A 72,089-nucleotide genomic window follows, 5' to 3' on the forward strand; every position below is an offset into this window, starting at 1 on the left:
TGGATTGTGTGAGGCCAAATGAATATCTGAGCGCTATGTGACAGGCTCGATGGCACAGCTGTGACAAAAGTGACTAGAGGATAAGGGAGATTTTGAATCTCTGCGCACACTTTTGGACACTGGATGGACACTTTTGGATTGTGTGAGGCCCACTGATATCTGAGCGCTATGTGACAGGCTCGATGGCACAGCTGTGACCAAAGTGACTAGAGGATAAGGGAGATTTTGAATCTCTGCACACACTTTTGGACACTGGACACTTTTGGATTGTGTGAGGCCCACTGATATCTGAGCGCTATGTGACAGGCTCGATGGCACAGCTGTGACCAAAGTGACTAGAGGATAAGGGAGATTTTGAATCTCTGCACACACTTTTGGACACTGGATGGACACTTTTGGATTGTGTGAGGCCCACTGATATCTGAGCGCTATGTGACAGGCTCGATGGCACAGCTGTGACCAAAGTGACTAGAGGATAAGGGAGATTTTGAATCTCTGCACACACTTTTGGACACTGTATGGACACTTTTGGATTGTGTGAGGCCCACTGATATCTGAGCGCTATGTGACAGGCTCGATGGCACAGCTGTGACCAAAGTGACTAGAGGATAAGGGAGATTTTGAATCTCTGCACACACTTTTGGACACTGGACACTTTTGGATTGTGTGAGGCCCAATGAATATCTGAGCGCTATGTGACAGGCTCGATGGCACAGCTGTGACAAAAGTGACTAGAGGATAAGGGAGATTGGATTGCTTTTAAAAAAGCAGTTTGCGGAGCAGTGGGTAAACAGCAATGCAGGAATGTCAGGAAGCCTTAGAAGGCAGCCCAACAACCAACACCACTGATACACCACTATATAGCTTCCCCTTGCACTGCACACACAGTGACTGGTGTGTTGTGCAGGCCAAATTGCTAGCAGCAGAAGCAGTTATTTTGTCTTCTCAGCAGGACAAAAAAAAAAATTGGGATTGCTTTTAAAAAACAGTTTGCGGAGCAGTGGGTAAACAGCAATGCAGGAATGTCAGGAAGCCTTAGAAGGCAGCCCAACAACCAACACCACTGATACACCACTATATAGCCTCCCCTTGCACTGCACACACAGTGACTGGTGTGTTGTGCAGGCCAAATCGCTAGCAGCAGAAGCAGTTTATTTGTCTTCTTCCCTGCCTAATGCTCTCCCTACAGAATCAGCAGCAACCTCTCCCTATACTAAGATCAGCAGAAGTAAGATGGCGGTCGGCGTGCACGCCCTTTTATAACCCCTGTGACGCCCACCAAAGCAAGCCAATCACTTGCATGCCCTTCTGAAAGATGGTGGTGACCCGTGCCTATGTCATCACGTTGCCCACAGTGTCCGTGGATCCTGATTGGCTGAAAAAGAGCGCAAAACAAACTTTTGAAACACGACTTTGGCGCGTAAGTCGCCGACCTCGTGGCAGACCTCATCCTAGGGTCGGGTTTCGTTTCATGAAACCCGACTTTGCCAAAAGTCGGCGACTTTTGAAATTGTTCGACCCGTTTCGCTCAACTCTACTCATCACACATCTAGATAAGGACCATGAGGGGTCTAGTTTCCAAAATAGTGTCATTTATGCGGAGTTTCCACTGTTTAGAAACAGGAGCTCTCCCCACTTACAATTCCAGCAAACTTTGCATTCATAAAGTCAAAAGGCGTTCCTTCCATCCAAATCCTGCTGTACACTCAAACAGTAGTTTTCACCCACATATATCTGCATAATCAGGAGTAATTGCACAATAAATTGTATGATGAAATTTCTTTTTTTACTTTTTTGAAAATGCAAATTTTGGGGTAAAAAAACATTTTTGTGGAGAAAATTTGATTTTTTTTAACTTTCACGGCTTAGCTTTATAAACTTCTGCACAGCACATGGGTGTTCATGGCGCTCACCACATATCTAGTTTCTTGAGGGGTCTAGTTTCCAAAATTGTGTCACTTGTTGGCAGTTTCCACTATTTAGGCACATCGACATTTATAGTAACATCAAATATAGAAACATTAAGCTGGTTGGAAATAGTCTTGCAGCCTTTAGCTTTAACATGTTTTTCTATAATTTTCTTTATAATCACCTTAGACAACACCTTCCATAACTTTCTTTGTTCCATGTTCAGTGTAGTACACACCATGAAACCAAACAGCACACTGACTACCTTTCCCCTATAAATAGGGACTGACTGATTACAAGTTTGCAGATACCTGTGATGTTAATTACAAGACACACCTTAACATATAACTATGCTCAAATTATTTTCAATCTTTTTTAGGGGAATCATAATTTTTATCTAGGCAATTTTGATTAGGTTATTTTTTTGTTGAACCACAATTCAAAAGCTATATCTGATTTTCATTAGTTCATATCCAGCAAATTTAAATTAAAAATTACTGTGTTCAGTTTCAAGTTATTGCAGTGACCATTGTTGTTTTTCCATACGTTAACCCCTTAGTGACAGAGCCAATTTGCTTCTTAATGACCAGGCCAATTTTTACAATTCTGACCACTGTATGAGGTTATAACTCTGGAACGCTTTAACGGATCCCGCTGATTCCAAGTTTTATAGTGACATATTTTACTTCATATTAGTGGTAAAATTTCTTCAAAATGACTTGCGTTTATTTATGAAAAAAATGGAAATATGGTGACAATTTTTAAAATTTTGTAATTTTCAAACTTTTAATTTTTATGCCCTTAAATCAGATAGATACAGTACAGACCAAAAGTTTGGACACACGTTCTCATTCAAAGAGTTTTCCTTATTTTCATGACTATGAAAATGATAGATTCACTCTGAAGGCATCAAAACTATAAATTAACACATGTGGAATTATATAATTAACAAAAAATTGTGAAACAACTGAAAATACTGTATGTCTTATATTCTAGGTTCTTCAAAATAGCCACCTTTTGCTTTGATTACTGCTTTGCACACTCTTGGCATTCTCTTGATGAGGGGGTAAACCACTGTTTGGGTGCAGGGCTGGACTTGGAATGGAAGGACCCCCGTTTGATTTTTTTCAATACAGCATTGGCTGGAATTGAGATTGGATGCCATGTCGTGTTTTGAGAGCCCCTGATGTGCCTAAACAGTGGAAACCTCCCACAAGTGACACCATTTTGGAAACTAGACCACCCAAGGAACTAATCTAGATGTGTGGTGAGCACTTTGAACCCCCAAGTGCTTCACAGATGCTTATAATGCAGAGCCGTGAAAATGAAAAAAAATCATTTTTTCCACAAAAATGATAATTTTGCCCCCAATTTTTTATTTTCCCAAGGGTACCAGGAGAAATTAGACCCCCAAAGTTGTTGTGCAATTTTTCCTGAGTACGCTGATACCCCATATGTGGGGGTAAACCACTGTTTGGGCGCACATCGGGGCTCGAATTGGATGGAGCACTGTTTAACTTTTTGAACTTATCTAGATGTGTTGTGAGCACTTTGAACCCCCAAGTGCTTAACAGAAGTTTACAACGCAGAGCAGTGAAAACAAAAAATCATTTTTTTCCTCAAAAAGGATTTTTTAGCCCGCTATTTTTTATTTTCACAAGGCTAACAGGAGAAATTGGATGACAAAAGTTGTTGTGCAATTTGTCCTAAGTACTCTAATACCCTACTGTTTGGGCACACGTTGGAGCTCCTAAGAGAGGGAGCACTATTTGACTTTTTGAATGCAAAATTGACTGGAATCAATGGTGGCGCCATGTCACGCTTGGAGACCCCTTGATGTGCTTAAATAGTGGAAACCCCTCAATTCTAGCTCCAACCCTGACCCCAACACACCCCTAACCCTAATCCCAAGCCTAATCCTAATACCTAACCCTAATCCCAACCCTAATCCCAACCCTAATCCCAACCCTAACCCTAATTCCAACCCTAACCTTAATTCTAACCCTAACCCTAATGGAAAAATAAAAAAATATATATTTTCTTTATTTCATTATTTTCCCCTACCTATAGGGGTGATAAAGGGGGGGTTATTTACCTTTTTTATTTTGATCACTGTGATAGGGTCTATCACAGTGACCAAAATGAACCATTAAGAAAAATCTTCCTACTGTTGCCCGGTACTGGCCGGCAGATCTCGTTGGGCGCATTGCGCATGCACCCGCCATTTTCTTCCCGGAAGATATGGCGGCGCCCATGGAGGGGAAGCACACAGGCCGAGGACCACCTGGAGGTACCAGGGGGGATCGGGGACCCTATTTAAATAAGAAATTAAATGGCATATCAGACTTTTTTCTTTGGTCGCCGTTACACGGTTAATAATGGCGATCGCAAAAGCGAGGTCAGTAAAAACCGACCCGAATCATGTTCTCTGGGGTCTCGGCTACCTTTGGTAGCTGAGACCCTGGGGAAAATCAAACTCTGGGGGGGCTATACACTTTATCCACATTGCCGTTAATTAACGGCACTGTGGTTTCAGTACCCTTAACTACCGTCGATAAAAGACATATTGGCGGTTGTTAAGGGTTTAAAAGAAGGGTACTAGAAGTAGAACCACAAAAGATGTGAAAAGTACTGAAGCATTGCTGCTAATGGCAAAGATGAAAAAATGCACAGGTATTTCCTTTTGATGTTAAGGTGATAAAGTGGGGAGCTAGTTGGTTTTGGTGACAAAGGTCAGGCAGAAAGATGATGGCATTTTTAGTTACTTAAACATGCCAGGGGTCAAGCAATGGAAGGTCTGACAAAGTGGGCATGCACTATCAAGATGCAAGCAGAAGAGTAGTCAGATAAATTGAGGACTTAACAGGTGAGGTAAAGATTGGTTCATTATTATGCTGTAAAACTCATACAGGCAAAAAGGAAAAAACATAAGTAACTTATGGACTAGTGAGAATCTCTATCAAATAGTGCCTTAGATTTTCTTTGATTATATATCCATGAGCACCACACATGCACTACCAGGCTACCATAATCAGCTGTGGCTAGTAGGAAATATATGCATTGATGGAAGGTCTATAGATACGAGTATTAGAATTGCATGTACCATCTCTAAAAAGTACATGTGTTTCATGTACAGTAACTAACCTATTTCTCATAAGGATTAAATTGTAATATTGGCAATACAAGTTAGCCTAAGTAGCTTATCTTGCTGCTTATTCATTTGAAAAATGAACAAACATCAATGTATGTGTTTTAGAGCATGCTGAAATGTCTTAAATCGGCATGTCACATAATTTATTAATGTTTCTTTGCTGTAACATGCTCCTAATAGACTTTTCAGGTTGACTGCATGCATTGTAATATATTCCACAAGCTGCTAGTAAGAATTATAATCTACAATGCTGCACATGTTTTATTAATTGGTTCCACTTGCTTAGATTTCACATGCTGTGAAGTGTTAGATTGCATTTTCTGTACGTCAGTTTGACTAATCCCTTTCATCTGACAATTTGGATTGCTAATTTAAGAGCACTAGTAGATATATTTAAACATAGTATGATGGTATAATCATGGCTTCACATACAGTCATATGTAAAAGTTTGGGCACCCCTATTAATGTTAACCTTTTTTCTTTATAACAATTTTGGTTTTTGCAACAGCTATTTCAGTTTCATATATCTAATAACTGATGGACTCAGTTATATTTCTGGATTTAAATGAGGTTTATTGTACTAACAGAAAATGTGCAATCTGCATTTAAACAAAATTTGACTGGTGTAAAAGTATGGGCACCCTTATCATTTTCTTGATTTGAACACTCCTAACTACTTTTTACTGACTTCCTGAAGCACTAAATTGGTTTTGTAACCTCATTGAGCTTTGAACTTCATAGCCAGGTGTATCAAATCATGAGAAAAGGTATTTAAAGTGGCCACTTGCAAGTAGTTCTCCTATTTGATTCTCCTATGAAGAGTGGCATCATGGGCTCCTCAAAACAACTCTCAAATGATCTGAAAACAAAGATTATTCAACATAGCTCTTCAGGGGAAGGATACAAAAAGTTGTCTCAGAGATTTAACCTGTCAGTTTCCACTGTGAGGAACATAGTAAGGAAATGGAAGAACACAGGTACAGTTCTTGTTAAGCCCAGAAGTGGCAGGCCAAGAAAAATATCAGAAAGGCAGAGAAGAAGAATGGTGAGAACAGTCAAGGACAATCCACAGACCACCTCCAAAGACCTGCAGCATCATCTTGCTGCAGATGGTGTCACTGTGCATCGGTCAACAATACAGCGCATGCATAACGCCTTTTTGTATGACCAAACAACTCAATCTTTGTTTCATCAGTCCACAGGACCTTCTTCCAAAATGTAACTGGCTTGTTCTAATGTTCTTTTGCATACCTCAGGTGACTCTGTTTGTGGCGTGCTTGCAGAAACGGCTTCTTTCGCATCACTCTCCCATACAGCTTCTCCTTGTGCAAAGTGCGCTGTATTGTTGACCGATGCACAGTGACACCATCTGCAGCAAGATGATGCTGCAGGTCTTTGGAGGTGGTCTGTGGATTGTCCTTGACTGTTCTCAGCATTCTTCTTCTCTGCCTTTCTGATATTTTTCTTGGCCTGCCACTTCTGGGCTTAACAAGAACTGTACCTGTGTTCTTCCATTTCCTTACTATGTTCCTCACAGTGGAAACTGACAGGTTAAATCTCTGAGACAACTTTTTGTATCCTTCCCCTGAAAAGCAATGTTGAATAGTCTTTGTTTTCAGAACATTTGAGAGTTGTTTTGAGGAGCCCATGATGCCACTCTTCATAGGAGAATCAAATAGGAGAACTACTTGCAAGTGGCCACTTTAAATACCTTTTCTCATGATTTGATACACCTGGCTATGAAGTTCAAAGCTCAATGAGGTTACAAAACCAATTTAGTGCTTCAGGAAGTCAGTAAAAAGTAGTTAGGAGTGTTCAAATCAAGAAAATGATAAGGGTGCCCATACTTTTGCACCGGTCAAATTTTGTTTAAATGCAGATTGCACATTTTCTGTTAGTACAATAAACCTCATTTGAATCCAGAAATATAACTGAGTCCATCAGTTATTAGATATATGAAACGGAAATACCTGTTGCAAAAACCAAAATTGCTATTAAGAAAAAAGGTTAACATTAATAGGGGTGCCCAAACTTTTACATATGACTGTATTTGTAAGCTTCCATTAAAGTTAACACTAGTAACTTCTAAGTCAAGAACATTCCCTTCTGAAAACATTACTTGTCATTTTAAAGGGATCAACTGATCTGGACAAATTTATGTAATTAGAGAAGGGTTTTACTCACTTGAAAGCAGCTTTATGAACCACAGCAAAGAGTCATTCCAAAATGCAATTAATGCGTTGGTGGACTCTTTTTGAGCATATATCACACATCACCTTTTAATATGAATAGTTGAATACTTTATTTACCCTATAGTGGGCTGTTTAGCGAAATATGAACAGTACTAGATGTGTGCCCGATGCTATCGCATTGGGAGGGCAGTAACATCACGATGGGGGCAGCTTTGTGGCGCTGGGGGTGGCGGCCCACCCACTTCCGTACAGTCACAACCGGCAGGAAAGACGGTGTTTTGCGGCCTGTGCTGGAGATGGTGTGTGGCGCCACCAGAGGGTGGCCGCACCAAATCTCCAGCACAGGCCTCAAGCTACAGTCTTTCCAGGCGGCTGTGACTGCACGGAGGTGGGTGGGCAGGCAGCGGCAGGATCCGGCGCATGTAGTCAGGCGGTGGGTCCTGGCAGGGGTCCGGCTGCGGCATCCCTCTCAGTACTCCCCCCTCATTACACCCTCTCATTACACCCCCTCATTACACCCTCTCATTATACCCCTTCATTACATTCCTCTCGTTATATCCCCTTGTTACACCCCTTTCACAGCCTCGTGATCGCAGTGGTGGCCTGGATCCAAGCGGCAGCTGGGATCCCAGCGGCGGTCGGGATTGCAGCGGCGGCCTGGATCTGAGCGGCGGTCAGGATCACAGCTGCGTTCGGGATCGCAGCTGTGTCCTGGATCCCAGCAGCATCACTTGGGTGTTCCAAAATGGCGGTCGGTGTTCTTCCGGTGCGGTGCAGTGGATTGTGGGATTCAGGGACATCCAGACGGAGGTGGATGACAGACAATTTAAGGCAATTATATATATAGATGATTCCAGAAAAAACAGTACTTTTATTTTATAATCAAGCCTCACATAGTGCAGGGGTCTGAAATACACAGCCTGAAACATGTGGAACTAATTCCTTAATGCATGGGGAACAATTGGAATGAGCACAATCAGGGCTAGTGCCTGAATCTCAAGGGAAACCCATGGTCATATCACCCCCATCAAAGTCTATTTCACTAAATTGGCCACTCCCATCACCAGGCTCATTCCTGCAACGCCATGGCAGAAAAAATGCAAATTGTAGGGTGGTTGTAGGAAGTCATTTTTGGTTTCCTTCCCATACCTTTATTTTTTACTCTATTGGTGCAATGAAGTAATTGCACCAGCTGTGTCATTTAGCAGGTTCCCAGCCAAAAGGAGCAGCACTGCTGGGGATGATCTGGAGAGGTGAGTACTTTTTTTTCACACAGTGGGGGTAAGCACTATGTGGGTGGGGTGTGGGTGAGATAGAGGACATGTAGTTGTAATGGATTGGGAAAGAGTGAGAAAAAAGACATGTATTTTCTATGAATTGGGAGTGGGAAAGAGGAATTGAAATTGTTATGAGTTAGGTGGAGAGAAAACATGTGACTGCAATGATTTTTTGAGGGGAGAGGACATGGAATTGTAATGAATTGTGTGGAAAGAAGGACATGCAATTGCATTTAATCAGAGTGAGTTTCGGAAAGAGGGCATGAGATTGCAATGAACTTGGAAACTAGACACAGGATATGAACATATAATGAATTGGGGAAGGGCAAAATGGCTAATTAGTTTATATTTTTATTGGCTGGGGAAAAGTGGCTAATTATAGTTACAAGGGTCTCTGTGCTAGCTTATAAATTTGTTTTTTGAATGATAGGTTGCACAATGGCTAATTGAATAATAATGATGAAGTCAATAATTGTATTCAGGGGTGCAGTGTTGGTGACTTTGCTGCAGCAAAAGTCTTCATGAAGTCCAAGCTTCAAATTAACAATGCAGCCTGTGCCCTAACTTTTTTTCTAAGTGGCTGAAGACCCCTTTTTTGTTTGAAACCCCTGACATAAAGGAACAGTGTAAATGAGCAATCAAGGCATCCCTAGCTGAAGAAGACAGCAATTGCGGCAGTATCACAACTTCTGCATGTTCCATGCTGTACAGTAGAAGTTATGAAAAGGATGCATCCTTCATGATCTTACTTTTCATCTCTTCAGCTATTGGTTAAGGCTATAACACTTCCTGTTATTCATACTCTCTGGATGTTTTCTGTATAATCCAGCAATTGCCCAGAAAGTATCTATATCCGATTCTAAAGTCTCTTATTAAAATATTGAACCCTTTTAAAACTCTCTAAGGCTGGTTTCACATTCGCGCTTTTTAAGCGCACGCACGGCCGGGGGTAGCTCCGCCCCCGAGCCGGCTCTCTGCCCGACGTGCCCGCCCCTTGCTTGTAGCGCCGCCTACTAGCGGACAGCGGCGCCGGCGATCGGCGCACCCTATCTTTAGCATAGGGTGCGCAGATCGTGCGCAGGCCGTGCGCTAGTTGCGCTTTGACCTGCGCTGCGCACTTTTGACGGTGCGCCGTGCGTGCCAAAATCAAACTTTTCGGATTTTGGCGCGCACGGCGCACCGTCAAAAGTGCGCAGCGCAGGTCAAAGCGCAACTAGCGCACGGCCTGCGCACGATCTGCGCACCCTATGCTAAAGATAGGGTGCGCCGATCGCAGGCGCCGCTGTGCGCTAGGAGGCGGCGCTACAAGGAAGGGGCGGGCACGCCGGGCAGAGAGCCGGCTCGGGGGCGGAGCTACCCCCGGCCGTGCGTGCGCTTAAAAAGCGCGAATGTGAAACCAGCCTAACGCCTTTGTAAGGTCAAAAGACCTCACCATATAAATACATGGTAATCAGTGGTAACCATCAGCCTGTTTAATAACACACTGAACTAATAGGCTTATCATGCATTTTAGCATTAAAGAAAAAAAGTCCAAAAAATTATCCCTGTTAGTCTTTTATGATCAGGTAGTGGTCTGTTAGTCCAAAAGAATTAAATAAATTTGCTGAGCCTACTCAGAATTTACCTGCCTGTACCCATGGTTTATGCTAAATCTGTTTTGCCAAGCACTTTATGAATGAGGCACTCAAGATCCTGGACTTGACGGTTACCATCCGTTCCGGTGTCAATGACACTATGTGTTCTTCAAACTTATATCAACCTTATATGTTACTTTCTATTCCTAACACGGTAACCAGACCAGTGGTTGATTCATAGTTTGATTACCTTCTGCAATTGTGTGAGGTATTGATGGAAAATAACACTACAGCTACTTTTTGTCTTCCCTGTCCTGTGTAAGGCTCAATTCAGTGTATTCAGTGTTTTACCAAGAACTTCACACAAGTCAAAACAGAAAAAAAATCATAAATTTTACAACGGTTGAGAATTTTGGTTTATAAACAAGTTTGCCTTTTGTGCCCAGCCCTGCACAGGTGCTCAATCTTTGAGAAGGTCCTATAGGGATAATTAACCTCAGTTGATGCCAAAATGCTTAATTTCACAACAATTAAGGCGAAGCTGAGACAAAAAGAAAATTGTTGTCATGACAGCCAATGAGCTTTTTTGTGTTTTGTTCCAACAACGCTGCACAAAGGTTCAATCGTGCGCACACTACTACATAGAGAATATACACTAGTTGATGCCTGAAAACCTGGATTAAAAAAATGAAGGCGAAAAAAAATGAAGGAGAAGCCTAGACAGTTTTCTAACAAGAAAAAATAGTGACTTTTCCATCAAGGCTGTTAGCCATCATGTTGCAGAAGGTAGTACTATCCAGGTGGCACAATATCAATTGTAGCAACCATGGATATGTGAGAGTTGAGATTCCACACAAATACACAACTGGACACACATTACTTGGCCATACATATGGCTAAATGACAACACCCTGAACTGAGAAGAGGAAAATTATGGAAAACAGTAGGTGAGGTTGAAATACTTGAGGATGCAGCCTGGCTGCAGAAAGTAGCAGTTGTTGCATTAACTACTCTACAAATGACCTGAGAAGAAGCAGATCTGTCCCAGTAAGATGTATTGGCTAGACATTGGCTTAGCTCCTCATGGACGATGCCACCACACTTCTCTGGTGACATCACCTTCTCAGCACCTCGATCTGGCTCTCAGATCTTACCACCTTTTCAATCATCATTATTATCAAAATCATCCTTGACAATTTTGCGCTTGCATGTACTTTTTCCTGACCTTGAAAATCATCCTCATCTATACATCAGTTTACAAAATTAGAGAGTAGAGCCCACCTATCACATTGAGTGGAATTTGTCACCAGGTTTTTGCTATGTAATCTGAGAGCATCATAAAGTAGAGACTAGAAATACAGCGTTGTGTCACTTACTGGCTGTGTTTTGTTGTTTCAATACAATCACTGTTTTATGAGCAGGAAAATAACACTGGAGGGCAAAAGACCACAAGCATTCTAGTACAACCACATCATGAGCTCCCTGTCATTATACTATGCTCCAAAAAGCTGTCGCGTCGCTGGACATATACACATATCAGTAACAGAGCTCTACTAGAACAGCAACGCATAAAACTGTGATAGCAAAACTGCAGCACCCAGTAAAATAAGTGCTGCTGCTGTCAGATTACTTAGCAAAAACCTGGATATAGACTCCCTTTAAAAATTATATGAGCAGTATCTACACAATATGGAAGTAAAGATGCTTATAATAATTTCATATTAATGGGGTAATAAAAGACATATCATCTCCAAAATATTGTGCATAGCGTGATACAATTACACAAATGCACTTAAACCATTCAATCCTAATGCACAATGTGCATCAATGAGTATGAGCCAATATTTTTCTCTTTGTAGCAGCAATATGTGCCTATCTAATCAAACACTTGATCCCTGCAAATGTATCCATACTATGGTCCCCATTATGTTTTTCCCAAAAATGTTATACCAATTTAAGAATGCAAAGTCCTGTGCCTAATAAATGTATGCAGTGGGGGATTAAAATTATTTAACAATTTGGGCTAACACATGAGAAGAGAGAGAGAGAGGATTCAAGAAGATATCAATAAACTGGAGCAGTGGACAGCAATTAACAAAAAGGTTTTTAACAAGAAAAACATCTGGGCAATAAAAATGAAAAAAGCATTTACAGAATTGGAGGAATAAGGCTAAGCAACATCACATGTGAAAAAGACTTGGGTATGCTAATAGATCACAGACTGAACATGAATCAACAGTGTGATGCAGCAGCAAAAAGGGCAAATACAATGACAGGGTGATCAATGAGTGGAAGAGGCTGCCACGAGAGGTGATGAGTTCTCCTTCAATAGAAGGCATCTGTCTGGGATGATTAGTGAATCCTGCTTTGAGAAGGAGGTTGGACCAGATGGCCCACAAGGTCCCTTCCAACTCTACCATTCTATGATTCTATGACGGACAGAGCTCTTGGGGAAGCCTATGGACAGAAAGCCCTGATTGTAATATTTTATGTGCCACCATTGGAGATGCTTATCACAGAGCTGGGAGTGTTTCTGAAGCTCCACTGCCGGCAATGAAGAATGGCAGTGCAGTTATTGGAAGTTCTTGTCACTCTATGACTTAGCCAAGACTGGCGTGATGACTTTATTGTGCCAGCATGCATGCCCTGGCCATAAGTAGACATGGAGCCACATGAGATCATATGAAAAATAAGAATTATAAGAATTATTATTTTTTTACAGTGAATAAAATGGGGTTGGAGAAAGTATAATGAGTTGAGTATGTGGGGTGGGAGAGAATAAATGACATAATAAATTGGTGAGGTGACATGTAAATATAAGGAATTGGGGGTATATGTAATTATAATGAATTGAAGGCGGACAATGTAATTATAATGAATTGGGGAAGAACATGTAATTATAATGAATTTGGATACATTATGTATTTATAATGAGTTATGGGGCATGCAGTTATAATGAATTGGGGAGATTATATGTAATTATATTGAATTGGGTGAGCTGGATGAGCACAGTGGTGGCGTATGAGGACACAGGAGAATGAATGATAATGAATTGGTGGAAAGAGTACAGTGACTAATTAATTTATATTTTAATGGGGGGGTCAGAAAAAGGCTAATTCATGTTAGTGGGGACACAGAAGCATCTTATAAATTTGTATTGTGAATGGGGGTTGCAGCATGGCTAGTTACATATTGATAGTGGGGTACATTTTTATGTTCAACTGTACAGTGTTGGGGATATATATACTAGCTGAAGAGCCTGGCGCTGCCCGGGCATAGTAACTAACTGTGGTTAGTTATAGCAAATTATAATTATCCTCAATTTCATAGTCCCGAGCCCATATACCCATCACACATCCTCCATCCCATAGGCCCGTGCCCATATACCGATCATACATATTCTCAATCCCATAGTCCCATGCCCATATACCCATCATACATATTCGCCATCCCATAGTCGAGTGCCCATATACCCATCACACATCCTTCATCTCATAGTCCCATGCCCATATACCCATCATACATATCCTCCATCCCATAGTCCCGTGCCCATATACCCATCATACATATCCGCCATCCCATAGTCCCATGCCCATATACCCGTCATACATATCTTCCATCCCATAGTCCCGTGCCCATATACCCATCACACATCCTCCATCCCATAGTCCCGTGCCCATATACCCGTCATACATATTCTCCATCCCATAGTCGAGTGCCCATATACCAATCACACATCCTCCATCCCATAGTCCCATGCCCATATACCCATCTTACATATTCTCCATCCCATAGGCCCGTGCCCATATACCTATCATACATATCCTCCATCCCATAGTCAAGTGCCCATATACCCATCACACATCCTCCATCCCATAGTCCCGTGGCCATATACCCGTCATACATATTCTCCATCCCACAGTCGAGTGCCCATATACGAATCACACATCCTCCATCCCATAGTCGAGTGCCCATATACCCATCACACATCCTTCATCTCATAGTCCCATGCCCATATACCCATCATACATATCCTCCATCCCATAGTCCCGTGCCCATATACCCATCATACATATCCGCCATCCCATAGTCCCGTGCCCATATACCCATCATACATATCCTCCATCCCATAGTCCACTGCCCATATACCCATCACACATCCTCCATCCCATAGTCCCGTGCCCATATACCCATCATACATATTCTCCATCCCATAGTCGAGTGCCCATATACCAATCACACATCCTCCATCCCATAGTCCCATGCCCAAATACCCATCATACATATTCTCCATCCCATAGTCAAGTGCCCAAATACCCATCACACATCCTCCATCCAATAGACCCATGCCCATATACCCATCACTACATATTCTCCATCCCATAGTCCCATGTCCATATGCCCATCATACATATTCGCCATCCCATAGTCGAGTGCCCATATACCCATCACACATCCTTCATCCCATAGTCCCGTGCCCATATACCCATCATACATATCCGCCATCCCATAGTCCCGTGCCCATATACCATCATACATATCCTCCATCCCATAGTCCAGTGCCCATTTACCCATCACACATCCTCCATCCCATAGTCCCGTGGCCATATACCCGTCATACATATTCTCCATCCCACAGTCGAGTGCCCATATACGAATCACACATCCTCCATCCCATAGTCCCATGCCCATATACCCATCATACATATTCTCCATCTCATAGGCCCGTGCCCATATACCCATCATACATATCCTCCATCCCATAGTCAAGTGCCCATATACCCATCACACATCCTCCATCCCATAGTCCCATGCCCATATACCCATCATACATATTCTCCATCCCATAGTCCCATGTCCATATAACCATCATACATATTCGCCATCCCATAGTCGAGTGCCCATATACCCATCACACATCCTTCATCTCATAGTCCCATGCCATATACCCATCATACATATCCTCCATCCCATAGTCCCATGCCCATATACCCATCATACATATCGATCATCCCATAGTCCTGTGCCCATATACCCGTCATACAAATCCACCATCCCATAGTCCAGTGCCCATATACCCATCACACATCCTCCATCCCATAGTCCCGTGCCCATATACCCGTCATACATATTCTCCATCCCATAGTCGAGTGCCCATATACCCATCACACATCCTCCATCCCATAGTCCCATGCCCATATACCCATCATACATATTCTCCATCCCACAGGCCCGTGCCCATATACCCATCATACATATCCTCCATCCCATAGTCGAGTGCCCATATACCCATCACACATCCTCCATCCCATAGTCCTGTGCCCATATACCCATCATATATATCCTCCATCCCATAGTCCAGTGCCCATATACCATCACACATCCTCCATCCCATAGTCAACCATTATGACATCATAATGAGCGGCGGGGCTTGATGACATCAGCGTCGCCATGGCAACCATTGTGACATCATAATGAGGGGGGCCTGATACGCACACAGTTTCCCCATTATGTAGATAGGGGCATTATGACATCATAATGAGGGGCGGGGCTTGACACGCACACACTTTTTCCCCAGTATGTAGACAGGGGCAAAATTGTTTGGTGAATTGGAACGCGTGGGGTTAAAATTTCGCCTCACAACATAGCTTAGGATGCTCTCGATGTCCAGACATGTGACTGTGCCAAATTTTGTGGCTGTAGCTGCGACGGTGCGGATGCCTATCCCGGACATACACACACATTCATACATACATACATACACACTTTGAGCTTTATATATTAGATATATATATATAAATATATATATATATATATATATATATATATACACTGCTCAAAAGTAAAGGGAACACTTAAACAACAGAATATAACTCCAAGTAAATCAAACTTCTGTGAAATCAAACTGTCCACTAAGGAAGCAACACTGATTGACAATCAATTTTACATGTTGTTGTGCAAATGGAATAGACAACAGATGGAAATTATTGGCAATTATCAAGACACACTAAATAAAGGTGTGGTTCTGCAGGTGGGGACCACAGACCACATCTCAGTCCCAATGCTTTCTTGCTGATGCTTTGGTTACTTTTGAATGTTGGATGTGCTTTCACACTCATGGTAGTATGAGACAGAATCTACAACCCACTCAAGTGGCTCAGGTAGTGCAGCTCATCCAGGATGGCACATCAATGCAAGCTGTGGCAAGAAGGTTTGCTGTGCCTGTCAGCGTAGTGTCCAGAGGCTGAAGGTGCTAACAGTAGACAGGCCAGTACACCAGGAGAAGTGGAGGGGGCCATAGGAGGGCAACAACCCAGCAGCAGGACCGCTACCTCAGCCTTTGTGCAAGGAGGAACAGGAGGAGCACTGCCAGAGCCCTGCAAAATGACCTCCAGCAGGCCACAAATGTGCATGTGTCTGCACAAACGGTTAGAAACCGACTCCTTGAAGATGGTCTGAGTGCCCGACGTCCACAGATGGGGGTTGTGCTCACAGCCCAACACCGTGCAGGATGCTTGGCATTTGCCACAGAACACCAGGATAAGCAAATTCACCACTGGCGCCCTGTGCTCTTCACAGATGAAAGCAGGTTCACACTGAGTACATGTGACAGAGTCTGGAGATGTTGTGGAGAGCAATCTGCTGCCTGCAACAACCTTCAGCATGACCGGTTGGCAGTGGGTCAGTAGTGGTGAGGGGTGGCATTTCTTTGGAGGGCCACATAGTGTTGTACTTACAAACTTTGTTGATGTACCCTTTGAATGTATGACAGCATTCAATATTTTGAGTAGGATGCTATCATTTTGGCACATCTAGAAATATCAATCTTTGCCCAATCTTCCTTCTAACAGCTCTCCAAATTTGTCAGATTGCAAGGACTGCGGATGAACACATAGATTCACAGTGGATTAAGTGTTAGCAGAATCTCTGAGTCAAGGTTCACAAACAAATAGAAGCTTACAGGCACCATTTCCAAACCTGCTGAGGCATCAGACAGCAGGCAAACATCATTTTGCAGGCTTCACTATATCGCTTTGTATGGCACACTCATTTTCAAATTCCAGAGTCACTGGATAAGTATCTCTCTTCTACAGAGTGCAAACTCTTATGACCAATGGGGTCGTCTTTCTCCAGTAAAGTGTCAGCTCTTATGGCCAGCGAGGTTTTCTCTTCCTGTCACCTGTAAAGTGTAAGCTTTTATGACCAGTGGGGTACTTTCTCGACTGAAGTCTTAAAGCTATTTTGATGATAAGGTTCACTTTCTCTCCCTCCTCTCCCGCATGAGTATTTTATGAGTAAATGCAAACTTTCCATTATTGAAATGTGTGTGAATTTATTCATTTTAAATCGAATCAAATATTGGGAAAAAAAAAGAAAAAGTCTGTGAGTTCAATTTTCTAAAGATTTGCTCATGTCTAGATAGAATATCTGCTGTGAACAGCCCCCAGATTTTCAATTAGATTCAGGTCTAAGCTCTAACTGGCTTATTCCAAAACTATGGCCTTTTTTTGGCAAAGCCATTGTTTTGATAATTTAGAGGAATGCTTAGGGTGAAATTCCTCTTCATATTCAGGTTTTTAACAGAGGCCTGATTGTTTTGTTGCAAAATTGACTTTTGTTTGAAACTTCATATTTTCTTTCACCTTAACTAAAACCTCAGTTCAAGATGCCAAAAACCAACCCTAAAGCATAAAGCTGTCTTCACCATGCCCTGTTGTGGGTATAATATTATTTTGGTGATCCTTAGTGCTAGCTTTGACCAAACATACCTTTTGGAATTATGGGAAAACATAGTCAAGCTTGGACTGTTTTTCTTTTTAAGAAAAGACTTTTGTCTTGTCACTTTACTGCACAGGGCAGATATATGGAGAACACAGGAGATTGTTGTCACATCCTTTATTGTTGCTTTAGTCCTCCTGAACCAAATTTTTCTTGTCTTTTCAACAATTTTTGAGGAATATCCAGTTCTATGTAATGTCACTGTTGTGCCAATTTTAAGCCACCTCTTGATGATTGTTTTTACAGTGCTCCATCGTATATCTAATGCCTTGTAAATTATTTTGTAACCTTTTAGGACAGCTAAACTTCATATAGGGCTAAACATAATCATTGTAAAATGATGGCAGCTATGCACTGACTACTATTTTTCATGTCTTTAAATTTAATTGGCTAATTCTCAACAAAACCAAATTCCCAATTATTCAAGGGTGTTTTACTTACGCAAGCATCTTTTTCATTTTTTTTTCTATTTCAATATTATTTCACTTTATTTCTCAATGGATTTGCGAAACAAACAAAATGACATGGGACATGTTTAAGATGGGAAAAAAATCTGATTATTGGCATGATTTTTTTGTACTTTTTATATCCACTGTATACTGAAAATTTCAGTCACATATGATGCTCAGTGTTAGGCACCAGGATTCTCACGCTGCACAGGATAGATCCCAAGCCTTGTCTGGTACAGCGGTCTCCCATTCATGCTTGGCCACAGGGATGACTTCGCAGCACAGACTCCAGACCCAGACCCTTGCCCAAGCTCATGCTGCCTGTGTTGTGGCTGCTGGCTCTCCAGCTAAGCCTATGGTGACAACTGGTATACACATGCAGTGTTGTGCTCTGGAGCCTAAGTCCAGATTTCACCCTAATTAGCATGTCTAGGATGTGGTGCCTTCTCATTGGTGCTTGGAAGTCAGCCGCCCTGGTGAGGTGGCAGCTTCTGATTGGTTCACAGGCAAGGTCCTGTCTGTCTGGACTTGAGCTATAGGTATTTAAGGCTCCCAATGGCGCATGCCTGTGCGCTAGTATCATGATTATTTGCTGTGTGTGTAGATGGGACAGCTACCACACTGTATGCATGAGTGTTGCTAATAGCACTATGAGTGCGTTTCTAGACAGGCAGTGTAGGGTGGGAACTCCCGCTTGAACTAAGCATCTGCACAGGGAATCCTCAGGCATGGGCTCAAAAGCCACCATGTGTCAGAGCAGGTTCAATCTACAGCATAGTGGGGGGGTCAGTCATAGGGACCCCACTAGCGTCAATTCCTCTATGCTCCTGTGATGTCTAACAGGGCATAGCTTAGAGTGCTCTCAGTTTTCATGCTGCTTTGTGGAGTAACAAAGTCAGGCAATTTGCACTCTGCTCACACCGAGTGACTTTTAAATCGGCGTGTTTACGGTGCTTACTTGCGGCTATGTTCCACCACTGTCCTCTAGCTGCGGTTTCGCCATCACGGCACAGTGAATGCACCTTATTATAATTTGCATTTGGCGCATTCCACCAATCCTAACACTCAGTCTGTGGCTGAGATGTCCAAGTGTACCAAGATCGCAGTAATGTCAACCTTCATCAGGTCCCCAGCTGCCATGGCAACTAATATCTACCCCACAATTGAGTCATGAGGCTAATAAGAGCTGGTGCACATGAGCACTGGCAACCACTCATTTTAAATGCTGCTGTCAGAGATTGAGAGTAGTTAAAGCTTTAACATCATCAATTGAAGCTCAGCTCTGTCAACAATGTATTACATCAACCGCATCTAGAGAATGCTCAGTTCCTGAGTCCTCTCCACAAACACACCTCAACAATGACAAAGCTATATGTGCATTGCATTAACTGTAATAATAATTTTAATATTAGCTGTCCCGCTCAAAATCTATAGCACTAAATATATTGGAAACATGCATTTTTTAACTAGCTTTCTATTTTTCAAATTTGTTATAAAAGAAACATCGAGCACAAACACGGCTGACAACTGCTGAATGTAGTATTTAAGTTGAGTTTTCCTTTGACAAGGACACAGTCTGTACGCCATGCTGCTCATTCAGTACTTTGTTATTAATGAGGCTTTGCAAAGTTCTTTAGAAATAAAATAAACTAATTGATGATTATAGATTTTTCCAAGGTTATCCTTTTTTCCTACCTAGTAGCTCACCGAATTAGTCCAATATTTATTTTGAAGTCAAACAAGATTGACTTTTCAATTAGGCATTCATTAAAATTCATGAAAGCATGTCCAATTTATAAAATACATTTCAATATTAGATTACATTTCAATTATATGGTTCATTGAGAATGCAACTAAAACTCAAATTAAACATTATTTTATTGTTAATATATTGGGTCTATTTGTAAGGGCTGAAATACTCTTTCTGCTATATGACTGGTAAATGTAACATACTGCTTCATTATTATTATTGTTATTTCTTTAGCTGGACCTTTCCTGCAATTAAAAAGGAGTAAAAAAGCTTTTTGCATTTCAATAATACTTTTTTCACGTTTGCACCAAAACGTAATTATCACCGGATTTTAGAATTGAAACTGATATTAAATGGTGTTAGCATTATGATGGTGATTTTTCCCCTGGCATTTCTGCTGTGTCCTAATGTTTGATTTAATTCAGTAGTAAAATATAAAATTCACAAGAAATAGCATATTTTTAAGTATTTTTTTCACACTTTTGGTGCAGTCAAGGAATTCATTAAGGGGACTTTATGTAAATGTGTGCATTTATACAGTGCTCATCTTAAAAGAGTACAATCCCTTTTAAAAATAATATTTTAATCCACATCTCACTGAACACAGTAGACATTTCCAAAACTTTGACAAGACTAAGTTTCATAGACAATTTATTTAACCCATAACATAAAATTAAGGTTAATAATATAACTTTCATTACAAAACCTCTAGTTTTCCTAAGATTATTTGATGCATAAATGAATACACCCCACATCATAAACTACTGCATCTAGTGTATTTTTGACCTCCATGATTTTTAACTACAACACCAAGTCTTCCAGGCATAAAAAAAAATGAGTTTGCAACATATTGCAACATCTACCTTTTTCATTTTTCAGGAACAACCTCTTTTAGAGCCTGGATACTGTATGGAGAGTGATCACAACATATCTGTGCAGAACTCCCCATAGGCGTTCAAATGGGTTCAGATCAAGAGACATATTTGGCCACTGGATAACTTTCACTGTGCTCTTTCTCAGAAATGCAACAAGGGAAAACGTATATTTTTGATTATTGTCATGATGACACAACAACAATCTGGCCATTTGCTTTGTTCAGTAAGTCAAGAGACATATACGTCATTGTTTCACGTGAAACTGTATGATAACCCTTTTTGTATGTTAATTTGTGGAATGCCTGCTGATTACAGATTGCATCAGCCCCCTGTGGTGTACTAGTCTGCACCACTTGGAGGACAATTATGCAGACTAATCAAGCAATCAAACAGTGAGGGTACAGCCATGACCACCTCCCCCAATCATGTGGGACAGTGCCAGGTAATGGGAGCTGAGGGTTATATAGGGCTCTATTCCTTTCACTGGTGTGATTCTACAAGACGTCAGCCCTGGAACAATGGTTCTAGCTGGTGGAATACAGATCTGCTCCACTGCCCAACATTGAGCCCCTGAAGTGATTTGGATAACCTAGGTTGGGATAATCCAGTCATATACTGTAGACACATACTTTGCTGTCCTCGGTCAGCTTTCTTAGCTTGCCACTACCTCCTCCGTGTGGGTTCCTGCCAAAATAATGGTACTGCTCGTTTGGGTAGCTTGCATTGGATGCCCAAAGTTGCATATATTTGAATCCCTTGCAAAGCAGGGTGAGACTCTGTCATTTGCACCATCTTGTGTCCTTGCTGTGAATATACAGTATTTAGTAATAATTGTTATTGTGTCATTGTAGCCTTGTTCAGCACACTACGAAAGAGTGCGGGCATTCAATGGGTTGAATTAGATGCACTAATTCTGGCACTTTGCCTGGCTCTTCCCACTTGCCCTGTGGCAGTGGAAAGTGGGGTTCATATTTGTGGGGGTTAATGTCATCTTTGTATTCTCCGGTGACATCAAGTCCACCGGTTAGTAATGTAGAGGCATCTATAAGATGACTCTTCATTACTAATCCTATAGTTATATTGTAAATAAATGCACACCCAGAACAAAGTCCTTTAATTGAAGGAATGACACTGAATCCTTTCATGAATCTAAATTAAACCATACTCAAGTGATCACCCAGTCCACAGAAATCATCGTCTCCTGTAGCAGAATTAAAATAAACAACAATATTCCTTACCTATCCATCGAGGAGATAATAATCCATTTGTTCCGTAATCTGTCTAATAGAGTTGAGCGAAACGGGTCGGTCATATTCAAAAGTCGCCGACTTTCGCTGAAGTCGGGTTTCATGAAATGAAACCCGACCACAGCGTGAGGTCGGCCACGAGGTCGGCGACTAGAGCGCCAAAGTCACGTTTCAAAAGATGCTTCCAGCGCCCTTTTTCAGCCAATGATGGAGGACGTACACTGAGGGCAACGTGATGACATAGGCATCGGTCACCACCATCTTTGAGAAGGGCATGCAAGTGATTGGCTGGCTTTGTGTGGCGTCACAGGGGCTATAAAAGGGTGTGAATGCCGACCGCCATCTTACTTATGCTGATCTTAGCATAGGGAGAGCTGGAAGTGGGTGGGGGTTGCCAGCTGGTCCCAATGGTGGTGGTGGTGTTGCATCTGTTGGTAGTGGCAAAAGCACAATAGAATCTAAGGCAGGAGGTGTTGAGCCTGTGTCATCGTCTGGCTCCACAAGGCCTCGAAGGCTCTCTTTTCTGGGAGTAGGTAAACCACTTTTAAAGCTGGAGCTTCAGGAACAAGTTTTGGCTTACATTGCTGACACAGCCTCCAGCTCTCTCACCTCCTCTTCGGAAGTTTCAAAAAATAAAAGCACTGAGTCGTCATTGGAGGCTCCAGGTCAGGAACAACACCTTTCCTTGCGTCGTTCACCCCTACCAAAAGTGAAGGATGTGGCAGGCCACACTACCGATTACTCCATGGAGCTCTTTTCACATACCATGCCTGGGTTAGCAAGTCATGGAGTGCACTGATGCACAGCCACTGCTAGATTTTTCTGCTAGTACATTCACTCAGAGCACTACATTGTCCTCGCAGTGTACTGAGGCAGAATTAAACCCTAAGGAAATTCAGGTGCCCCTTCCCGCAAACTATACAACCTTACACGGTGACACAGAGGAAGGTGCACATGAAATTGAAGAGGAGATGATGGATGACCCAGTTGTTGACCCAGATTGGCATCCATTGGGGGAAGAGGGTGCCGCTGCCAATAGCTCAGAAGAGGAGGAGGAGGATCCGCAGCAGGCAACGACATCGCAACAGCTACAATAGTAAAGATGTGGTGATCCCAGTGTTTTTGGTTAGTAGCTTTCTCTCCTTTTAGTGCAACATCACAGTAGCTGTTATCTGGCAGGACCATAGCAGTCCAAAAATGTGTTACAAAAACAAAAAGATTTGCAGAACAGCTTGGCCAGGCGGTCAAATTAGCACAGCGTGCAAGGTCTCAAAATGTCTTCCATAGTAGGAAGAGTGCAGTGTGGTGCTTTATTGAACAAAATCCTGATGATTAGGCTAAAGTTATCTGTAAGAAGTGCGCAAAGACCTTTAGCCAAGGAAAAATCTGAGAAATTTGAATACCAGTTGCATGCTTAGACATTTAACCACCATGCACTTGCAAGCGTGGACGGACTACCAAACCTCACGTACCACATGTGCACCTGCTTCGAATGAAGGTAGTCAGCAATGCTGCATCGCTTCCCCCACTGTAAGCCCACCGGTTAGCACACCACCAGCAGCAAATGTCGAGGTGTTGTCGCAAGGGCAAAGCAGTCATGGAATCACAATGTTATTGCTACAAAAGACTGAATCTAGGCCATCAGCAACACCATCACCATCACCAACCCTCTCTCAGTCCGCCATGTCCACCGCTAGTTACACCATATGCAGCTCTCAAGTCCAGCTCACCCTACCAGAGACTCTGAGTAGGACAAGAAAGTACTCATCCTCTCACCCGTGTACACTGGCTTTGAATGCCCACATTGCCAAACTAATGTCGTTAGAGATGATGCCCTACCGGTTGGTTGAAATCAAAGCTTTCCGGGAGCTCATGGCAGTACCACGCTATGATCTACCCAGTCGCCACTTCTTTTCGCGAAAAGCCATCCCAGCCCTCCACGTGCATGTGAAAGACTGCACTGTCCATGCACTCAAGCAAGTAGTGAGTGGAAAGGTGCACCTCGCAACAGATGCATGGTCCAGTAGGCATGGCAATGGCCGTTACGTGTCCATCACTGCACACTGGGTTAATGTGGTGGATGCAGGGTCCACAGGGGACAGCGGCGGTATAGGAATAGGAATAGGAAACAGTTGACTGTAGGCGTTCGACCCTCCTCCTCCTCCTCCAGAAGCGAAAGCTCGTCCACAGAGCGCAGTCGCATGAGCACTCCATCCGCAGCTGCCAGTGTGGCACACGAAGTGTCCCACTATCGAACAGCTAGTGGTAAGCATCAGCAGGCTGTGTTGAAGATGATGTGTTTAGGAGACAACAGACACACCGCGGAGGTACTGGCCGACTACTTGCAGCGACAAACTGAGTCATGGCTGGGCAGTCTACATCTTGAGGCAGGCAGGGTAGTTAGTGATAATGGCCAGAATTTTGTGGTAGCCATAGCCCTTTCAAAACTCAGACACATATCTTGCCTGGTTCACACCTTGAACCTGGTGGTGCAGGGCTTCCTCAATAATTTTCCAGAGTTAACACCCCTGCTCCATAAGGTTCGAAGACTGTGCTAGCACATCCGCCGGTCGCCGTAAACTCCAGTCATATGCAGAAGCTGCAGAGATTGCTCCACCTTCCCAAGCACTGCCTAATTATTGACGTTGCAACAAGGTGGAACTCCACCCTGCACATGGTTCAAAGGCTGTGCGAACAGAGGCAGGCTGTAATTCATTTGTGGGAGGATACACGGACCAGGCAGTTTGCAGGCAGACATGGAGTTGTCTGGTGTGCAGTGGTCGAAGCTGAAAGACCTCTGTAAAGTCCTTCAGTGTTTTGAGGAATGCACACAGCTGGTAAGCACAGACGATGCCATCATAAGCATGAGCATCCCACTTATGCATCTGCTCATGCAAACTTTGATGTACATTAAGGAGCAGGCGTCTGCTGCCGAGGAGGAAGAGGAGGAGGAAAGCCTTGATGACAGTCAGCCATTGTCTGGTCAGGGAAGTCTTGTGGGCGAGGTGGAGGAAGAAGATGAAGAGGAGGAGGATGATGGGGATGATTATTTGGGGAGGAGGATGCTTCTCAGGGGCAAGAAAAAATGTTGGCGTGGCAAGGTCAGGTACAGGGTTTGTGCGTGACTGGAGGGATGTGGATTTGCCAGAAAGTGCTCCTCCACCCAACACTCGCAGTGCATCATTGACACCTGGAACATTGGCATACATGTCTGATTATGTCTTGCAGATCCTAAAAAGGGACCCCCGCATTGCCAAAATGATGAACTATGATGACTACTGGTTGGCCAGCATCCTGGATCCACACTATAAAGGCAAATTCCAAAACATCATGCCACAGGAGAACCTAGAGCTAATATTGGCTAACAAACAAGCAACACTGGTAAATAGTGTTGAGCATTCCGATACCGCAAGTATCGGGTATCGGCCGATACTTGCTGTATCGGAATTCCGATACCGACTTCCGATATTTTTTCAATATCGGAATTCGGCATCGGAATCGGAAGTTCAGTTGATTGACGGCCTGACGTCATCATGATGCGCGGTGTGTGCGCATCATGATGCGCCGTCATTTCGGGCCTGCCGGGGGTCTCTGCCGGCCTGCCGGGGGGCTGTGTGGACTGCCCGGGGTCTGTACCGGCCTGCCGGGGGGCTGTGCCGGCCTGCCGGTGGTCTGTGCACCCTGTGGGGGTCTGTACCGGCCTGCCGGGGGGCTGTGCCGGCCTGCCGGGGGGCTGTGCTGATGTCCGGGGGTGTGTGCAAGCATCGTCCGATGGGACTACAAGTCCCATCTGGCGATGCCTGCTACCATGACAGTGATTGACACATTAGCCAATGATGGGACAGTAGTAGTCCCATCATCCGGCTAATGTGTTAAATGTTAAAAAAAAAAAAAAAAAAATACTACATACATACTACATGCATGCTACATACATACTACATGCTACATACATACTACATATATACTACATACATACTACATACATGCTACATACATACTACATGCTACATACATACTACATATATACTACATACATACTACATACATGCTACATACATACTACATGCATGCTACATACATACTACATATATACTACATGCATGCTACATACATACTACATGCTACATACATACTACATACATACTACATACATACTACATACATACTACATGCATGCTACATACATACTACATGCTACATACATACCACATACATACTACATACATACTACATACTACATATATACTACATGCATGCTACATACATACTACATGCTACATACATACCACATATATACTACATACATACAATACATACTACATACATACTACATACATACTACATATATACTACATGCATGCTACATACATACTACATGCTACATACATACCACATACATACTACATACATGCTACATATATACTACATGCATGCTACATACATACTACATATATACTACATGCATGCTACATACATACTACATGCTACATGCATGCTACATACATACTACATACATACTACATGCTACATACATACCACATATATACTACATACATACAATACATTCATACAATACATACATAGACATACAGTACATATAACATAGAGTAACATACTTACCAATACTTGTCACATTGTTCCCCGAAGCCATTGTCTTTTCCGGAATAAATATTAACATAACAAACCACAAAAATACTCACCCACGATCCGAAGCAGTCCACGAGTGTGTCCCACGACGATCTTGGGTAGAGAACGGCAGCATCAGATGATGCTGCCGTTCTCTACGGGCTGCAGGAATCCAATGACGGAAGGTAGGTATCCTTCCGCACTGTATTCCTCCGCCACTTAAAAAAAAAAAAGTCCCTAGTCTCACTTTATGCCATTGCTGCGTGGGAATTTCCCACACAGCAATGGCATAAAGTGAGACTAGGGACTTTTTTTTTAAGTGGCGGAGGAATACAGTGCGGAAGGATATCTACCTTCCGTCATTGGATTCCTGCAGCCCGTAGAGAACGGCAGCAACAGCTGATGCTGCAGTTCTCTACCCAAGATCGTCGTGGGACACACTCGTGGACTGCTTCGGATCGTGGGTGAGTATTTTTGTGGTTTGTTATGTTAATATTTATTCCGTAGACGACAATGGCTTCGGGGAACAATGTGACAAGTATTGGTAAGTATGTTACTCTATGTTATATGTACTGTATGTCTATGTATGTATTGTATGAATGTATTGTATGTATGTAGTATATATGTGGTATGTATGTAGCATGTAGTATGTATGTAGTATGTATGTAGCATGCATGTAGCATGCAGTATGTATGTAGCATGCATGTAGTATATATGTAGTATGTATGTAGCATGCATGTAGTATATATGTAGCATGTATGTGGTATGTATGTAGCATGTAGTATGTATGTAGCATGCATGTAGTATGTATGTAGCATGCATGTAGTATATATGTAGTATGTATGTAGCATGTAGTATGTATGTAGCATGCATGTAGTATATATGTAGTATGTATGTAGCATGTAGTATGTATGTAGCATGCATGTAGTATGTATGTAGCATGCATGTAGTATGTATATGGTATGTATGTAGCATGTAGTATGTATGTAGCATGCATGTAGCATATATGTGTTATGTATGTGGTATGTATGTAGCATGTATGTAGCATGCATGTAGTATATATGTAGTATGTATGTAGCATGTAGTATGTATGTAGTATGTATGTAGCATGCATGTAGCATGCAGTATGTATGTAGCATGCATGTAGTATATATGTAGTATGTATGTAGCATGTAGTATGTAGCATGCATGTAGTATATATGTAGTATGTAGAATGTAGTATGTATGTAGCATGCATGTAGTATATATGTGTTATGTATGTAGCATGTAGCATGCATGTAGCATGCATGTAGTATGTATGTAGAATATATGTGGTATGTATGTAGCATGCAGTATGTATGTAGCATGCATGTAGTATATATGTAGTATGTATGTTGCATGTAGTATTTATGTAGTATGAATGTAGCATGCATGTTGTATGTATGTAGCATGTAATTTTTTTTTTTTTTTTTTTTTTTTTTTTTTTACATTTAACACATTAGCCGGATGATGGGACTACTACTGTCCCATCATTGGCTAATGTGTCAATCACTGTCATGGTAGCAGGCATCGCCCGATGGGACTTGTAGTCCCATCGGACGATGCCTGCACAGACCCCCGGAGCCTGCACAGACCACCGGCAGGCCGGCACAGCCCCCCGGCAGGCCGGCACAGCCCCCCGGCAGGCCGGCACAGCCCCCCGGAGCCTGCACAGCCCCCCGGCAGGCCGGCACAGCCCCCCGGCAGGCCGGCACAGCCCCCCGGAGCCTGCACAGACCACCGGCAGGCCGGCACAGACCACCGGAGCCTGCACAGACCCCCTGGCAGGCCGGCACAGCCCCCCGAAAGGCCCGTACAGACCCCAGAGAGGCTGTACAAGGGCAGGAAAGGGTTTTTCTTATTCCGATACCGGAAGTCCCATAGACTTGAATGGGACTTCCAGTATCGGAATCGGCGATACCGATACTTTTTTTAAAGATCGGCCGATACCATCCGATACGATACTTTGAAGTATCGGACGGTATCGCTCAACTCTACTGGTAAACCATTTGTTTGAGGCATTTCCAGCACACAGCGGCGGTGATGTTTCTCCAACAAGCCATAGGGGGCAGCATGAAAGAGATGTTCATGTTGCACACAACTGAAGCGGCATTGGACACAGGGGTTTCATGACCATGTTGTGGACTTATTTTTCAAGTACCGCTCACACGACTGGTAATACTGCATCGATCGAAAGTGACAGGAGACAGCAGTTGTCAACTACTGTATGGTAACAAACTACTTCTCCTCCCATATCGATGTTCTCCCTCACCGGTCATTCGCCTTTGACTATTGGACCAGTAAACTTGACACCTGGCCTGAATTGGCACAATATGCCTAACAGGAGCTCGCTTGCCCTGCTGCTAGTGTGTTATCTGAACGAGTCTTCAGTGCTGCTGGATCAATCCTGACAGAAAAAAGGACCCATCTGTAGACCTAAAATGTTGATGATCTAACCTTCATTAAAATGAACCATGCATGAGTTTCAAAGGATTTTGTCCCACCCTCCCCTGCTGACACGTAGGTTGCCAGAAAAATGGCTTGCTTTTGTCCTCCTCTTCCGCGGACTTCTCCAATTACTCCATTTGCAGCTGCTGAATGTCCAACATCAACATATGCCAATTTTTCCACCTCCCTAACTGGGCTGCCTCCCCCCACAGGGCCGGGGTCACCACCTGGCGCATGCACCCATGCGAGTGCCATTGCCCTGGACAGGTGGGTGGTCACACTGTTTTGTAACGACATTGGCACAAGGTCCCTCATAGTAGGATCAAGTGTTTCTGATGGTGGGGGTGCACACCCACCATCAGACACACCGGTGTACTATGAGGGGCCCTGTGCCAGTGCCATCGCCAACGAGTGGGCCCCCCCAGCTTGCTCAGGATCACAGCACTTGCAAAGTTGAAATACTTACCTCTCCCTGCTCCACCTCCGTGATGTCTTGCGCGCTTCCTGACAGTGACATTCTGGTCAGAGAGCGCAATGACATCACGTCTGTACGCCCTCTGCCTAAACAGTCCAAGTGCAGTGAAATGGAAGATGGGGACGATGAGGAGTCCAGACTAGTACAGGGATTCCCTAGCGAGGAGACGTATTTAATTGTTTTCAATGTTGGGACAGCTATTTTTGGGGAGCACTATACTCTGGAGAATGATATATGAGGCCCACCATACACTGGATCATTCCAAAGGTGGACATCAGACACTGTAGCAGCATTTACATGGCCCATTAAGCACTGGAGCATTAGAAATGGGGCCCATTATATATGGAGCATTATTTGGGCCATCACACAGTGGAGCTTCATCCATGGGGACCAACATATACTGTAGCATTATGTGGAGCTCATCATATACTGTTTAACATTGTATGGGACCAATGATTCTGTATGGAGAAATATATGGGCCTCATTACTCTGTATAGCGCACTATACGGTGGTCATAATACTGTATGGAGTAATATACTGTCCGTTTTTGGAGCTATTGGAGAATTTAAAATGGATATCAGTCATGAGATGTAAGAAGTGAAGTATTTTTCATTGTACTATACTGCTATTTCTCTGCTGTATCAGAGGATCATTAATTGTGGCATGTGTTAAAGGAGCCCATTGACACTCTTTGGCCCTGGGCCCACGAAAATCTGGAGCCAGCCCTACCCCCCCACAACTTTAGCTAAATAACCCCCAGTTTTCTATGTGTTATTTGGCCTTTGGAGCACAGATTTTGCTACAGTAGTTTGCATAAAACATTTGCAGAGCCCCGAAGGTGCTAGAACAGCCGAAAAAAAAAAAAACAAAGTCACCCAATTTTAGAAAGTACCCGTCTCAATGAATTCACCTATGGCTGCAGTGACTATTTTGTAACATACTTTATTCTGGAGAATTATAAATATGCCAGTTTAGTGCTTACAGATTGTGCCCCCCATAGTGTAGAACCCAATATATTGTAAAGCCCCCATACATTGTGCGTGGAATACAAAGTGACTCCTTGAAAATACAGTCCAATCTTCAGACATCATATAATAAAGCAGGAGAGGCTGAGTTGATCGATAATAGTTTTTATGGGAAAAGATTTAGCATTACCTGTGTTTTTAATCATTTAACCCTTTGCACTTTCTGTGACTTTTGATCCAGTGGGCGGTCCTATCAGTGACTGACAACTATCTCTGTATGTACAGTACATTTATACAAAGAAAGCTGTCAGTCACTGATAGGACCGCCTGCTGAACATAAAACCCCCAAAAAAGCAGAGCTTTAAATTTTTAAGGTACAGGTTAAACTGAATCTTTCTGACATAACTGTGTATCAATCTACTCAGCTCCTCCTGGTCATGATGCCTGCAGACTGCATTTTAATGGCAACATGTTCTCTTTAACCCAAGTGCTTCTGCTAGCCAATAAGCACTTTAGAGGTTATCAGTCAGGCATAAGTTGCGTCCTTTGTTCTGGTTATATCTTTCACACATTTCATTTTTATTTTTGAACAACATAACTTAGGATGCCCTCTTAATCAAGGTGCCATTAGAAATTTCACAAGTTGTCTACTTTTTGAAAAATATAGAAATTATATTCAAAAGATCTCTAAAAAGTCTACCCTGTGTATCAATGCCAGCACTAGAATGGAAAGAATATGTTCACTTCTTCAGTTGCAGCTGTAATATGTAAATCATATTTCAATGTAAAGATAATCTTTGTGCTTTTATCACTAACAGCATTTAGTTTCCTTTTATGCTATTAATTGCTATTATTCTTCATATCTTCCAATTCTCAACATGATATTTAAACTAATGGCAAATTCAGTTTTCAAATAAAATGTTAAAGAAATAGAAAATGATCTGTCCTGTTTGGTCATGAAGATAGTGCCTGCGTGATGCCTTTGCCTAGAAACCAAGATGTTATGCAAATTAAATTGTACTCAGCTATAATAGATTCCACTACAGTCATTAATCAGAGAAGCAGAGAATGGAAGAAGTACAGTAAGAGTGTGAGTAGTTGGAAAAGCAGCACAGCCTGATATGAGGAGAATCATACATAAGAGAGATCAGAACTTGTATAACTAGTTCATTGTTCTTCAGATGTCCTGCTATTGTACCTGAAGTTTTCCTCTCAGTTTCCTTTTGCTGTCAGAGTAGTTATGATTTATGGGTTTCTGTCTGGTAAATGTCACACTTCTATTCCCTTCTTTACATTTGACTCAGTGAAATTTTATGTAACTTGGCAGTAAGCTCACATTCCTTCCTTATGGAATAACAAATGAATTGGACTCAGCCAAATTCCCAAAAACAAACTTCACATTTTACTGTTAGCCATTCAAAAACAAGTTGAAGGTTAGCTCTCAGGTGACGTGACTAGACAAAAATGAACCATACTTTCTTGTCTATTAGGCTACTTTCACATTTGCGTTTTTTTGCTGCGTGTTTTTTGCGCACACAATCGCATGAAAAAAACGCATCATGCATTTGTGTGCGTTTTTTGCGGGTTTTGGTGCGTTTTTTGCGCATACGTGCGCATTACAATGCGCACCCATGCGCACCCATAGACTGTAATGGGTGTTTTGCTGTAAAAACCGCATTGCGTGCGCATGCGTTTTTTGGGAGCTAGTCGGACGCATAAAAAATGCAACAGGATGCATTTTGTGCGCCCGAGTGCACACTACAAAAAAACGCATGCGCATACAAACGCATGTGTATGCGCACCCATGTAAAGTATAGGAAAAAAACGCATGCGCATACAAACGCGTACAAACGCATGTGTATGCGCACTTGTGCGCACCCATGTTAAAGTATAGGGAAAAAAACGCATGCTTTTCTTGCGCTAAAAAGCAGCGCAAAAAAGCTCAAGTGTGAAATCAGCCTTAAACAGGGATATGTGGTTGACTGATTTTATACAACTTACAGTTTATTAAAACCATATTAATGAAATCAGAATTTTAAGGTGGACAACTAGTTTTATTATTTAACCAGTTTTAGCAATCAGGGTTTTTTAAACTTTGTCATGCAAAGAACGTGTTGCATTAAGACTTCTATTAGAATTATGTGTTAGGTTCTGGTATGTGGACTAATCAGTGATACGTGTTGCAAAATGGCTTCACTAGTATTAATGTGTCAGACAATGTGATTTACGGTTTAACTAAAATAACCCTCTAATTTAGCAATTTACCAAATTCACTAAGTTTCATATATATGAATCCATTAATTTCATTTGTAAATATCTTATCTGGAAAATTAAGAGTACAGAAGGACTTACCATATTTTTCTGACTATAAGACGCACGCAATCTCAGTATTGAAAAGCTTGTATTTGCTCTGAAAATACAATTGGAGGACAGGTAAGAGAGAGGAAACCCACTGAACATAAGAGCATACAATTTATAGATGAACCAAAAAGAGGAAAACACTTGGAAATAGGACACCAACCTAGATAACAAACAAAGCAGGGAACAATAAATATCAAAAAATGACTTTATTGAGGTATATGGCAAATTTAGTAATGTGCGGGCACTTAATTTGGTAATGTGCAAAACAAGTGCCCGCACACAAAAACACTAAAATCAATTTAAAAATAAAAATAAAATATCATATGGGGACCACTGTAAAAGTAATAGATTATAGTCCTAAAAATATAGAATGCACAAATAATAGAATATATATATATATTGTGGTGTAGTGACCACTATGTCCACTAGGGGGCACTGTGTGGGTGTCCCAGGACAGGCCTATAGGCACATCCATTGTGGTAATGGGTATAGGATGCTGAATGACCGCTATGTATCCCAAGGTAGGTGGCCTTGAGATGCAGGCTCGAGTATTGATCAGCAGAGGTACTGCTGACGTTTCCGTTACAATGTGTCAGGGAAGCCTGTGTGTGGATGTGTGTAATAGGACCTTTAGTGAGGTCATAGCCATGTGATCACCTGTGGGTGTGGTTGTGGACCATATAAGGTACCTGAGGTCTGGTCACATGAGAGAGTGCACATGGATCTGATTGGGCCATGTGGAAGGTCCCGGCAGGCCTATGTGGAGGAAGGTGAGCTATCTTCCTGAAGACCACGTGCTGAGGCTGCTGACCCGGTGAGGCCTATGTATGCTGGCTGTATGTGAGGAGGGATAAGCCTCCTGTGTTTCGCTGAGGCTCCAGGACTGAGCCTGAAGTAATGGACATTTTTAGGCTTGCTTTCGCCTGAGCTAAAGGCTATTCCTGTGTCTGGCTGCAGATAGAGCTCTGCTATGGACATTGCCCTGGCCTGTGTGTGAACAGGAGCTGGGGGAACACAGCCCAGCTAAGGACTGTTTATGTTGTTTTGACTGCTGTGAAGGCTGGAAACCCTGTTTTGTTACTGTGAGGTTTATGGAGCAAATAAACCGAAAGTACTCGTTTTAACTCTGAATGTGCCAGTGTTTACCTCCAAGACCTGCAAAGTGGGTAATCCCCATCCACTCACATGGTGGAACGCTACTATATATATATATATATATATATATATATATAAAATTAAATCAAGAATATAAATATTTTTTCACTACAATCAGAGAACTAATTTCACAACTACTCAGTGCAAATAGACCAATCTCAGGTGCAGACAGCAAGGTAATATGTAAAGTGAACCATAGTACAATAGTGAAACAATCAGGGGGTGAAAAAAAAAAAAAATAGACCCACCTAACTAAAAATATAAATACATAATTATCTTTATTGTTTCAAATAGCACAGGCTAAAAAAATATATATATTGTCCCCACAGTGAGACTTAAATAATGCTGCCTGCGCCAATCATTGAAAAAATATATTACCCATTGGTGGTACAGTGCAGGTCCCCGGAGACAGTGTAAGGCACTCCCTGACGCGCATTTCGGAACTAGCGTCCTTCGTCAGGACCCCCCTGATGGAGATACCACACTGTTCGATATGTGACCTGTATTTTTATTTTTTACCCCAAAATAGTCTACAAAACTAGGGTAAGATACAGCAAAAAAGGTGAATGTAGGCCTGAAACGCCACAATTTGCAGCCCACAAATAGATCAGGCGTCTGACAGACATACCACACTCTTCAATATGTAGCCTGTATTTTTATATTTTTTACAGGAAAATAGCTTCAAGAACTAGGGTAACAGACAGACAAAACAGTTGAATGGAGGTCTTAAATGCCACAATTTGTAGCCCACAGATAGATGAGGAGTCAGACGGAGATACCACACTGTTCATTATGTATGCCTGTATTTTGTATGTTTTACCCTAAAATAGTCTATAGAGCTAGAGTAAGACACAGCAAGAAAAAGGTGAATGTATGCCTGAAATGCCACAATTTGTAACCCACAGATAGATCAGGCGTCTGATGGAGATACCACACTGTTCAATATGTGGCCTGTATTTTTATTTTTTTACAGGAAAATAGCTTCAAGAATTAGGGTAACAGTCAAAAGAGTTGAATGGAGGCCAGAAATGCAACAATTTGTAGCCCACAGATAGATCAGGTGTCTGACGAAGATACCACACTGTTCATTATGTGGCCTATATTTTTTAATTTTTACCCCAAAATAGTCTATAGAACTAGGGTAAAAGACAGCAAATACAGTGTTGGGATTGTCTGCCAAGGACTGTAATGCCGCAGCCATCTTTGTTGTGGTATTACAGTGATTGGCTGGCCGCATAGCGTCATCAGTTCTATAAGAGACCTGCTGCCGCCTTGCTCACCACAAGAGCACCAATCTTGCAGGATGGAGACCCGAGCTTCTGCTGAATAATCCCGGAAATGCTCGGCACTCGCCGAGTACAGCGATGCTCAGACGAGTAAAGAGCATTATCGAACCTGCTCACTCATCACTAATTATAAACTTTAGTGAAACACTTAGGGGTTCACAGTGCTCACCATATATCCAGATAAGTTCCTTAGTGGGTATAGTTTCCAAAATGGGGACATTTGAGGGGGGTTTCCACTGTTTAGGCACATCAGGGGCTCGCCAAACATGACCTGGCATCTGATCTCGATTCCAGCATATATAAGTTTGAAAAAGCCAAATGGCGCTCCTTTCCTTCCGAGCCCAGCCATGCGCCCAAACAGTTCTTCCCCCGACATATGGGGTGTCAGCGCACTTAGGACAAATTGTACAACAACATTTGGGGTTCAATTTCACCTGTTACCCTTGGGAAAATAAAAAATTGGGGACTAAAAAATTATGTTTGTCAAAACAATATGATTTTTTTTTCACGCCCGGGCATTATAAACTTTAGTGAAACACTTGGGGGTTCAAAGTGCTCACCAGTCATCACACATCTAGATAAGTTCCTTAAGGGGTCTTGTTTCCAAATGGGGTCACTTTTGAGGAGTTTCCATTGTTTAGACACATCAGGGGCTTGCCAAACGCAACATGGCGTCCGATCTCAAATCCATTCAATTTTAGTTTGAAAAAGTTAAACGGCGCTCCTTCCCTTCTGAGCCCTGCCATGCACCCATACAGTGGTTCCCCCCACATATGGGGTATCAGTGTACTCAGGTCAAATTGGACAACAACTTTGGGGACAAAACTATCATGCTTGTGGAAAAAATATGGCTTTTTATTTTCACACCCGAGCATTATAAACTTTAATGAAACATTAAGGGTTCAAAGTGTTCATCACATAACCATATAAGTTCCTTAGGGGATCTAGTTTTCAAAATAAGGTCACTTGTGGGGTGTTTCCTCTATTTAGGCACATCAGGGGCTCTCCAAATGCGATATGGCGTCCGATCTCAATTCCAGCCAATTTTGGTTTGAAAAAGTCAAATGATGCTCCTTCCCTTCCGAGCCCTGCCGTGCACACAAACAGTGTTTTTCCCCCACATATGGGGTATCGGCATACTCAGGAGAAATTGCTCAACAACTTTATCTGTCCAGTTTCTCTTTTTACCCTTGTCAAAATAAAACAAAATGTTGTTAAAATATCTTTTTTTGTGACTATAAAGTTAAATGTTCATTTTTTTCCATCCACGTTGCTTCTGCTCCTGTGAAACACCTGAAGGGTTAATAAACTTCTTGAATGTAGTTTTCATCAGCTTGAGGGCTGCAGTTTTGGAATGGTGTCACTTTTGGGTATTTTATGCCATATAGACCCCTCAAAGTGACTTCAAATGTGAGGTGGTCCCTAAAAAAATGGCTTTGCAAATATTGTGATAAAAATGAGAAATTGCTGATCAACTTTTAATTCTTATAACTTCCTAACAAAAAAAAAATTTTGCTTGAAAAATTGTGCTGATTTAAAGTAGACATATGGGAAATGATAGTTATGAACTATTTTGTGTGACATATTTCTCTGTTTTAAGGGCATAAAAATTCAAAGTTTGAAATTTGCAAAATTTTCAAAATTTTTGCTATATTTCCATTTTTTTCATATATAAACAGAAGGCATATCGAAGAAATTTTACCACTAACGTGAATTAAAGTATGTCACGAAAAAATAATCTCAGAATAGCCAAGATCCCTTGCAGTGTTTCAGAGTTATTACCTCATAAAGGGACAGTGGTCAGAATTGTAAAAATTGGCCCGGTCATTAATGTGCAACCACCCGCAGAGGTAAAGGGGTTAAAGAAGGCATGAAAATGTGATATGAACAAGGGAAAAGATCTTCTGATTGAGATGCCATGAATATTAACAAATGCTTAAAATGTATTACTTTGTTCAATAATAAAACAGGTTATAAAAAAAGATCTGCCTTTACTAGATAGGAAAAAAATTCTAATGAGTCCTTTTCTCCTGATTTTTCTGTATATTTTTATTATTTAATGCAAAAACCAATTCAAATGAGTTGTGAGGGGAGATTATATCTAAGATATCGGTGAGTGATGGGATTTAGTTCCATTTAGTTCCTATGAGGTGTTTTGTCACTGCAAAAATGTGAAGTGCAATATATCTGATCCCAGATGAGAGTTTCTCAGCTTGGAGAGATATGATACAGAGATGAGGTGAAATTATAACTGTATCTTTTTTATTTCATTCAATAAACTGTTAGTTTCTTTCCAGAGTAATCTGATATTTGAGCAAGACCAAACATATGAAGGATACTAGTCTTCAGCCTCTCCAGCATAAGTTGGATTTGCATTGCTAAGCCTTACAGTAGTATAATACCATCTGGATAGCATTTTGAAATAATTCTCCATTTAATTAGCACTAATATTGGAATTGTAAGTAAATCCTATCACATTTTTCCAGTTGTCATTGGTATATTTTTTATAAAAATCTTTTCCAATTTTAGTATAGCTTTAGATTTCTCAAACGTAACATCAGAATAAAAAAAAAACATATATATATATTCTTGGTGTTCCAAATTCAGCTCTGGCAAAAATTAAGAGACCACCACATCAAAACCCTATCATAGGCAGCCCATTCTCCATACCTGAACCCCAATGAATACCTATGGAATTTAATCAAGAGGAGGATGGATAGTCACAAGCCATGCAACAAAGAAGAACTGCTTAAATTTTTGTGCCAGAAGCAGTGTGAAAGACTGGTGGCAAGCATGCCAAGACGCATGAAAGCTGTGATTAAAAATCATGGTTATTCCACAAAATATTGATTTCTGACCTCTTCCTGATTTAAAATATTAGTATTGTTGTTTCTAAATAATTATGAACTTGTTCTCTATGCATTATTTGAGGTCTGAAAGCACCGTTTGTTTATTAAATTTTTACCATTTTTCTTTGTCAGAAATAAAATACAAAATGTATTGCTTGGAAATTCAGAGACATGTTGTCAGAAGTTTGTAGACTAAAAGAACAATTCACATTTTACTCAAAAATATACCTATACATTTTTGCCAGAGCTGTATAATTATTGGAAATATTATCAAGTAAAGTGATTATACCTCTTGGAAGTCTAATGGGGAAGGTCTAATTTTTCCTGATTTACTTCCTGATATCCATAATATTGAGTAATTCCTCACTTAGTAAATTATGTGATATCTTAAGTGACTAGATATTAGCCAGTGAGTTTTTATTTGGTCCACTAATCAGGAATTAAAAATTCCTGATTCCCAGCCTATCCCATTTTTCTACAGGGAAATTCAGGAAAGATAGTGTTTTTTGATCAGAAAGCATAAAAGCAATCCAACTACATCAAGGTTTACTATGAATTATCAGTACAATTTGCTCAGTGTATTATAACTTTCTTTTTCTTTCTCTATGGTTAAACAGAAAGCTATAATACACTATCAATATCTAGATTAACCACAAAATGGCTGCTGCATTCCCTGTTTTGCTTTTATACAGGCTATGATAGTTTCTCCAGATTGACTGTATAACACCATGTGATGTTATAGCTGCAAGACCTATAGAGATGCCCAGCCATGCCCAAGGTAATGTAAGCCTTCTCTGGCTGATGCAATCTTCTGTAATGTGTAAAAGGTGGCCATTTTAGGTAATTCAAGTTAAGCCAATGACCCGGTCTATTAGCCACATCAATAATCATTGGATGCTGTATGAGAGCCCTGAGAACTGTCTCTTCCTTGACAGCATCAGTGGTTCTTCATTGGTTTGCCAGCCTGGGGTGACATCACATATATCATGCCACAATGATGACACTTGCTCCATGATGATGGAGCTGGTTCTGCAAATCGATTTGTGACAACTCTTCCGTACTCATGGCTATTAACAAACTTTCTGAATAATACTTTTTACTATATCATAATTTCATATTTCTGAAACAACCAGTATCTAAACGATTTCAAAAAAAGCAAATTATTTTTCCTTCTCAATATACTATGATATGCTGTTCTAGTGATCAAGGTGGAATAAAATGTGTATGATTTTATGCATGGAATTGGAATATACAAGGAATTGGGATGTGCAATTTGATGGTCTGCAATTTTAAATGTTATTCACATATCCCGAGTCTGGTTTCTATCAATATCAGCAGGCAAGAGGATTACAAATGTGAATGTGCAAGCCCTGATCTTTTCATGCCTGTGTGGATATAGGCTTGTGAAAATCCTTTTGTCTCTTTATGTAATGCCAGATACACAAGTTGATGTTTAGATCAAGTCTCTGTGGAGGCCATATCATCACGTCCACTTTGTTCTTCATTACGCTGAAGATAGTTCTTAATGACATTGGATTGATGTGTAGGTCATTGTAATATTATGGATACATATCTGCTTTCATTTCTCAGCATTGAAGACAACAACAATTGGCAGCCTAGACTTGCGATTTCATGAAAACTGTGCCCAGTGTGCGTATAAATACGTGGCTGAACTTTGCAGTTTTGGTGCTTTATTAGGCATTTGTCGAGCATAAAAAATGCTTGTAAAAAACTGAAGTTACTTTTTTAAGTGAAGAATCAAAGTGTTTCTGTATTATAAAAAACAAATTAAAAACACTGCTTCAAAAAATGATGCAATAATCACTGCCTCCTCTTACATCTTCTCCTGATAAGGTAGAAAGAAATGATAAATAGGTTTGGCCTAGGCTGTTGCCATGGGTGTGAGCAAAATTCATGTGCGCCGCATGGTTTGTCCCTCTTTCGGTTCAAAGTTTGAGATGTATGATGATGGAATAATCATTAAGTCTTTTTGGATTACCTCTACATTTCTGGACTTTTTTAAGTTTGGTATAGACCATGGAAGCTGTGAGTCCTCAATACACTAACAAAGAGATGAATTTTTGGTAAATGGTCAAAGTTGTCTTGCAGTTCTTACCTCGACTTCTCCCTTGGATAATCCTTAAACTTACAACAAGTGTGATTGTGTACAGGAAAGTCAAGAGAGATAAAATGTGTGCCAAAGAATCATTTGCCTGACAGTTTTCTAAAGTATATGGGCCTGTTTATTATTATTATTATGCATTTATATAGTGCCATTTATTCCATGGCGCTTTACATGTGAAAAGGGGAAATATAGACAAGTATAATAAACATGTGTAAGACAAGGGACACACACACAAGTACATAAGGAGAGGGGACCCTGCCCATGAGGACTCACAGTCTACAGGGATGGGTGAGGATACAGTAGGAGAGGGTAGAGCAGGTCGTGCGGTGGTTCAGTAGACCGAGGATCATTGCAGGCTGTAGGCTTGTCGGAACAGGTGGATCTTCAGGTTCTTCTTGAAGGTTTCCATTGATGGTGAGAGTCTGATGTGTTGCGGCAGAGAGTTCCAGAGTATGGGGGAAGCACGGGAAAAGTCTTGTATGGTTGTGGGAAGAAGAGATAAGGGGGAGTAGAGAAGATGATCTTGAGATGATTGAAGGTTGCGTGCTGGTAGGTACCTAGAGACCATGTCACAGATGTATGGAGGGGACAGGTTATGGATGGCTTTGTATGTCATGGTTAGGGTTTTGAATTAGAGCCTCTGGGCAATAGGAAGCCAGTGAAGGGCCTAGCATAGGGGGGAGGCTGGGCAATAGCGGGGAGACAGGTGGATTAGTCGGGCAGCAGAGTGTAGGATGGACTGGAGTGGAGTCAGAGTGCTAGAGGGGAGGCCAGAGAGTAGGAGGTTGCAGTAGTTGAGGCAGGAGATGATAAGAGCATGCACTAGTGTTTTTGTGGTTTCATGGTTGAGGAATGAGCGGATCCGGGAAATATTTTTGAGTTTGAGGAGACAGGAGGAGGTGAGGGCTTGGATATGTGGTTTGAAAGAGAGTGCATAGTCGAGGATCACCCCAAGGCACCGAGCGTGCAGGACTGGGGAAAGAAAGCAGCCATTGACATTGATGGATAGGTCTGGTGGAGGGGTAGAGTGAGATGGAGTAAAGATGATGAATTCTGTTTTGTCCATGTTCAGTTTGAGATAGCGAGCAGAGAAAAAGGCTGACATATAAGACAGACATTGTGGGATTTCAGACAGTAAGGAGGCGAGGTTGGGTCCAGATAGGTAGATCTGCATGTCATCGGCATAGAGGTGATACTGCAAACCGTAGGATTCTATGAGCTGTCCCAAGCCAAAGGTGTAGTTGGAGAATAGTAGGGGTCCTAGGACAGAACCTTGAGGAACACGAACAGACAGGGGGCGAGGTGTGGAGGTGGTGTGTGAGAGGGAGACACTAAATGTTCGGTCTGTTAGGTATGATGAGATCCAAGATAGGGCCAAGTCTGTGATGCCAAGACATGAGAGAGTCTGTAGCAGAAGGGAATGGTCTACGGTGTCAAAGGCAGAGGACAGGTCCAGGAGAAGGCGGACAGAGTAGTGTCACTTGCTCTTGGCGGTTAGTAAGTCGTTAGTGACTTTAGTTAGGGCAGTTTCAGTTGAGTAATGCGGTCGGAAGCCAGATTGTAACCGGTCAAAGAGGGAACAGGAGGAGAGGAGGGAGGACAGTTCAAGATATACATGCTTTTCCAGTAGTTTTGAGGCGTAAGGGAGAAGAGATATCGGGCGATAGCTAGACACAGAGGATGGGTCAAGGGAGGGCTTTTTGAGGATGGGTGTGATTGAGGCATGTTTGAAGGATGAGGGAAAGACACCATTTGTAAGTGAAAGGTTGAAGAGGTGTGTTAGAGATGGGATGAAGACTGTGGCCAAGTTAGGGATGAGGTGAGACGGGAGTGGGTCGAGAGCACAAGTGGTGAGGTGTGATCTTGACAGAAGGGTGGAGAGCTGATCTTCTGTCATGGTGGAGAAGCTGGCTTTTGCAGAACAGGGCTGAGCGGCTAAGAGGGGCATTGGGGGCTGAGCGCCAAAGTTTTGTCTGATCTTGTCGATCTTCTGCTTAAAGAAGGAGGCAAAGTCTTCAGCAGAAATGAGAGGAGGGGGAGGAGGTGCTGTGGGACGGAGTAGAGAACTGAAAGTGTTGAAGAGTTATTTAGGGTTGTGAGACAGGAAGGATATGAGAGATGCGAAGTAAGTTTGTTTAGCAGCAGAGAGCGTGGACTTAAAGCAGGCAAGGGACTGCTTGTATGCACTGAAGTGCTCAGTAGAATGGGTTCTCTTCCATCTCTGCTCAGCGGCCCTGGAAACCCGTCTCAGTTCTTTGGTCAGGCTGGTCAGCCAGGGCTTTCTGTTTGTACGAGTTTTGCTCTGCGTGAGGGGGGCAGCCGAATCAAGTGTTGCTGTTATTGTGGTGTTATAAAAAGTGGCAGCAGCATCTGTGTCATGAAGAGAAGCTATGTCTGTAAGAGGGAGAAGGGACTCAGAGAGTGATTGTAAATTGAGGTGTTTCAGATTCCTGCGAGGGTGAGCGAGTATATGGAGCAGGGGTTGCACAGTAGGAGAGGAGAGGGAAGAGAATGTCAGCAGGTTGTGGTCAGACAGGAGGAGGGGTGAGTTATTGCGATTAGTGAGGGAACAGAGTCGGGTGAAGATAAGGTCCAGCGTGTGACCATCTTTGTGAGTGGCCGCAGAGGACCATTGAGTGAAGCCATGGGAAGCCGTGAGCGATAGAAGTTTAGCCTGTTTAGCCTGACTAATAGGTGGGCTTGACCAGTTAAAATGTCTTGGGTAGCCTGTTCTCCATATATAACCTTGAAACTAGTAGAACATACTATAACTGACTGTAATTCCAAGAGAATTATTAAAATTTCCAGAATTTCAGCCATACTAAATATTCAACTGTCTTGGCTTGGTCCATGCAATACCCAGTTTCAACTTGTATTTTTTAAATAATGCATGCAGGGGTCAGAATTTGAGGATGGCCATACCATGCATTCTTGTGTCACTTCCTATCCTCAGTAGAGGCAAAAATTTAAATTTGACAAATACATGCATGAACCAGCACATGTGCGATCAACATGCCTTAATGTGGGAATTTCACTGTGCTAAAATGTGGACTAATGGGCCTCACCAACCACCGGTCATCCCATCAACCCATTCTGCTGCATCTTCATCCTCCGTCACCATTCCAAATGTTCACACGCATGTCTCTGGCCGCGGAAACTACAATTGTTTACAGACCACAGTCGGGGTTACTGAGAGCCTGTCAACTGTTACTGAAGTAGACATGACTGCTGCTTTTGTGTCACAGAACACAACATATCTTTCTCAATTCACCACAACATTTCTGCCTGCATCTCACTCACAGTCAGGCAGATTGTCCTGATTTCCATACTCCACCGTCTCTCAACACTGCAGCCAGCTCTCGATCCCGCAGATGTGGTCACGTAAAATAATGTTTCCTCCTACACATGGCAAAGCTAAGAGAATGATCTCCACAATCTCCAATCTGTTGGCCACAAAAATGCTGCCTTGCCGCCTGATGGAAACAGACGGTTTCTGAGAATTAATTGCCGTCGCAGTCCCCCAGTACCAGTTGCCCAGTCACCATTGCTTCTCCAAGAAAGCTGTGCCTGCGCTACTCCAGCATGTTGCCAACAATCACCCGTTCCCTGAAAAAATGTATATCTGTCAGAGTGCATTTCACCACTGACACCTGGATGAGCAAACATGCGCAGGTGTGTTACATCTCCCTAACTGGGCACTGGGTAACTCTGGTGGCTGTGGGGACAGGCAGTGAAGGGGCTGCTCCACAAGTCTTTGAATCCCCAAAAGCTTGTGAGACAAATATCTGTATCTAACAGTTTCTCCACTGCTTCGGCCTACTCCACCTCCTATAGCACCTCCACCTGTGCCCTCAACCTTTTCTTTAATCAGACTCATGTTCCAACATTGCAGATAGAATCTCCCCCACCTCCGTACTGTGCAGCCATGACTCAACCCATTTAGTTAGTGTTTAAATTATTATGCCTTGGAGATCACAGTCACACAGCTCAAGAGTTGTGAACAGGTATCTAGGCCAAGTTATAGCAATGGCTGTCTTCACTAAACCTTGAGCCATTGAAGGCAGAGTGTGCAAACCTGGTGGCAGCCCTACACCATGTCAACCTTACACATGTGACTTGCATGACTCACATCCTCAACCTGCTGGTACAGCAATTTCTACGCCACTATACTGGCCTGGAAAATCCGCTACAGAAAGCATGGTTGCTGTGTGCTTACTTCCGCTCATCGCACCCAGCACATCATTGACTTGCATCACTACAGAGGACTTTTGGCCTACCAGTTAACCGTGTCACGCCTTGGAGATTATGTCATGCCTGGCAGCTAGCATTCTCAGAAGATGTCTTCAGTGCTGCTGGTGATGTTCTTATGGATAAGCACATCCGGCTGTCCCCTAAAAGTGTAGACCACCTAACTTTAATTAAAATCAAAAAGTCATGGATCTTAGACGACTTTTGTACCCCAGTCGCAGATGGGGCAGACTAGGTGATGGTGTTGTTTTTAGTGTCATGTATTGATCTCGCATTTTTACTGTCTGTGCCATCTTTGTAGTGTCTTCTGTGCCTGCTGTTGCTACTACTGCTAATGTTACAAATAGTGTTGAGCATTGCGATACCGCAAATATCGGGTATCGGCCGATATTCGCGATATCGGAATTCTGATACTGAGTTCCGATACATTTTGCATATCGAATACCGGAATCAGAAGTTCCCATAATGCTATTAGCCAGTTTGATTTGATTCAGCCAATGAGGAATCCTAAGAAGTGTGGGCACATCCTGTTAGGCATGTAGGCATGTTAACTAATGGCATGGCTCTGATTGGCTGCTGAAATTATGTCATGATGCACTATAAAAGCCGCCGCCGCCATTTTGGGTTCACTCTGCTGTGAATTCAGTTAGGGACAGGACGCTGCTCTTGTGACTCTGAGGGACAGTTAGAAATATCAATTTGCTAGATTGTGCTTTACCCAGGCTAATTTAGCAACCCCTGTGAGAAGCTTTCTTTTGCCTTGCAGCGCTGTTCACAGCTGTCTGCAAGGTCTCTGTGAGTGCAGCTCACGCTGTAGTGTGTCCTGCAGCCACCTCTGGTTGTAGGCCACTCAACGTGCGTCACTGCCTCATACATATTTATTTTTGTTTTAATGCTGCTCATTTTTCATTAATTCTCCTATTAGTGTGTTAGTGTGCATCCATCCGTATCCATCTACATTGGTTGCAAACACTATATAGGAGTAGACAGCGGAGCCTTTCTGCAGCCTTTCTGTGCTAGTGCACAGTTCTCTGCACTGTTCACGGCTGTCAGGTCTGTGTGTGAGTGCAGCTCACGCTGTAGTGTGTTCTGCAGCCACCTCTGGTTGCAGTCCACTCATTGTGCATCACTGCCTCATACATTGTCCTTTTTTGCTGTAGTGCTGCTTATTTTTCCTGAATTTCTCCTATTAGTGTGCTTTCATCTGTATCCATCTAGATTGGTTGCAAACACTATATAGAAGTAGATAGAGGAGCCTTTTTTCTGGCTTGTGCCCTGCAGCCCCAGCCAGATTAGTATTAGCCTATTTTTCAGAGCCTCATCTATTGCATTGTAGGTTACCTTCCTGCATTGTAATAGCTCCAAAAAGTTTGTGATACTATTGCTTTCACATCTTTGGTCACATCCTTTTTGTTTTTTGAAAAAAAAACAAGTAAATAAAGTTCACCAAACACTACACTTGCCAGTTGTGTAGGCCACATTAGCTCATATTAAAGTGTAGTCCACACACTTTACAAAATTAGTGTTTCTTGTACCTGTTGTCAGGATCCTGACAGCGCCAGCGTACAGCCCTCGCTGAGCAGGGACTCACCAGTGCTGTAGGGGTCCCGGGGAGAGTAACAGCTGGAAAGTACAGACGCACAGGACCTGAACGCTGAAGTATTAGCAAGCAGGCATGGGACCTACGGTCATGTGACCACAAGGGGTGGGGCTTAGTGTCCTGCTTGCTAAGATGGAAGAACACTCAGAGTCGGGCAAACCAGAGATCATACACAATACGGGCGAGCGAGGTACAGGAGGGACAAGCAGATGGGAGGTCAGACGAAGCCAAAGGTCATACACAAGAGGGTAGTGCGGTACAAAAGGGACGAGCAGAGAGCAGTCGAGTCACAAGCAGAGGGTGATACACGAGAGGACGGTGCGGTACAAGAGGGTCAGGCAGAACTCGTAACAGGGACAGAACCAGATCACAACCAAACAAGCAACAAGTTATCAGGCACAAGGCACACGTATACAAGAGGTCACTTAACTCAGCCGAGGGCAGGAGTATAACTGACACCAGACCCAGGTTCAGTGAGCATTAAATAGCCGCCCTCTGCCAGAGAGAGGCAGAAACAATTAACCCCCTGTCAGACCAGGACAGGCCAAAGCGAAACCCCGTCCTGGATCATGACAGTACCCCCTCTCAATGGGGGGCCACCGGACCCCCAGGTTTCTCAGGATACTTGGCGTGTAAGGCCCGGACCAACCGATCCGCATGACCTGATCGAGCAAGAACCCACGAGTGTTCCTCCGGACCATAGCCTTTCCAATGTACCAGATATTGAAGGGCACGATGGTCCAACCTGGAGTGGACAATTCGTTCCAGCTCGTACTCGGACTGCCCGTCTACCAAAACCGGTGGCGGGGAAGCTGATGGTCCCTCCCCACCGGACCTTACAGGTTTCAAAAGGGCCCTATGGAAAACATTTGGGATCCGCAGAGATGGCGGGAGACGCAACCGAAAAGCCACCGGGTTAACTGCTTCGGTAATTTCATAGGGACCTATAAACTTCGGTCCAAGCTTCGCGGAGGGGACCTTGAGCCTTATATTCTTGGCAGATAACCATACCTTATCCCCAACCTGAAACACTGGTCCCGCGGATCGTTTTTTGTCTGCAAAAAATTTAAATTTATCCAGAGCCTTAAGCTGTCACACTAAGCGATATCGCTAACAATATCGCTATAACTTGTGACATTAAAGCGATATTGTTAGCGATATCGCTGTGTCTGATACTTACCTACGACCCGCTCTCCCGCTGGTTATCGCTGATCGCGCAAGAACATCCTGGACCGCTTCTCGTCATCAGCTTCCTGCTGGGCTTCCTGTGGAGAGACGAGCGACGAGCGTGGAGCCGGGCTGGAGGACGCAGGATCGCCTAGTGTGACAGGTAAGTAGCGACCCCCGTCCCCTGCGATGTCGCTGGTGAGATTTGCCTTTGTGGCAGCTCACTAGCGACCACTTAGCGATGCACCAGCGATCCTGACTGCGTCATATCGCTGGTCGGGATTGCTGGTACATTGCTAAGTGTGACAGTACCTTTAGTAATGTTACTCTGGACCTCCCGCCATACCCCTCCAACAGCTGGATCGTCTAATCCGCCCCAGGACACCCAGAATTCAAACGGGAAAATTCTCCAAAATGTGGATGAAACCCATAGTTGCAGAAAAAGGGAGATGTACTCGTAGACTGGTTAATGCGGTTGTTAAATGCAAACTTGGCGAACGGTAACACAGAACACCAATCATCCTGTAGGGCTGAGGTCAAGCAACGCAGAATTTGCTCCAGAGACTGATTGGTCCGCTCGGTCTGCCCATTAGACTCTGGATGATAAGCGGATGAAAAGGACAGACCAATACCCAACCTCTTACAAAAAGCCCTCCAAAATCTGGAAACAAATTGCACTCCTCTATCAGACACCACATTCAAGGGTACCCCATAAAACCGCACCACATGCTCAACAAACAATCTGGACAATGTTTCCGCATTAGGTAGAGCTGCCAAAGGTACAAAATGTGCCTGCTTACTAAACCTGTCCACCACAACCCAAACGACGGTATTACCCTTGGAGGGGGAAGGTTGGTGATGAAATCCATGGACAAATGGGTCCATGGTCTCTCAGGAATTGGCAGTGGTACCAATTTCCCAGCTGGCCAAATATGGGGGGGTTTTGCACGGGCACAAACATCACATGCAGACACATATTCCCCAACATCAAAGGCTAAAGAAGACCACCAGAATACTCTAGCAATTGCCTTCCGGGTAGCCGAGATCCCTGGATGTCCACCCAGAACTGAGTCATGGAACTCTCGGAGGACCTTGAGATGAAACTGAGCTGGCACGAAAAGTTTATCCACCAGCTTAGCCAGAGGTGCAAGAGACTGGGCTTCCCGAATCTCCCGTTCCAATATGTTAGAAACACCTGCCACCACCACCCCAGGCTGAAGAATGGAGGATGGAGGTTCCAGGGGGGACACCGGATCTAGACGGCGTGACAAGGCATCCGTTCTGACAATTTTGGATCCTGGCCAAAAAGTGATCGAGAAGTTGAATCGGGAAAAAAAGGGACCATCTAGCCTGCCTGGGAGTCAACCTTTTAGCTGACTCAATGTAAGCTAGGTTTTTGTGGTCCGTAATTACGGTTATAGCATGGACAGCCCCCTCCAAAAAATGCCTGCATTCTTCAAAGGCCAACTTTACGGCCAGAAGTTCTTGATTCCCAACATCATAGTTTCTCTCCGCAGGGGAGAATTTCTTCAAGAAAAAGGCGCAAGGTCTCAAATTGGTCAAAGTGGTGGGTCCCTGGGACAATACCGCCCCCACCCCCACCTCTGAGGCGTCTACCCCAACAATAAATGGTTCAGACGGGTCCGGTTGAATAAGAACCAGGGCAGACATGAAACATTTTTTCAAAAATTGAAACGCCGCTACCACTGCGGCTGACCAATTCTTGATATCAGCCCCCTTTTGAGTCATGTCTGTGAGGGGTTTATCCACCTGTGAGAACCCCCTCATAAGTTTTCGATAATAATTGGCGAACCCTAGGAAACGCTGCAGAGCCTTCAAATCACAAGGTTGAACCCACTCGACAATGGCCTGCACCTTATTAGGATCCATGCGATACCCTTCAGCAGACACAATGAACCCCAGAAACAACAGTTCTTGAACTCAAAATAGATATTTTTCAAGTTTAGCAAAGAGACAGTTCTCCCAGAGCCTTTGGAGAAGTGCCCGAACATGACCAATGTGAGCCTGTTTATCAGGAGAGTAGATCAGTATGTCATCCAAATATACCACCATAAAACGTCCAATAAAATCAGAGAACATGTAGTTTATGAAATTTTGGAAGACTGCTGGCGCACTGGTCAGACCGAAAGGCATGACCAAATTTTCAAACAACCCTTCAGTAGTGAGAAAAGCAGTTTTCCACTCATCTCCGTCCCGGACTCTGATAAGGTTATACACTCCCCATAGATCTAGTTTCAAAAACCACTTAGCTCCGGACAATTGGTTGTATAAATCAGGAATAAGTGGAAGGGGATACGAATTCCTCACAGTTCTTATTTAACTCACGAAAATCGAGGCATGGGCATAAACCACCGTCTTTTTTCTTTACAAAAAAGAACCCCGCCTCCACGGGAGAAACAGAAGGACGAATGTGTCCCTTATGAAGACTCTCGGAAATATATTCCTTCATTGCAGCCCGTTCTGGACCTGAAAGGTTTTACAAGCGGGCTTTGGGCAATTTAGCACCTGGAACCAGGTCAATGGCACAATCAAATGGGCGGTGTGGCGGTAAAACCTCGGCCTCTTTTTCGGAGAAAACATCTGTATAATCTTTCAGGCACTCCGGAATACCTTCCAGACCCACGGACAACACAGACACAGTAACAAGACATTTCTCAGAACAATAGGGACCCCATTTAACAATGTCCCGAGATTCCCAATTAATCACTGGATTATGCACTTGTAACCAGGGGAACCCCAACACCAGTCCCGCAGGAAGGTTGTCCATAACAAAACATGAAATATGTTCCTGGTGCAAGGAACTTACTTTAAGGAGAAACTCTTCTGTACGAAACATAACGTCATTTTTAACCAGTGGTGTTTTGTCAATGGCAACAATGTGAATAGGAGTCTCCAACCTAACTGTCCCTAACTTACACCTGGATACCAAGTCAGAATCAAAGTTTAATGACGATCCGCAATCCACGAAGGCAGAAGTGAATGTGGAGACACTCCCACAACAAAAGTTCCACTTGCAACAACATTTTTGAAAAGGGTACCTGAGAGCCTGGGTGATCTCCACGACAATCACCCGGGCTCAGTCGCTTGTTGGTCAGAGGACAAGAGGGGCAATCCTTTTTCCAATGTCCACAATCGCCACATAAAAAACAGCATTTTCCCACAAGTAGTCTTCTTTCTTTCTCTTTAAGGTCGATGGTCTCCAATATAGGACTGGCTCCCCTTCCTTGGGAGAATAAAGGTGTCTCAATCTGCATCACTCCCCTCGCCCGTAGCCTACGATCCATTCGGATGGCCTGTGTCATAGCCTCCTCCAGGGAATCAGGCGGAGGGTGGAGAGCCAAGGCGTCTTTCAGATGTTCAGACAGGTCTCTATGGAAAAAAACACGGAGGGCAGCATCATTCCAGCAGACCTCAGCAGCCCAGCATCTGAACTCTGAACAAAACCACTCGGCTGAGTGTTTCTCGTGGCACACACTCATCATCATGTCCTCAGCCATACGTATCCAATCAGGCTCATCATAAATATGCCCCAGGGCCTCAAAAAATGCATCCACAGTCATACGCTCAGGGGCCGTGGTCGGAAGGGAGAAAGCCCAAGCCTGTGGAGCTCCCCTTAACAGAGATATAATGACCCCCACTCTCTAGCTTTCACTCCCAGGCGAGTGTGGTCTCAAAGAAAAAAAAGCTTACAGCCCTCCTTGAAAACTCTGAATTCCCTTTTATCTCCAGAAAAGGTATCTGGCAACTTAACCGGAGACTCCAGGGAAATTTATGTAACATCCTGAGCCCCTGATGAAAAAAACCCCTGCACAGTGTCAGCGATCAGCTGCTGAGACTGAGCCAGGACTCGTTGTTCTCCAAGGAGTTTCTGAGACATCAGAGTTAGGTGCTTAACCTGCTCAGAAAGAGCGTGCATAGGATCCATCACATACACAGAAGAAGGGGAGTAGAGAAAAAAAATGGTAATGGTCAGTTATAATGTCAGGATCCTGACAGCGATGGCGTACAGCCCTCGCTGAGCAGGGACTCACCAGTGCTGTAGGGGGCCCGGGGACAGTAACAGCTGGAAAGTACAGACGCACAGGACCTGAACGCTGAAGTATTAGCAAGCAGGCACGGGACCTACGGTCATGTGACCACAAGGGGGCGGGGCTTAGCATCCTGCTTGCTAAGATGGAAGAACACTTAGAGTCGGGCAAACCAGAGATCATACACAATACGGGCGAACGAGGTACAGGAGGGACAAGCAGATGGGAGGTCAGACGAAGCCAAAGGTCATACACAGGAGGGTAGTGCGGTACAAAAGGGATGAGCAGAGAGCAGTCGAGTCACAAGCAGAGGGTCATACACGAGAGGACGGTGCGGTACAAGAGGGTCAGGCAGAACTCGTAACAGGGACAGAACCAGATCACAACCAAACAAGCAACAAGTTATCAGGCACAAGGCACACGTATACAAGAGGTCACTTAACTCAGCCGAGGGCAGGAGTATAACTGACACCGGACCCAGGTCCAGTGAGCATTAAATAGCCACCCTCTGCCAGAGAGAGGCAGAAACAATTAACCCCCTGTCTGACCAGGACGGGCCAAAGCAAAACCCCGTCCTGAATCATGACACCTGTTAGCAGCTGTTCAGGAATAAGCACACTAAGCCCCCCCTTAGTACTTTTCTGCCTATCTTTATCAGTCTACCAAGATAAAGAAGGCAGGGAGTAAGGCACGTAGTTATGGGCGTGGAGTTTCCGCAGGGAGAGGACGTGGAGATTCTGTGCCTGCTGCGGGCACCAGTGACTCAGCATCCCCCAGTTTTACCAGGGAACAGTCCTTTATGCGCAGCTTTGTAGGTCCTCGCCGTACCCCACTGCTGCGGGATGAACAAATTGAAGCCGTTGTCGGATGGTTGGCAGCTAGCGCATCGACTTCAATTACTTCCACATCCTCTCAGGGCCAGAGCACTGAAGAGCAACCATCTGTCTCTTCACCACCTGCCAAATTGCCCAGGCAGTCAGAGAGCCCTGGACAGGAGCCACCTCTACTTCTGTTCTCTGAATCTCTTGGCTTGGAAACAGGGGGCCAGCCAAGCAGCATTCTATAATGTGAAGAAGGAGTATGTAGTGATGCGCAACTGCTTTGTCCCTCTGAATCTGAAGAGGCGGGAGGGCCAGTGCCTATGGTCAGCATACCTCAGTACGCATCAGATGATGAGACTCAAGTGACACTTTCTGGTGCGTACTGTGCTGGCGAGACTACCCAGGAGAAGCAGGTGTTTGAAGAGGGGAGTGTAGATGATGAGGTCCTTGATCCATTAATGTTAGGGCTGGCAGAATGCACCAAATAATAAAGATGGTAATAAGATGCGTTCGCAGCCCGGGGTCCACCGTGCAGGGGTGGTAACCTGCTGCTCAGTAATGGCGGGTGCTATATGGCGGTATACTATAAGAAAACACGCGGGTTATCGTCATCCGGTGTGTACAGGGGCGGACTCTGTTGCTTCACAGAGCCGCACTACCACTGAACAAAAACGCCGGAGCCTGTTTGTGCTCACAGAGCTCGGCTAAAAGAGCGCACAGTGTACGGCCACAGAACTCTACCACAAGGACACGGGGATAGAGTCCTTCTAGGCCCACTGAAAGCGCGGCATCGCTGCCACGAGCATCGCTATAGACGCTGGCTATGGAGCACGTGCACTGAGGCGTGCCGAGTCCCTATTGAGGCCTGATGACTGACTCAACCGCAGACCTACCTACGCCTAAGCCTGGGAGCTAGCAGGCTAGGCTGCACAACACATGCATACCAAGGGTAGGGGTTTCTTAGTGAGTCATTCACCAGAGACATTCATACGTGCATACATCACTCACTCCACATAGTCTGTAAATACAGTCTATCCTAGCGCATGGGCGAGCGGTCATGTGAACCTTTTATAGCCACGGGCGTCCGGGACCTTCCTGGCTTCTCGGATAGGCCAATCTGAACACGAGCAGGACCTGAGCATGTGACCCTCGATCTCCAATGGGAGATCACTCCACGGGCATGCTCAGTGGCCCGACATGAGGACTTAGTCCCTGGAGAGTCTTGCTGCTGAGCAGCATGCATTGTCATAGCTGTGCCAGAGGTGGCAGCAGCAAGCAAACCCACGGAGTTGGCCTGGGCAGAGCGCAGGGACCGATGAATCTGCTGCGTAGGCTCCATTGCGGCTGAAGAAGAATGGGAGACCGCTGGGTGCAAGGCTCTGGATTCCTGCTGTGCAGTGGCAGGAACCTGATGCCTAACAATTGGTGAGAATTTGAATCTCACTAGAGATTTGAGGATGCTGAACTAGTATCGCAGGGCCAGTAGAGATTACACCTCATTGCAACAGGCTGAAATTGGATGGTATATGACAAGGTGGAGGGTGTATATAGTATTGGTGAGAATTTGAATCTCACTATAGATTTGAGGACGCTGAACTATTGTCTCAGGCCCAGTAGAGATTACACCTCAATGTAACAGGCTGAAATTGGATGGTGTATGACAAGGTGGAGGGTATACATAGTATTGGTGAGAATTTGGATCTCACTAGAGATTTTAGGAGGCTGACAATGATGCTCTCAGTCCAAGTATGGATGCAGGCAGCCCAATAAGCAGGACTGCTGCACACAAAAGGGTGGAAAAATGAACGCTTGGTAACTGTGCAGAAAAGAGGAAGAAAAGTATTTTTGCTTTTAAAAAAGCAGTTTGCACAGCAGTGTGCAAACAGCAATGCAACTATCAGGGAGCCTTATCAGGCAGCCTAATAACCAACAGAGCTGATGCACAAAAATATAGCCTCCCCAGTCACTGCACACAAACTGTTGTGTTGTACAGTGGAAATCGCTAACAGCAGAAGCAGTTTTTTGGTTGTTCTTCCCTGCCTAATGCTCTCCCTTATTCTGAATCAGCAGCAGCAACCTCTCCCTAATGCTAAGATCGGCAGAAATAAGATGGCGGTCGGTGTGCACGCCCTTTTATAGCCCCTGTGACGCCACACAAAGCCAGCTAATCACTTGCATGCCCTTCTCAAAGATGGTGGTGACCAATGCCTATGTCATCGCGTCGCCCACAGTGTGCGTCCTCCATCATTGGCTGAAAAAGGGCGCTGGAAGCATCATTTGAAACGTGACTTTGGCTCTCGGGTCGCCGTTCTCATGTCCGACCTCACGCTATGGTCGGGTTTCGTTTCATGAAACCCAACTTCAGCGAAAGTCGCCGACTTTTGAATTTGATCGACCCGTTTCGCTCAACTCTACCCCTCACTGTTTATAATTATGGCACCATTTTTACACTGTGTGATTTTTTTATATAATTACTGATGGTGTTATTTTTACTCTGTATTTCTTATAATTATATTCATGTTGGGAGGCATTCTTATTGTATCCATATTGTCAATTTGGTCTATAGATAGACTTTTCATTCTTTGTGGCCCATCTTCTATTATTGATTCTGTGTAGGTTGTGATTTGAATAGATATATTCTTTAATGTGTCCTATGATGTGCACATGTTTTTAATATCTCTGTTGCTATTGTAATTAACAAAGCTGTATAATTTATTTATTTTGTATTGCCTTGATTCTTTTATGGCCTTCCATAGTTTTTGGTATTTCGTCCTATCTTGAGTGTTGTTTCGCTCTTCACTGATAGTTCTTCCGAGTTATTTGACATTTATTATATATCTTTAATATATATATATATATATATAATATGTATATATATATATACACACACTGTGAATTTAATTAGGATTTCTCTTATTAACCCCTGTGCTTTGACTAATTTATATATGTTTAATTAATTATTACAAGATGATTTTTCTGAAAAAAAAAATGCTTTCAACCAGCATAGAGAAAGCCGACCACTGATTGCAGATGTTTATAGCCTTGGAAGAGGGTAATACTCATGGAGCTTTCCAGGCTATGAATATTAGCTCACAGCTGTATACTTAGCCTTTACTGGCTATTAAAAAGGGGGACCCCCAAAAAATGACATATGGTCCCCCTATAATTAGGGCTAGGCTAGGCAGAAAGGTGCAGGCTGATATGCATAGGTTAGGAAGAGGCCTTGGATATTGCTTAAAACATAAGCACTCAGCTGCACCAGTAAAGGCGCATCTATAAGATGTGCCAATTCTGGCACTTAGCCTCACTTTTCCCACTTGCCCTATAACAGTGGCAAGTATGGTAATAGTTGTGAGGTGACATCAAGCCCAGAGGGTAGTAATGTAATTACTTACCCCATAGTCATATTGTATAAAAACACACACAAAATAAAGTCCTTTAATCGAATGAAAGACTCCTTTAATAAATCTTAATTAAACCATACTTACTGAATCACCTATTCCAGGGATGCCATTGTCCTCTACAAGAGAATTAAAATAACAAACAACAAGATTTATCACCTGTCTGCTGAGATGATGATAATCCATTTGTCCCTCTACGAGTCTAGCTCTGCTACATCTAGATGGCAGGCTGCATGATTACATGATGCGACCATACAGCCTGACATACAGCAGAGACACTGAGCAGCATCTGCTACCACTGCTCAGTGTCTCGCGGTGAACTCCTATAACCTGTCTGACATCACCGCGAGTGTGAGAAAGTTCTCACGCTCACGGTGCCATGGGAAAACTTCTTAATGCTCATGCTGACATCAGTTAGGTGAAGTGAGTTCATAGGCTGTGAATTCCCAGTGGATAACACTGGGGCATCTGTCACTGTGTGGTGCATATATAATGCTGGACAGCCCGCCTGCTAATACTATGGGCAATATCATTAGGCTGTTATCCAGACACTTTGCATCACACTTACCTGTGAGACTGGGGTTCTATGCAAGCCCTATTTGTGTGCATTTGTGCTACTAAGCAGCCAACCCCTCCATAATTTTCCAGGTGAGTGGGTGACTGTTTTTATCAGTAGCTTGCACCTGTGCTTCCCCTGCGTTTATCAGTGCGGTCCTGTTGCGTCCTGCTAGTGCATTTGTCATTTGATAAGGTTTCAAATATGTAGTAGTCATTAGCTACTACAATGCAAAACAGCAAAGCTTTTATAGCAAGATAAATAAAATATATTTACAAGAAGTGAAGCTCTACTTTAAATTCGAACTTGGAAAAATTCCAAGCTAAGGTAATTATGTGAAAATCCCAAGATGCAAATAATAAAGTAACTTTCAGTTAGTTTGGATAGGCATACAGACAGATACATCAAACATGATAAAAATACTTGATACATCTTTGTTCAGTATACCTTTTAGAAACAATGCAATGCCGTTTTTGTGTGCTTTTCATACTGTCATAATAACAGATGTTCTATTCTGCCAACAACAAAAACATTTAATCTCAGATGGGTGGCACAAACTAACAGCGAGTACTCATATGCAAATTGAAATAAGATGATCAGTAATTTGTTTTGAGAAAAGAGACATTTAAAAAAAAGTTTGTATAGTTTGTCCAGTCAAATACAAACAAATATTTTATATGTAGCTTAGTCTCTGCAGAGACTTTTCCTTTCCGCCAATGCCCAACTTTTTAATTCAAAAACAATTTTATTTTTATTTCCTAAATTCTATTAAATTAATACTATTAGGATTGGAGATTTAACATTTTCCCTTCACCCATGACAGCACCACATGAGAGAGGGATCCGCCCCGCCAGGACAGGAACCTACTGAAACATAAGGGGTGGCACCTCTCCCCCCGCTTCAGTTAGGTTCCTGTCCTGGAAAGGAATCCCTCTGACAGTGGCGGTACCTGTCAGGACGAAAAGACCCAGGGCTGTCCCGGCGTGTAAAAATGCAGGGCTGGCTTACCTGCTACGCTGGCCGTCGGCAGAGACCGGCATCTGACGTGGGAGCGCGACCGCTGACGTCATCAAGACGCAACGGTCATGGCGCCGGGCGCGATGCCGGCCAGGAGAAGCGGCTGGCGGTCGCGGGGGGAGGGGTAATGAGGGGCTCACTCACCGCATAAAAGAAGGAGCAGAAGCGGCTGCAGGGGCGACAATGGCGTCTCAGGAGGATCGCTCACCGTCCCCATTGTCTCTGTCCCCATCGCAAGCTTCTGGTCGCAAGAGCCGCTCGAGCGACAAAAGCAGCAGCCGTCCGAGTCACCGATCGAGGGATTCCCCGAGATCAAAAGAGCGCAGAGCGCACGCTCCTTCGCAGCCCCAGAGCCCGGTACCCGTCTTTCCTGGGTGGTGAGTGATCTCCGTGAAAGTTTGACAATAATAGGCCTTCCTATGTCTTTTTTTTTTAGGGAGGCAAAAAAGCTATAAGCAAAAAGAAAAATAGAGAATGTGCCATATGCCACAGCCCTTTAGCAAAAGACTACCAAAAGGACTTATGTGTCAGCTGTATCCAGCGGACTATGGCTGAAGAGGTGCCGAGCCTGGCAACAAACCTCAGATCGATGATAAAATCTGAGGTACAGGGCTCACTTAAAAAATTATTAAAAAAGAAGAGTAAGAGTAGGAAAGCCTCCCCGAGTTCCTCGTCAGGCTCCTCCTCTTCGGAGTATCAAGTTGAGCACGGGTCATCTTCATCCTCAGACAGTGATACGGGGGGCAGACCTTGCTTTCCCGTAGAAGATACGGACGCTCTCCTTAAAGCCATCAGGTCCACTATGGGCCTGCAAGAGGAGAAGGTAGAGAGATCGCTGGAGGATGTAATGTTTGGCGGCCTGCAAGAAAGGAAGAAACATACCTTTCCGGTCAATGACAAGGTTCAGGCCCTAATCGAAAGAGAATGGAAGAAACCGGAGAAGTCAGGTAGCCTTCTCTCCTCTTCAAAGCGAAGATACCCCTTTGAGGCTAAAGACATGGACGTCTGGGACAAGGTCCCAAAGATTGACGCAGCAGTGTCTAGGTCTTCCAAGAAGTCGGCCCTGCCCCTGGAGGATTCAGGGGTTTTGAGAGATCCCTTGGATAAAAAAGCGGACTCATACCTAAGGCACACTTGGGAGGCAGCGGCAGGGGGTCTGAAACCGGCAATAGCCGGCACCTGCACAGCCCGGTCATTAATGGTCTGGTTGCAACAACTTGAAGAAAAATTAGTCTCCAAGGTACCAAGAGAGAAAATATTAGGAGAAATGTACTTGCTACACGGAGCTGCCGCTTTCTTGGCTGACACCTCCGCCGACTCGATGAGGTTAACGGCAAGAGCAGCGGGGCTATCGAACGCCGCAAGACGAGCGTTATGGCTCAAAGGCTGCACTGGGGACATTCAATCTAAGGCGAAATTATGCTCGTTACCATGTGATGGGCAGTTCCTGTTTGGGAAAAACCTGGATGACATTTTGGAGAAGGCCGGTGATAAAAAGAAGGGCTTCCCCAGATTCATGGGTGATCAAAGGAGACCGCCCTTTCGGAGGGGAAAGTTCAATCGGGGCCATCCCCCGGGAGAGCGGAAAAGGTGGGACGACAAGAGGAAAAAAGAACCAGGGTTCATGTTTGGGGGAACTACCTCAACCGCCAAAAAATCCCCGCAATGACGCCAGCCCTCCGGTGGGGGGAAGATTGAAGCTCTTTTCTCAAGAATGGGAGAAAATATCGGCCAACAATTGGATTCTGAGCATTATAAAGAATGGCCTAAAAATCCCTTTCTTCCAGCATCCAAGAGCTTCATTTGTGGTGACCCCCGTCAGAAAGGAACCAGGGGAGCAATCAGCCATAGAAACAGAAATTTTAGGACTGTTGGAGAAACAAGTTCTAATAGAGGTCCCAAAAGATCAAGAGAGAAGGGGGTTCTATTCTCCCCTCTTCCTAATAAGAAAACCAGATCTCTCCTTCAGAACGATAATAAATCTCAGGTGCCTCAATCAATGGATCATGAACCAAACATTCAAAATGGAATCGGTGTCTTCGGCCATAAAGCTGTTACACCACAACTGCTTCATGGCCGTAATAGATTTGAAGGATGCCTATTACCACATCCCGATGCACCCAGAATACCAGAAATACCTGAGGGTAGCCCTATACATCCAGGGCGACCTCAGGCACTTTCAATTTACAGCTCTTCCGTTTGGCATCTCCATAGCGCCAAGGATTTTTACGAAAGTAATAGCGGAAATGACAGCTTTCCTTCGAATCCACAATGTGATTATGGTGCCTTACTTGGACGATTTTTTGGTCATTGGCAATTCAGAACATCACTGCGCACATCAAGTAGAGAAAATAACAGAAACCCTGCAAAGACTGGGTTGGATGGTAAACTTAAAGAAATCAAAACTTCAACCCCTAAGGAAACAAACATTTCTAGGTTTCGTCTTGGACTCCGACCGTCAAGTTTGTCTCTTGCCAGAGAAAAAACTAGAGAAAGTGAGAGAAATGACCCTTACAGCAATACAACAACCGCGCATGACCCTAAGAAGGGCAATGTCCCTGTTGGGCACGCGAACAGCCTGTATCCCTGCAGTCAACTGGGCACAGTTTCATACCCGACAACTGCAGGCGGAAATCTGGTCAGCCCAGAAACGATTGAAAGGGCGTTTAGAAGGGAAGCTGGAACTTTCCAAAAAGGGGAAAACTCTCTCACTTGGTGGCTAGACAGCACAAATTTAGCAGGGGGAACTTTGTGGCACAGGCCCGTGTCCGATGTAATATTGACGGACGCAAGCTCCTTGGGATGGGGAGCACACCTGAGAGAACAAATAGCCCAAGGGTCCTGGGGTCACCTAGAGCAGAAGGCTTCCTCCAACTTAAGAGAGTTAAGAGCGGTAAACAGAGCCTTGGGAGCATTCATTCCCAGGCTACAGGGTCAAGATGTCCGAATTATGTCAGACAACAGGGTGGCAGTGGCGTATGTCAACCACCAGGGAGGGACAAGGTCAAACTCCCTAATGGACGAAGCCAAAAGAATCTTTCTCAAAGCAGAACAACATCTAACCTCCCTGACGGCCCTACACATCAAAGGGACAGAAAATGTTCAAGCTGACTTTCTAAGCCGCAACAAGTTAAAACAGGGAGAGTGGGCCTTAAATCGTGTAATATTCCAGAAGATAGTACAGTTATGGGGGCAGCCAGTGATCGACCTCTTTGCCACCAAAAACAACCGGCAGGTGAGGAGGTTCTGCTCATTAAACCCAGGGGAAAACCCGTGGGCAGTAGACGCTCTGCAAATCCCGTGGCTGTTCAAACTGAGCTATGCCTTTCCCCCAGTAGTGTTAATCCCGGCAGTGGTAAAAAAGATAAGAGACGAGCAAGCCAGAGTAATCCTCATAGCCCCATTCTGGCCAAAAAGACCGTGGTTTTCACTACTGCAAATGATGTCTCTCTCGGACCCGTGGGTACTGCCAGAAATTCCAGATTTATTAGCTCAGGGGCCGATATTCCACAAACAAGTCAAGGGGTTCCATCTGACGGCGTGGAATTTGAGAGGGCACTTTTGAGAGATAAAGGTTTTTCCCCGGGGTTGGTTACTACTCTAATGAAAAGTAGAAAACCAATAACAACCAACATATATGGCAGGACGTGGAAGAAATTTCTACAATTCCTGGGAAAACCGTTAAGTCAAGAACCCCCAATCGAGTCCATCTTGGAGTTCTTGCAGACAGGTCTACAGCTAGGCCTGGCGGTTAATACCCTCAAGGTACAGGTTTCAGCGCTGGGTGCATTATACAATTGCAATATAGCGGCAAACAGATGGGTAGTCAGGTTCATAAAATCTTGCCACAGATCTAGGCCAGTTTCCTTACCAAAAATAGCTCCATGGGATCTAAATCTGGTGCTGGAAGCCCTTACGAAGGAGCCGTTTGAACCCATACAGCAGATTTCAACTAAAAACCTCACCCTAAAAACCATCATTTTAGTAGCTCTAACGTCGGCACGTAGAGTTAGTGACTTGCAGGCCCTCTCAGTCAACCCACCATATACCCAGATATGCCAGGATAGGGTGGTTATGAGAACAGACCCTGTTTACTTGCCGAAAGCAGTAACTAACTTTCACCGAAACCAAGAAATTGTCCTCCCTTCCTTCTGTGAGAATCCGAAAAACCCAGGGGAGGAGAAATTTCATAGCCTAGACGTTAAAAGAACCCTAGTAGAGTATATGTCTATAACCAGCCAGTGGAGGAGGTCCCAGTCCCTATTCGTAGCCTTCCAGGGGGCTAGGAAAGGTTATGGAGTGTCAAAGGGGACTATTGCCCGATGGATTAGGGAGGCCATTAGTGTAGCCTATTCAGCTAGTGGCGTCCTGGTTCCTGACGGCATCAAGGCTCATTCCACCAGAGCCGTGGCGACCTCCTGGGCTGAGAAAGCAGAGGTATCAATAGAGCAAATTTGCAAGGCCGCTACCTGGGCCTCACCCTCAACTTTCTTTAGACACTATAGACTAAATCTATCCTCCTCTGCTGACTTGACCTTTGGTAGAAGGGTGCTGCAAGCGGTGGTCCCTCCCTAAGGTGTCGAAGTCTCCAGAATCTCTCATGTGGTGCTGTCATGGGTGAAGGGAAAACCACCATGGTTACTTACCGGTAGCCGGTTTTTCCAGAACCCATGACAGCACCCGTATATTTCCCCCCCTTTTTCCACCGTTTGGGTGTGCACAATAGTCGGGTGTATTTGTGTGATGTGGTGTTGGATAAATATGTAACTAACCGGGAAGGCCTCTCAAATGCTCTGTAATCCAACTGAAGCGGGGGAGAGGTGCCGCCCCTTATGTTTCAGTAGGTTCCTGTCCTGGCGGGGCGGATCCCTCTCTCATGTGGTGCTGTCATGGGTTCCGGAAAAACCGGCTACCGGTAAGTAACCATGGTGGTTTTTTCAATAGAGCCATTTTTCTTTTTTTCCTTTTTTAATTCTCCTCCCTTTCCTGCTGGACCTATACCTGTTTCCTTGCTTATTTGACATAGTCATATGAGGGATTTTTTTCTTATTTGTCATCCTATATAACTACCACTGAGCAAATTCATCGTGGTTTTCTTGGTCTTTCCTGAGGGCAAGGTGTACTATTGGGAAGGAAAACACAGTGAAGAAATCATCACCTCGCTGGGTTGAGAAATGCCAGGAATGAGGGTCTGGCGCACACAGAATTCAGGCTGGTTTCCAGAGCAAATAAACTGTGAAAAAAAGTGGAAAATCTAGCAACCGCAAAATTCATTAATACACATTTATTTATAGTTTAACCCCTTCCTGCCATCCGACGTACTATCCCGTCCACGGTACCCGGGCCCGTATGACCGGGGACGGGATAGTACGTCGGCGCGATCAGCGGCGCCCACGTGGTGAGCGCCGCTGATCGCGGCCGGGTGTCAGCTGATTATCACAGCTGACACCCGGCACAATGTGTCAGGGGCGGTCATGGACCGCCCCCGACACGTTAACCCCTTGCACACCGCGATCAAACACGATCGCGGTGTACCGGGGGTTAAAGGGAAGCATCAGCAGGGAGGGGGCTCCCTCCGTGCTTCCCTGAGCCCCCCACGGCAGCGCAATGTGCAGCGCTGCTGCGGGGGACTCCCTTCCTCCAGGCCCCCGAATCCAAGATGGCGACGGGGGCCTTCGGGGGCCTGCGGAAGCTGGCTTCCTCAGTGCCTGCAAAGCGCAGGCATGAGGAAGCCTTCTGCAGTGCCTGTGTCAGATCGCTGATCTGTCACAGTGATCTGTGATGTGACAGATCAGCGATCTGTCACAGGACAGTGATGTCCCACCTGGGACTATTTAATAAAGTAAAAAAAAAATAAAAAAAGTGTAAAAATAATTAAAAAAAAATCGCCAAATAAATTAGAAAAAAAAAAAAAATATTCCCCCAATAAATCCATTTTTTGGAAATAATAAAAAAAAAAAACAATAAAAGTACACATATTAGGTATCACCGCGTCCGTAACGACCTGCCCTATAAAACTGTCCCATTAGTTAACCCCTTTAGCAAACCCCTTAAAAAATAAAAATAAAAAACGAAGCAAAAAATAATGTTTTATTATCATACCGCCAAACAAAAAGTGTAATAACGCACGATCAAAAAGACGCATATAAATAGCCATGGTACCGCTGAAAACGCCATCTTGTCCCGCAAAAAACGAGCCGCCACACAGCATAATCAGCGAAAAAATAAAAAAGTTATAGCTCGCTGAATAAAGCGATGCAAAAATAATTATTTTTTATATAAAGTAGTTTTCATTGCATAAAACCGACAAAAACATAAAAAACGACCTAAATGAGGTATCGCTGTAACCGTACTGACCCGAAGAATAAAACCGCTTTATCAATTTTACCGCACGCGGAACGGTGTAAACGCACCCCCCCAAAAGAAATTCATGAAACGCTGGTTTTTGTTCATTCTGCGTCCCAAAAATCGGAATAAAAAGCGATCAAAAAATTTCACGTGCCCGAAAATGGTACCAATAAAAACGTCAACTTGTCCCGCAAAAAATAAGACCTCACATGACTCGGTGGGTCAAAATTCGGAAAAATTATAGCTCTCAATATGTGGTGATGCAAAAACTATTTTTACAATAAAAAGCGTCTTTTAGCGTGCGACAGCCGCCAAACATAAAAACCGCCATAAATAGTAAATCAAACCCCCCGTTATCACCCCCTTAGTTAGGGAAAAATAATAAAATTAAAAAAATGTATTTATTTCCATTTTTCCATTAGGGTTAGGGTTAGGGTTAGGGCTAGGGGTGTGTTGGGGTAGGGTTAGGGTTAGGGTTTGGGTAGGGTTAGGGTTAGGGCTAGGGCTAGGGTTAGGGCTAGGGTTAGGGTTAGGGTTAGGGCTAGGGTTAGGGCTAGGGTTAGGGTTAGGGGCGTGTTGGGGTTCGGGTTGGAGTTAGAATTGGGGGTTTCCACTGTTTGGGCACATCAGGGGCTCTCCAAATGCAACATGGCGTCTGATCTCAATTCCAGCCAATTCTGAGTTGAAAAAGTCAAATGGTGCTCCTTCCCTTCCAAGCTCTGCTATGCGCCCAAACAGTGTTTTACCCCCACATGTAGGGTATCAGCCTACTCAGGACAAATTGCAAAACAATTTTTGGGGTCCAATTTCTCCTTTTACCCTTAGGAAAATAAAAAATTGGGGGCAAAAATATCATTTTTGTGGAAAAAAATGATTTTTTTATTTTCACGTCCGAGTGAAGTATAAACTTCTGTGAAGCACTTGGGGGTTCAAAGTGCTCACCACACATCTAGATAAGTTCCGTGGGGGGTCTAGTGTCCAAAATGGGGTCACTTGTGGGGAGTTTCAATAGTTTAGGTACATCAGGGGCTCTCCAAACGCACATGACACCCGCAGACCATTCCATCAAAGTCTGCATTCCAAAACGTCACTGCTTCCCTTCCGAGCCCCGACGTGTGTCCATACAGTAGTTTTCTCCCACATATGGGGTGTCAGCGTACTCATGACAAATTGGACAACAACTTTTGGGGTCCAATTTCTCCTGTTACCCTTGGGAAAATGAAAAAATTGGGGACTAATTGATCATGTTTGTGGAAAAAATACGATTTTTTTATTTTCATGCCCTGGCATTATAAACTTCTGTGAAGCCCTTGGGGGTTCAAAGTGCTCACGTCACATCTAGATACGTTCCTTAGTGGGTCTAGTTTTCAAAATGGGGTCATTTGTGGGGGGTTTCCACTGTTTAGGTACATTAGGGGCTCTCCAAAGGCAACATGACACCCGCAGACCATTCCATCAAAGTCTGCATTCCAAAATGTCACTACTTCCCTTCCGAGCCCCGACGTGTGCCCATACAGTAGTTTTCTCCCACATATGGGGTATCAGCATACTCAGGACAAATTGGACAACAACTTTTGGGGTCCAATTTCTCCTGGTACCCTTGGGAAAATATAAAAATGGTGACTAAAAGATCATGTTTGTGGAAAAAATACGAATTTTTTTATTTTCACACCCGGGCGCTGTAAACTTCTGTGAAGCACTGGGGGGTTCAAAGTGCTCACCACACATCTAGATAAGTTCCTTGGGGGGTCTAGTATACAAAATGGTGTCATTTGTGGGGGGTTTCCACTGTTTAGGTACATTAGTGGCTCTCCAAAGGCAACATGACACCCGCAGACCATTCCATCAAAGTCTGCATTCCAAAACGTCACTATTTCCCTTCCGAGCCCCGACGTGTGCCCATACAGTAGTTTTCTCTCATATATGGGGTATCAGCATACTCAGGACAAATTGGACAACAACTTTTGGGGTCCAATGTCTCCTGGTACCCTTGGGAAAATAAAAAAATGGTGATTAAAAGATCATATTTGTGGAAAAAATACAAATTTTTTATTTTCACGCCCGGGTGTTATAAACTTCTGTGAAGCACTGGGGGGGTCAAAGTGCTCACCACACATCTAGATTAGTTCCTTAGGGGGTCTAGTTTCCAAAATGGTGTCATTTGTGGGGGGTTCCACTGTTTTGGTACATCAGGAGTTTTCCAAACGCGACATGGTGTCCGATCTCAATTCCAGCCCAAAACGTCAAATGGCGCTGCTTCCCTTCCGAGCTCTGCCATGCGCCCAAATAGTGGTTTACCCCCACATGTGGGGTATCAGCGTACTCAGGACAAATTGCACAATAACTTTTAGGGTCCTGTTACCCTTGGAAAAATAAGAATTGAGGGTGAAAAGATCATTTTTGTGGAAAAAATATGATTTTTTAATTGTATGGCTTTATGTTACAAACTTCTGTGAAGCCCATGGGGGTTCAAAGTTCTCACCACACATCTAGATAAGTTCCTTAGGGGGTCTAGTTTCCAAAATGGTGTCATTTGTGGGGGGTTTCCACTGTTTTGGTACATCAGGGGTTTTCCAAACGCGACATCGTGTCCGATCTCAATTCCAGCCAAAAACGTCAAATGGCGCTGCTTCCCTTCCGAGCTCTGCCATGCGCCCAAATAGTGGTTTACCCCCACATGTGGGGTATCAGCGTACTCAGGACAAATTGCACAATAACTTTTAGGGTCCTGTTACCCTTGGGAAAATAAAAATTGGGGTGAAAAGATCATTTTTGTGGAAAAAATATGATTTTTTAATTGTACCGCTGTACGTTATAAACTTCTGTAAAGCCCTTCTGGGTTCAAAGTTCTCACCACATATCTAGATAAGTTCCTTGGGGGGTCTAGTTTCCAAAATGGGGTCACTTGTAGGGGGTTTCCACTGTTTAGGTACATCAGGGACTCTCCAAACGTGACATGGCGTCCAATCTGAATTCCAGCCAATTTTGCATTGAAAAAGTCAAACGGCGCTCCTTCCATTCTGAGCTCTGCCATGCGCCAAAACAGTCGTTCCCCCCACATATCAGGTATCTGCGTACTCAGGACAAATTGCACAATAACTTTTGCAGTTCAATTTCTCCTGTTACCCTTGGTAAAATAAAAAAAATTGAACCTGAAGTATTTTTTTTATGAAAAAAAAAGTTAGATGTTCATTTTTTTTTAAATATTCAAAAAAATTCCTGTGACGCACCTAAAGGGTTAATAAACTTCTTGAATGTGGTTTTGAGCACCTTAAGGGGTGCAGTTTTTAGAATGGTGTCACTTTTGGGTATTTTCTATCATATAGACCCCTCAAAGTGGCTTCAAATGTGATGTGGTCCTAAAAATAAAATGTTGTAAAAATGAGAAATCGCTGGTCAACTTTTAACCCTTATAACTTCCTAACAAAAAAAAATTTTGGTTCCAAAATTGTGCTGATGTAAAGTAAACATGTGGGAAATGTTAGTTATCAAGTTTTTTGTGTGCCCTATCTCTGTGATTTAAGGGCATAAAAATTCAAAGTTGGAAAATCGCGAAATTTTCATTTTTCTCACAAATAAACGCAAGTTATTTGAATGAAATTTTACCACTAACATGAAGTACAATATGGCACGAGAAAACAATGTCAGAATCACCGGGATCCATGGAAGCGTTCCAGAGTTATGACCTCATAAAGGTACAGTGGTCAGAATTGTAAAAATTGGCCCGGTCATGAACGTGCAAAGCACCCTTGGGGGTGAAGGGGTTAAAAAATAAAAAGTAAAGTTTAAAAAAGTTAGTGCAACGTTTGATCCATTTCGAACTACACTAGCTCTTAATCATGACAACTAAAAAGCAGAAGCTATGAAAATATAAAGCATAGAAAGTAGATGTGGAATAGAAAAATCACAGATGTTGATAACCCTTTGTATGCACAGGAGAAAAAAAAACCCAAAAGAAGAAAATAGCACATAAAATGAAATATCAATTATTAAGTCAAAACGTATATTTCACAAAGATAAGGTAAATAATATCCTGTAAGAAAATGTCTGCGTATATTTGTAACACGAATGACTCAAATGCTACAAAAAATGTACATCATATGAAAAAAAGATTTTTACTTTCAAGATAATTATACTGATATTCCTCATTTCATTCATGTGTATAAAGCGGTATCAAATCCATTTTAAAGGGAAAATAATCATTGTCAATTCTCGTCTACGAATGAACACGATCCAAGTTTCTCAAAGTAGCAAAAACAATGTACACTCACTGGCCACTTTATTAGGTACACCATGCTAGTAACGGGTTGGACCCCCTTTTGCCTTCAGAACTGCCTCAATTCTTCGTGGCAGAGATTCAACAAGGTGCTGGAAGCATTCCTCAGAGATTTTGGACCATATTGACATGATGGCATCACACAGTTGGCGCAGATTTGTCGGCTGCACATCCCTGATGCGAATCTCCCGTTCCACCACATCCCAAAGATGCTCTATTGGATTGAGATCTGGTGACTGAGGAGGCCATTTGAGTACAGTGAACTCATTGTCATGTTCAAGAAACCAATCTGAGATGATTCGAGCTTTATGACATGGCGCATTATCCTGCTGAAAGTAGCCATCAGATGTTGGGTACATTGTGGTCATAAAGGGATGGACATGGTCAGCAACAATACGCAGGTAGGCTGTGGCATTGCAACGATGCTCAATTGGTACCAAGGGGCCCAAAGAGTGCCAAGAAAAAATTCCCCACACCATGACACCACCACCACCAGCCTGAACCGTTGATACAAGGCAGGATGGATCCATGCTTTCATGTTGTTTACGCCAAATTCTGACCCTACCATCCGAATGTCGCAGCAGAAATCGAGACTCATCAGACCAGGCAACGTTTTTCCAATCTTCTACTGGCCAATTTCGATGAGCTTGTGCAAATTGTAGCCTCTGTTTCCTGTTCTTAGCTGAGAGGAGTGGTACCCAGTGTGGTCTTCTGCTGCTGTAGCCCATCTGCCTCAAAGTTCGACGCACTGTGCGTTCAGAGATGCTCTTCTGCCTAACTTGGTTGTTACGGGTGGCAATTTGAGTCACTGTTGCCTTTCTATCAGCTCGAACCAGTCTGCCCATTCTCCTCTGACCTCTGGCATCAACAAGGCATTTCCGGCCACAGAACTGCCGCTCACTGGATTTTTTTTCTTTTTTGGACCATTCTCTGTAAACCCTAGAGATGGTTGTGCGTGAAAATCCCAGTAGATCAGCAGTTTCTGAAATACTCAGACCAGCCCTTCTGGCACCGACAATCATGCCACGTTCAAAGGCACTCAAATCACCTTTCTTCCCCATACTGATGCTCGGTTTGAACTGCAGGAGATTGTCTTGACCATGTCTACATGCCTAAATGCACTGAGTTGCCGCCATGTGATTGGCTGATTAGAAATTAAGTCTTAACACACAGTTGGACAGGTGTACCTAATAAAGTGGCCAGTGAGTGTATATTTTTTATAATAATAAAACATGTTGAAAAAGATACATTAAATCATTTTTATAATTTAGCTCACTGGGAAATCTGGTGGCTAGGTGAAAAATCCAAAAGACTTCTTGTTTAAAGAGAAGCCGCAACCAAACCCCGCCTCCATATGGACGGGTAATTTTCTCTATACCTAATTAGTAAAGTGGAACAATTTCCTTGCTTAATGTGATGGAAATATTTAGATAAACCAGACATTGATTTTCTTTTGTTTTTAGAGGATCTGGAATTTCTTCATAAATGTGCTCAGCAATTATAACTTTTAACTTGCGAGAAGTGCAGCCGATATAGTGCAGATCACACAAGGAACAAGTGGCTGAATATTTAACATGGGTTGAATTGAGGTTCATGAAGATTGCAATGTCATATGTGCGCTTGTTGTCTGAATATTAGAGCACAGATGTCTTAGGCCTCTTTTACACATCAGCTTTTTGCCATCAGTCACAATCCGTCAAAGTGTTAAAAAAATGGATGCTGTGCAGATTGCAAAAAACTGATGCACCGGAGCCGTTTTTTTGACAGATCCATCTCAGCAGCCTGCTGAAGAAATTAAAGGAATAGAATTCTAGAGAGAGAGAATTTTTTTGTGCCAGAATGGAAAAAGTAGCCTTAGGGGTTAAAACATCTTGCGGTCCTGTGACTGGTCACATGACTGTGACGTCACGGACAGGTAATGCCGACGCCGCCCGCCCTCATGGTTGCCAGGGCGGCGTGCGCGTCATCATGAGTAGATGCGTCGCTGTCACTTAATCAGCAAGGGGAGGAGCCTCTCTTTCAGTTCTGGTCATGTGATCGCGATGATGTATGTGTCATCCAAACAGGATGGGGCGCAGGCTGTGATACATCACTACTATAGGGCTAATGTGGCGCATTTAATAACATAATAGTAGCGATTTTTATTATAATAAAAACCTGGGCGCAGTTAGTCACCTGTCTCTCCTTTAATTTATCTATTTTCTATGTTCTTATATGGATGATAGTAAATTTTAGAGCTGGTTGTTCTGTATGCTTGCTGTAACCATGGTGATAATTGCCATTGTTGGGAGGAACCTATGTTGTGCATACATCATTGGTGTGATTGATCACATGTGTTTGATTCACAAAGTTGATAGAGTCCACCAATCTTAAATACCCTTCACTTCCTCTTTCCCATCACCCCTTGAGAAAGGCCATCTGCCGAAACGTGCATTGGGGGGGTCATTCTTGGGTGGACCTCTAGGTATTTTCCAAACAGGTAAAGACTTTCTACTATATATGCTTTTGCAATGCTAATATTTATATATCCTGTTTGGCTGTATTATCTGGGATAGGGGCAATATATGTTTAATCATGTCATCGCAGTTATACTTTTAGTACTTGTACCCCTCCTTGGTCCTTGTACCCCATGTATGCCCCACTTGGTCGCCTTTGTGCCGCCATGGTCATGTTTGGCTCAGTTCCCTTGTTTCCTTTTTTCCTGTTCATATCATAATAAAGATCCAGTTTTATACTTTTTGTAAACATCTAGTCTTATTGGACTTTTTTGATCGCCTCTTTTCTTTGTGATTATTATCATGTTTTTTGTGATTAACATAGTTATTAAGGTTGAAGGGAGACTTTAAGTCCATCTAGTTCAACCCATATCTTATCCTAACTTGCCCTAACATGTTGATCCAGATATGTCCATATGTATCCTATATAAAAAAAAACGTTTATATATGTTGCCTACTAGTGCATTTTATAGGATTATTATATTCATCATTATGGGTTTTTTATCCATAATATGGTTATGGTATAATTTAATATAAGTCACACAGTTCGTATCTGTCACAACAGAGTCTTGTAGCCTCTGATAGCAACAGCATCACCTTCAGTCAGTGTTCTACTCACTCCAACTCCTCCACCAATATTTCATTTAACAGTATAACATTCCACCAATGACAAGCTTCCATTCTTCCAAATAATCCCCTAATTCACAGCACCCTGAGAGCTAAGGAACATACTATACCATGATAACTTTTAGGAAGAAATGGATAGACTTTATGCTCAGATAACATGGGTCCAGAGAAGATAGATGTCATTATTTTAACAAAAATTTTCGTTACTAGCTGTTGGGGTTTGCGGATCGCACCAAATGTGAAGTACCAGAAGGTGCGAATGAAACCTGGGGTCCACCGTGCAGTGATGGAAAAACCACAGCTAGAGGACAATAGCGGAGCGAAGCTGCGAGTAAGCACCGTAAACAGACCGAGTTAAACGCCATTCAGTGTGAACAGAATGCAACGTGCCTGACTCTGTTACTCCACAGAGCAGTACAAAAACTGAGAGCATTTTAAGCTATGCCCTGTTAGACGTCACAGGATCATGGAGGAATTGACGCTAGTTTGAGTCCCTATAACTCTCCCCCTGGTGATTGAACCGGCTCTGACAGACGGTGTGCTTTTGAGCACTCGCACCTGAGGATGCCCTATGCAGATGCTAAGTTCAATCGGGAGTTCCCAAACTACACTGCCTGTCTAGAAACACATTTGCAGTGCTATTAGTGGCACACGTGCACACAGGGTGGTAACGTATACACCGACACACACACAGCAAACACAAGTGATCTTAACACACCGATGGGTGCCCCAAAGATATTTTTATAGACTGCGACTAAGTCCAATCAGACAGGACCTTGCTCACGGGCATAGTCGGAGCAGGCACAGGACCTGAGCAGTTGATGACCGACCACCAATGAGATGTCGCCACATCACGAGCATGCTCAGTAGAGCGAATCCTGGACTTAGTTTCAGGAATGACTGCTTGCTGCTGTCTATTGTTAGTTACCATAGCTGGACCTGGAGAGGCAGCGGTAAAAATGCGCACAGCCTGA

Source organism: Dendrobates tinctorius, unplaced genomic scaffold (genome assembly GCF_039654945.1).
Source record: "Dendrobates tinctorius isolate UK_male_01 unplaced genomic scaffold, ASM3965494v1 ptg000156l, whole genome shotgun sequence".
Taxonomy (NCBI): Eukaryota; Metazoa; Chordata; class Amphibia; order Anura; family Dendrobatidae; genus Dendrobates; species Dendrobates tinctorius.